We start from the raw sequence: 72,089 nt of genomic DNA, 5'->3' as shown, positions 1-72,089 counted from the left end.
GCGTTGGTGGAGTCCTCTCATCCCAAGAAATACTGTCTGGACCGTAGTTGAGAAGTACTTGGACCAACTCTCCAGATATAAGTAAGTACCTTCTTGTTGATACTAGGGATGGGCCCCCGGAGGAAGCTGGAACCTCTATTCATCTAGGCAGGTGGGATTCATTTCACTTTGGCTAACTGATGTGGCACAACCTGTGACCAAAGCTGTAAGCACTGTCACTGCTCCATATTATAAATGGGAAAACAAGGCACAAAGAGATTCAACACCTTGTCCAAGGTCACAGTTGATAAGGAGCAAAGTCAGAATCCAACACAGGCAGTTTGGTAGACGCTCTGTTTAATAAGATTTGATTAGCATTTAGATCCAGCAAAGAGAGTGGAAGGATTACAAATAATTGCTCCAATTCCATTTCCAAGAAATGGAAATAAATTATGCATGAGCTATTTACATGTTAGTGAGTTGGTATCATAGCATGATGGGAGGGTATCTCTGGGATTTTATAACAGGCAAGAGTCATGCAAGAATATCTTGCATTCAATCTTGGACAAGTTGAAACTGTCTTATGTACAGAAGATTGAAACAATATTTATTTCAGCAAAATATTTTGAGCCTGTTCATTTTCATACCCCTAGGTTTGGAAAACCTGACATTTTTCTAGCCTAGCTAGTATAATCTACTTTATTGTTAGTGTTCTCCATTTCCTAATGAAATCAGAGTTTAGGTTAAAGGGAAGTCTTTCTTAAAGCAAACGTTATTTTGACTCTAAAGTTGCTTAACTTAATCATACCAATATCAACGTTGACCCCGGAACAAAAGCTCTGTAAATCATGACGTTTAGGAAGGTTAAAAACATATGACTGGTGTTCTTGAAGAATCTTAAAATTTCAACTAATACGTTATCATCTTCGATCAATTTTTGGAGAACATATACAAAATCCTCTTCATTGTCATTAACGTCTAGGAAGCCACGTTGTGGCTATTGAGCCATAATACTCATTGAGAATCAATTATTTAATATAATATACCTTAATTTTTCTTCCAAACTTAATTATGAGTAAGTCATTTATGTCAGTATCCTTTTTGGGAGAGTCTAGCTCATCAAATGATTTAAGCTTTTCTAATACTTGTTTTATCATCAAAATTTCATATATTTTATTTAGAGATTAAAGATTAAGCCCAACCTGAAGTTGTAAACTTGCTCTGGCTCAACTAAAGTTGTTTGAATGAAGAGAGAAGCTGTTATTTAATTAAAAACACCAGCAGGTGGAGACTATCTCATGTAAAGATGTCTCCAAAATCTCAGGCTCCAGGGTCCCCTCTTTCAAGAACTTTAGGCACGTCTTACCAGGCATGCCCCCCTGGATATGATATTGGCATTTGAAAGAAACATGCACCAAACAGAACTTCCCATCTCCCTCTCTCAAACCTGCTCCTCCCTAGCCTGTGTGCTCGATCCATCACTGTAGCTGCAGTGACTTATATGATGATATCGTATTCACTACAGAACCAGCATTGACTTACATTTTGCACCTGTTGGCTTTGCAAGTGGAATTGTTGAGGTTCTTTTTAAAGATTTTATTTTGAAATAATTTCAAACTTACAGAAAAGTTGCAAAAAAGTACTAAGAATTTCCATATGCCCTTCACCTAGATTGGTCACCAATTTTTAACCTTTTCTATTTGTTTTATCATTCTTTTTCTCTCTCTCTTTCTCTTTCTCTCTTTTTCTCTCTCCATATATCTATATACATACATACAGACATTTATACAGTTTTTTTTCTGTTCTTTTAGAGAACGTGCTCCTTTTCTTCCAAATATTTTGGTGTTATTTTCTAAGAATAAAAACATTTTCATACATAATCACAGTAAAATTTTTATCATCATAGAAATTAACATTGACACAATGTTATCATCTAATTTGTAAGACCTACTCAAATTCTAATTGTCTCTTTAATGTCTTTTAAAGCATATCTTTTGCTGGTCCAGGATAGAATTAAGAATCACACTTGCACTTAGGATTTTTTTTTTTTTTTGGTGAAGAAGACTGGCCCTGAGCTAACATCTGTTGCCAATCCTCTTCTTTTTGCTTGAGGAAGATTGTTGCTGAGCTAACATCTGTGCCAATCTTCCTCTACTTTATATATGGCCTGATACAGCATGGCCTGATGAGTGGTGCATAGGTCTGCCGCCCGGGATCCAAACCCTGAACCCCAGGCCTCTGAAGCGGAGCATGTGACCTTAACCACTATGCCACTGGGCTGGCCCCACACTTAGTTTTTATCTCTCTTTAGTCTCCCTTGATCGGGGATGGTTCTTCAGCCTTTTTTGTTTTTGATGACATTGATATTTTTGGAGGGTACAGTCCACTGATTTTATGTCTACCAGTTTGGGTTTATCTGATTTTTTTTCAAGATTGGTTTCAGCTTATGCATTGTTGTCAGGAATATGATATAAGTGATGCTGTGTCCTTCACAGTGCATCACATCAGGAGGCACATGGTGTCAACGTCTCATTATTGATGATTTTACCTTTGATTACCTGGTTAAGTCATTATTTACTTTTTTCCTTCTCATTCACTTCTTTACTCCCCATGTCCAACTAGCCCTTTGGTGCTGTCAATTCTGAAAATCTCCCAAATTCAGACTTTCTCCTCCATTCCCATGGTTTTTGCTTAAATTGTTGCATTAGCTTCCCAACTCATCTCCCAACTCTGTCTCACTTCCACTCCCTCTTCCCTAATCTTGCCGGTGTTGCATGTCTGAAATACAAATTTGGCCATGAATCCCTGTGACCTTCAACAATTAAGACCTTTAATTCCACTCAATTGTTTATAACAGCATTTACAAATTACCTTGGGTGGAACACTGGCTCCTCAAAATAACCTGTGCAAAATAGGGTGGGAAATTCTATCTTTATTGCCATATCTTGTATAGCCATATAGATTAGCATATCGAAGACTCTGAGAAGTTCTGCAGAAAAGAAATCTGGCATTCCTCAAACTTACTTAAACAAGAAACCTTTTGTTTGCTTCAGTTCACTATGAATAACCCAAGAAACAAGTGTCTATCTAGTTAGTATTTCCTGAAACACCTTTGGGAAAATATTGCTGTATAGTCCATACTTCTTAGCAAGCCTTACAATGAAACTCCTATCTTGCCTCTCTTCTTTGCCAGCCCAAAGTCTATCACTCTCCCTAGTAATATTACCTCTCTTTCATTAATCAAAACTACTACTAATTCCTCTTTACACCTCATATTCACATGTCTTTTATTACTGCACAAACAATGCCTTCAGTCTGGAATGCCCTTGACTACTCCATCTATTGTATGGAAAAAAAGTCCTCCTGTGTGTCTCATTTACTACTCACAGAGAACACTTTTGTGACCAGATGTGTGTTTCCTCACTCTCACACTACAACACTTCACTTCTGATCACCAAATATGTGGTAGTTTTTCCCAAACCAAGCAATTCTGTGATATCAGCTGGATGTCCTACAATTTAACACAGTTCTGATGCTGTCTACCTGCAGATAGCATCAGATCCCACAGGTTAAGGGCTCAGTCCCACTAGACTGCCTCCTTACCCACTTTAGAAGCCAATCACAAGTCTAGGTTGTCACCTGTTCTTCTGACAGCTGGCTTTAAATCTGAGGTTTCCACAACCCAATTCTTGGGTTCAATTAATTTGCTAGAGGAACTCTAGCATGGAACTCATGGAACTCAGGAAAACAGTTTACTTACTAGATTACTGGTTTATCATAGAAGGACATAACCCAGGAACAGCCAGATGGAAGAGATGCACAGGGCAAGTTATGTGGAAGGGTCGCGGAGCTTCCAAGTTCTCTCTGGGCACACCCTGCACCTCCACGTGTTCACCAACCCGGAGGATCTCTGAACCCCAACCTCATGGGATTTTGTGGAGGCTTCATTACATAGGCATGATTGATTAAATCGCTGGCCATTGGTGATTGGTCTCAGTCTCCAGTCTCTCTCCTCTCCTGAAGGGTCAGGGAGTGAGGCTGACAGTTCCAACCTTCTGATCACATGGTTGGTTCCTCTGGCAAACTCTGGTGTGGTTGACAGGGGCTTGTTATGATAACAAAAGACACCTTTATCTCTCTCATCACTTAGGAAATGCCATGGATTTTAAGAGCTCTCTGCCACTAATTGGGCGAAGACCAAATACATATATTTCTTATTATAAATCACAATATCACAACCTTCCACTCTTTCTCCTCCTGGGTCACTTACACTCATATTAATGACTGCCTTTAATCAAATACTGCCTTTCTCCTCGAAGTCTGCTCTGCTCTCCTCAACTCTACTCCCTTCATGCACCCCTCTGTTGAGGGCTTAACATGCTGTATGATAATTGCTTGTTTGCATGTCTGCCTCTCTCCCCACATGGTGAGCTTCTTGAGCTCACGGGCTCCTTGTACACCTTGTAAACATCACAGTATTTGATAAACTGAGTGACTGTTGGTTGAATAAATGAAAATGAACACAGGCTTGATGTTTTCTACATACGGACGAGACTATTATCTGGTGAATTCGTTGACATCAGCTATAACTGGAAACCATATCGGATTATTGATATTGAAGGGTTTTTTGTATCAAACCAAAATTATAAGTATCCAAAATAGATCATTTATTATTCATTCTCCTTTTCTCACATAACTTACCTATATCTGGAAATATATATCACAAGTTATATGTGGGAAATGTCTTGTTTCTTTGAATATTAATCAAAATCAGCAGGTATCAGACTTATTTCCATTTACAAGATTCATGAATTAAGAAGACATGTTTATTTTATTGCCTAGTAATCAGAGAAAACTTTGTGGCATATGTGCATTCTGCATTTCCAAAACATAATTATTCTCTATAGTTTGGGAGAATACATGAGTGATACATTTAGCTTTTAGGGCAAATTCTAAGTTTATAGCCACACATTTTCTGGCTTTTCTGTTCATTCAAAATGCCTTCACTAGTCTTTTTTTCATTTCAGATATTTGAGTATTTCATGTGATTTAAGAAGAAAAAAAAATTTGGTTAGACAGTATATCTAGTTTCTTTGAAATGCAATTGAGAACTTGACAGCTAGTCTTTATTCATTTTGCCGGATAAGTGCATATTACTGATAAGTAAATCCATTTTCTTCAACTTACTGTAAATAGGTGAAGAAACATGATGGGGAAACTGTACTCGCGTCTACTCTGACTTTTATAAACACATCTATCTTGTAATATTCTTTAGCCTTCCTGCAGTTAAAGATGTGGTCTCTCAGAGTTTACATTTGTTCAACAGAATTGACGAAAACTTTTGTCTATGGCAGCTGTGTAGTCTCAACCACACATTTTTCCCCTTCAGCTCACCAGAGGATAGACTACTTTTATTACCTGAACAGGAATGCTGGGTCATCTAAAAGGATCAAGAAATGAACTCTTTCCTAAGCAAGGACCTCAGAGCCCAAATGTATGCAACTTGGTTCCTGTGCCTTTGGAGACTATCTTATGGGAGTAAACTTTTCCACAGCAAGGGAGACACAGTGATTTATCCGTATTGCACTCCAATTTTTTGAGAATGTTCTTGAAGTCAGATGTTGAACTAAACTCTAGATTGCTGTCTTCTATTTCAAATACATTCCATACAGATTATGGCACAAGTGTAGGGTGTACCACTCAGTCTCCCCACGCATGATGATTCATAAGGAAACCCCTTTTACTGGCTGCCAACAAATCAAGAACTTGGGAGAGCAGGCTTTGAGAGAGTGTGGATTCAGAGTGAGCTTGGGCTGGGCAGGAACACAGTGTGCATTCCAGGTTGGCAGAAGTGTACAGTTTACAATTGCAAGGCAAGGCGGAGCTCTAATGCTGAAGAACAGTCAAGGAGGCTAATAAATACTTAGTAAATGAAGCCAAAAAGTATACAATTCTGTCTGTCTCTGTCTCTCTCTCTGTCTCTGTCTCTCTCTCTTTTTCTCATTTCTCTAATGTGTTTTCAAAGCTGAGACATTAATTGTAAATTTTCCAAAGTCCCTTATTCCTTGTTAACGGGCGAGCCACTGTGTTATACTTAGCATTCTCTGCAGTACACGCTGATCCATCCCTGAAATCCCAGCTAAACTTGCAATGCTGTAGTATGTGGTGGTTTGAATCGGCATTACCATACAAGGCAGCTTTGAATTCCTCACGGTAACCTTTTATTACTCTTTTTAAGTTTCCCAAGCACTGCCAAACGTCTTGAACTTTGTGGAATGATTATAAACTTTATAAACGTAAACCTCTGATTCCACCTTGAAACCTGTTAAAGAAGGCCAAAATTATATTAACAATGCACATTTCAAAATCAAAGACCTGGAATACCATTTCGATTATTTCAACCCTACAAAACATTTTTGGTATCATTGGACAATTGATAAACGGGCATCGCAACAGCTGTGCTGGTTTTCAGGAAGATTATACGATGCTTGGGCTGCAAATCTGGCCTGTGTGTCTGGGTTGTTTGCAAATGCCTCAGATATTTAGAAAGCTGCCCCTTTAAAATCTCCAAAACATTTGTTAGAAACACTTCATAATGTAAGTATGTTTCCCTTGGCACCTCAGCAGGGCAGTTCTTGTTTTCAGCTCAAAATATGAAGGATTTGGTTGAGAAACAGAAAGGGTTTTGTCTTTAGCAGACTGACATGGGGCTGCTGCTGGCTGCGTGGCCCGGACTCAATCCAATGTGGAGCAACTCTTTAATGAGAGAAGAACTTTCTGTAAAGGATGAGCTAAAGCTTTTGGAAGATGCAAAGGTGCGTGGAACAAATCTCTGTAGATGGGCAAACAAGCAGTAGAAAACCGTTTGTCTGTGGTCCTGACATAGGATATGTGAAAGGGAAGAGACCTGTGCTCCGTATGGCAGATGTGAAGATTTCAGACTTGGAGGCTGGATTGCCAGGGTTGATTTCCAGTTCTTCCACATCCTAGCTTTGGCGTGGGTTGAATTACATAGTCCTACTGTCAGTTTCCGTATCTGCAAGATGATATAATAAAAGTGCCTACTTCCAAGGTTGTTGTGAGGTTTAAGTGAGTGTATACATAGAAAGCATTTAGAACAGTGACTAGCTCTGCTGTTCAAAAGAATGTTACGGCAATTTTAAAAAGGAGAGCATGACTAAGAATGAACTTTGTTTAAAAAAATATTTCAGCCAAAATTTGCTCTCACATGATAGCGCTTGCCCCAACACATACGTAAGAAAGGTCATTCGAAAGCTATGAACTCTTCCTTTGTTGAAATCTGTACTAAGTACTCTGAAAAAGGCTCTATGATTATCCTCCAAAGACATTTTGGCTGAAGATAAATGGAAATTCCCATGTTTGTTTTACAAGTGAAGAAGCAAGAACTATTCTCAGCCTTCCATGAGGTTACTGAACCCTCCCTCTGGGATGCAACCCCTTGTGGCAGGGGCTTCGCCTGCCCTGCTTGCTCTATTTTATGCTGCCTAAGAAGTGGGCAGAAGGGAATCCTTAATACATATTAAATGGTGATGATGATTTCACAATAGTGCCTTACCATTTCCCTCATAGATTTTGCAAAACTAAATAAGGTATTTTCTGATATTGGAAAATACTGGGTGCAGTGCCATTTGGTGGAAAATAGAGTGGAGCGTGGAAAAGCAATTCAGAATGAAAGTAATATGTGTTGCTGCGGTCCTGTGTTGTCCTCCAGCTTCTCTCTCCCCTGCTCCACCATTTTAAGTCCATTAGCTGAACTTCATTTGGAACAAGGAAAGAGACAGAAAATGTGCATGGAAAAAAAATAACGTACTACATGCCTTTGTCAAGCAGGACCGTCCAAACTCTTAGGTACTCCCTACGACTCACTCTTACATACACTTAATCCCTACTGTTCACTCTTACATACACTTAAATACTTGAATGTATGATCCCTAAATTATATAAATTGCAAGTGAAAGGAAGTAGTTCATTTTTAAATTTGAGAAAAAATTGTAAGAAATCGAGTAAATCACCGATTGTGAACAGTATCACACGCCATTATTCTTTGGTCAACTATAAGTAAGACAAACTTCTGAGCTTATTTCCAGATTCTCTCTCTTCTATTTGGTTTATCACAATGGATTGCTAGTTTGGTTAAATACCTGTCTCCTTTGTGAGATATGAGACTGTGAATTTCTTGAGGGCAAGGCCTATATTACATATGGTTTTATACCACGGTACTTGGGAGCTTGTGGGTGATTAATAAATACCGCCACAATCTTCTCTAAATAAATGACTTTTATTTCATAGAATTTGGAGAATAAACAAGGCCGTGTCTTCTAAGTTCTTTCCCACTGAACCTGTAGCAGCACTAAAGGTGTTTCTCACCTTGGTAACTGGAGTGCTGAGGATTCCATTTGTCCAGCAAAGCAATTCAAGAACTGAAGACTCCCCGTGGGAATACAGGCTCCTGCTTACCCCGGCACCGTGATCCTAACCCCTAGAATGTACTTTCTTGAAAATAGTACTCACCAGGTTTTCTGAGTCTAGCTTATTATAAATGGTCCTGATGTTTACGAACTCTACAGATTGAATCTATGGATTTACACTTATTAAGACTGCACATCTGGGGCCGGCCCCGTGGCATAGTGGTTAAGTGTGTGCGCTCTGCTGCTGGCGGCCCAGGTTTGGATCCCAGGCATGCACCGATGCACCACTTGTCAGGCCACGCTGTGGCGGCGTCCCATATAAAGTGGAGGCAGATGGGCATGGATGTTAGCCCAGGGCCAGTCTTTCTCAGCAAAAAAAGAGGAGGATTGGCATGGATGTTAGCTCAGGGCTGATCTTCCTTATCAAAAAAAAAAAAAAAAACCACAAAATACTGCATATCTGTATACATCCTCAAGCAAAGGGAGAGGAAAGATGGACAAAAGGATGAAAGTTAATATACTAAGTAATGACTTGTATAAAAAACACTTTGTTGCATGTTTTGCAGGAATTCTCCATTATGTATCAAATAATTCTGTTCAATAGGTGTTACAGATACCATGACTGCATAACAAATTACCCCAAAATTTTGTGGTGTAAAACAACCATTCGTTATGTTCATGGAATCTATGGTCAGGAATTTGGACAGGAGACAGCAGGTTCAGCTTGTCTCTGCTGATGTCAGGGGCTTCAGCTGGAAGAGTTGAGGCTGGGGAATGGAGGCATTTGAAGAATCATTCACTCATCTGTCTGAAAGTTGATGCTGGCATTGGGCTGGGAGCCTCAGTTCCTCTCCTGATAGGCCTTTGCACGTGGAGTCTCTAAGTGGGCTACTTTGGGCTTCCTCCGAATATGATGACTAGGTTCCATTTTTTGAGATAGAGAGCCTGGAGAGGTCATAGCACTTGTTATGACCTAACCTAGGAAGGCATGCATGCTGCATTCTGTTCATCCAGGTAGTCGCAAAGTCCCCCTCAGGTTCAAGGGGAGGGAAGATAGATTCCAGATGGTGAGTGGGAAGATTCTGGAAGAGCATGTGGGACCAGAAATACTACTAGGGCTATTTTTGAAAATGCAATCTGTCACATAGGGATTGATATTCCCATTTTATAGATGACAAATTGAGACACAGAGAGGTTAAGTGGTTGTTCAGAAATTTCAATATCTATTGTGGAAGTACCAAAACTGCTAGTATAATTTTTGTTTCTTTGGAAAAGAAAAAATATACTAAACTTGTAATTTTGCTCTGGATAAAAATAGAGTAACAGTATCATTGACATATGGTCACATATCATAAGGAGACTAGGACCCCTTTGTGTAAGTTAATATGAGATGCTAACATAACTTTTATCCATTGACTTCTTTATCTACATCTCTAGCCAGAAGTTTTTCTTGAGATTCAGATTACAGGTTCCAAACTGTACCCCTCCACCTGGCTCAGGCTCAATATATTCCAAAGCAAACTCATCATTTTCCTCTCAACCTCGCTCCTCCGTAAGTGGATTTCCTATTACTGTTGATATCACCACCATTCTTCCAATCGGCAGGACTGGGGCTTCAGGGTTGTCAGTGACCCCTCCCTGTCCTTCAGTCCCACTGTGACCAGATCTCTTAGACTCTATTTTTCCAATGTTTCTATTTATCCATCCATTCACCTAGGAAAACCGTGAAAACTCTATTGTTAGAGAAGACATTTCAATATCACAGTCACTCTAGGATCATTTCCATTGTCTCCTCTCAGGGACAGGTCTTCATTAGTTTAATTTTCTGCTTACTTGTTTGTCTCCTCCACGAGACTATGAAGAATTGAGAACAGAAGACTTGCCTTATTCACCTCCACTTTCCCAGCATCCCAAGGTAACACATGACCTAGTCGAGGGATGTTTGTAGAATGAATAAGTGGTCCTCTTTATTTATCTGTACTAGTTAGGAAAAGCTAATTCCTGTGACAAACAACCCTAATCTTAGTATCTTAAAATAATAACTGCTTACTTCTTGCTCACATCATGTTCCAGTGTGCAACAGTGTGGAAAGGAGGGCCTCCTTTGTCTCTTGGCTCCACTATCTTCTAGGGAATCTTGAGTTTTAATGGCCAAGCCTAGAAGGGGACTATGCTACTTCTGCTCACATCCTAGTGGAACTCAATCACAAAGCCTCACATGACTGCAGTGGATGCTGGGAAATGTAGTCCCACTGGAAATAAGTCTGGTGATCACGTAGCCAGTGTCTATCACACTATCCTTCTAACTATCTACTTATTTACAATTATAATAGTTACCCTGTAGAGTATCTTCCTGCTCACAATGACCCCCTAAACTACTGACCCTATACCACTTATTCCTACTCTGTTCCCCCATCAAACCTTATTTGGGGAGATTTTTAACTGTTTTGCTTAGGTTGTATGACACTGCTCCTTGGGCATAAACTGATTTGCTCAGTGTGAAACAATTGGGGTCAATCAGATTATCTTTCTGGGAAATTTGGAATTAGAACCTGGGGACAGCCCATCAGCCATCAGTGTGATTGGATTTTTAACATGTAAATTCAGAAATGTTGGGGCATCCATCTTTCACTAACCACGTAGACTGAGGAGCAGAGAGAACGTGTCCGCAGAAAAGAAAAATGGAGCAGATATGCAGGGAGGAACTTGGATGAGAGCAAGATGGGGAAGAGATCTGATGGTTGCTCAGCCCGTTTCTGTTCTTTCCTTAGGCTTCTTGCCTATACCCTTGTAATGAATAATCCTTTTTATTATTTGAAAAAGACAAAACATTATGCTAACCAAAAAGACACCCTATCTAGCTCCACAAAGAATTTGGAGCAGGTCAAAAGGAGAACTCATACAACAAAGTTGTCTGGAAAAATAACAGAGATATTTAAGTCATAGTTGTTATGTTAGTGGAAGGTCAGATTTTGCTCAAAGCTTCCTGGAAGTCAAAATGAAAGGAAGATAATAGTTATTTATGTCACTTTCAATTTCAGAAATGAGGAAATGCACGCCTTCCTTGGGAAAGTTAACCTCTGTTAACACTAAGATCTAACAATAATTTCATAGGCAGTGGGGTATAAATGATTCCTGTGGGAGAGTTCACAGCCTTCTCTCAATCCACTCAGACTGTCAAAGAGGATCCCAATTCTCATACGTACAGGTAAAGAGCAATGCTTGGAATCTTAGAACCATTTGGACCACTATAATAGCTACTATGCAGGCCCTTATGATCTAATATTTTTGATAGCTTTGACCTCCTCGTGTTATTTATATATTCTCTGATCTTGAATTTTATTTTCCATTTGGTCACACTTCATTTTATGTGTTAGAATTATTTACTTCTATTCTCTCCAGAACATAAAGCACCATGAGAGCAGGGACCTTGCTTGTCTTGTTCACTAGTTTGTTCCCAGTGCCTGCAACCATTCCAGACATATAGCAGATGCTTAATAATATTGATTGACTGACTGAGTGAATGAGTGAATGAATGAATGAACCAATGGAGAGAAGTAGAGATGACAGTGCAAGAGAAGGGAAATTGGGCAGAATTGAGGTTGAGGGGACTTGTGGAGAAAGCAGTTGGAGGTGTGAGGAAAGCAGGTAAGAGAACAATAAATATTGTTGAGGGCAATGTACTTTGATCCCTGTATTGTCATTTTTTAAAAATGCAAGTAAACGTTTGATTTAAAAAAATTTTTTTTTATTTATAGCTACTGATCTATGATTCTATTACTGTTCCGTTCTTTAGAAACTTGACCAAATGAGTTTTAACTTGACTAATAAAATTCTTACCTGGTTTTCATTGCTTATTCAGATATCGCTTAATTCATTTCATTACTTACCATTGTGGAGGAACATCTCATGTGTTAAGTGCTCTATTGGGTTCCAAGGAAACAAACATGAATAAACTTATATTCCTGCGCTCAAGTATGGCAATGACATAAGTAAACTAGTAGTATAGGACAAGACCTTTGAGAGCATAGGGGATGAGTTACAAACTTGGTGGGGTTCGAGGGTGTCGTGGATCAGTTTCATAGACCTACCTTTGCAAAGTCATGGAGGTATAAAAGAAGCTACTTACTTCAAGAAACCGCAAGCATTTGGGTATGGCTAGATAACAATGTATATGTATGGAGGATTGGAAAAAGAGGTTGGGTCGTTAGATTTTTTAAGTAGGGAAATAGAAATGCCATCGTTGCATTGCTCTCTGGCAGAAGACTAGAGAATAGATCAGAACAATGTTTCTCAAGGTGTGGACCCAGACTTCAGCATCAGCATCACCTGGGAACTTGTTAGGAATGCGAAAAATCGGACCCCACCCAAGATCTACAGAATCAGAAACTCTGGGGAGTGGGATCCAGTAATCCGTATTTAACAAGCCCTCCAAATGATTTTGTTGTGTGCTAAAGTTTGAGAACCACTGAGTTAGAATGAAGGTGAGAGGATGAGACTATAGGGAACTTACAATATCCCTGGTGAAAAACAATGAGGTAATCAGCAAAGTGTTGGTTCTGGTATTGGAGAGGCAGGCCTAGAGGGATTCAAATCAGTATTTCAGATGGCCAGATACGTCAGCATGGTAAGAGCGCCAAGGAATAAGTTATAGGTCTCTCTCTCTCTCTCTCTCTCTCTCTTTTTCTCTCGCCCATGCAAGCTTCATAGAGGAAGTAACAATGACCTGTGACTTGAAAATGGAACAGGTAGATAGAAGGAGATGGGGGGTGGGGGCAAGCCAAGCAAAACCAGTAATCAGTCAGCCCAAGGACTTCAAAGTGTCTCTTGCTCTCAGTCTACATCATCTCTGGCCATATAAGTGGCATCCTGCCTAAGAAAGATGTCCCCAAATGATGCCTCTGTCATATCTCATAAGCCAACAGAAACCCCAAGTTTCACAACTAAACAGCTGCCCGCAATCCCATCCCTTCCAGCTAAAAACTGAACTCTAAACAATTACTCACCGTAGTTGTCCCCGTCATTTGCCATTGCAACAGCCATTTCCCCTCTTCCTATATCAGAAAATTGATTTTGATCTGGGTGATCATGTACCCAGCCCTCAGGGTATGAAATATTATTGGATAGGTCAATGATAGCTACTGTTTCCTTTTTCCTTTGATGAGGAGGAGCATGTGACATAGTTCTAGCTAATGAAATGGAAGGGTAGGTAAGTCTGCTGGGGGCTCCTGGGAAACACTTTTCTCCTTTTTAGGAGAGTGAAATACCCTTTTGGCCCAGCTCTGCCTTATACTTTGGATGCTACTATGTGAGAGAGTGCTGCTTGAATGAAAGGACAAACATGAGAATGGAAGGCAACACAGAGAGAGTGGCAGAGCAGAGAGAGGAAAAAGAGCTTTTTCTGAGCCGACTTTGGGCCAGCCTGTCTTATCTTTAAGCCACTCTTAACTGTGTTTTTAGTTACTTATAGCCAAAAGCATTCCTAATTGATTACTCATCTTTCTCTAGCAAACTACCAGGACTAACCTCGGTATGCCTCTCAGCTCTGTTTACCCCAGGTATCCAGATTTTTCAGCCTCATTTGGAAACTCAATATCCATTCTGTTTTGTAAGTCCCCTAATCTGGTCCTATCCCTTCCTACACTCCCTAACTTTACCTCTGTGTCCTCTGAAATCCAACTTCTGTGAACTGCAAACTCCCTCGTCCTCTCAGCCTCTTCATCTCCTCCCTCCAACTGATAACTGGTCATCCCTCAAGGTCTCTGTTTCTTCTTTGGTACTCTCAAACTGAGGCTGGTTATTTTTTCTCCCACATGGGCATTCCAGTGCCTGTGGGGTAGTCATCCTCCTCATTCTCCACTGTTATGTCCACTAATTCCTTTTTGTTTCCTAACAATCACAGCTCTTTGAAGTATAGTATATGGCCTGAGACTTTACTACCCATTTCTATGCTTAGTTGCCATCTTCTATCAAATTCCAGGACACTCCTCCATGTTTTTTGATAACCATTAGCCTCTGGCTCACTTTTCTCTCCACCGTTTTTTCCTGTTGTTATTTTTGGTGACTTCCACATATTCATAGATGTCCATCCCACATTTGGGCCTATTTCCTAAACTCCTCAAATCCGGCAATCCTGTCCCCCATCCTACTCATCTGTAACTGTCAGGAGGAGAGGGAGACTCAGTGGGACTTGGTCAGGAGGTCTCTAGATTCCTAAACCCAGCCCTCCTTGGATTTATACCATGATGCTTTCACAGTCAGTCAGTATTTCTGGAAACATCACTCTAATGTCTCTGCATTCGATAATGGCTGACTTTAGTAAAGATACCTGGGTGCAAGTTGTTTTTGCTATTGTTTAAAGGTCAAGATATCCTGGGGAGAAGTATCATTGAAGAAAAATCAATAGCAGCCTTCATAAATGTCAGCATAAAATGCCATTCAAAACAAGTATAAAAGGTTAATGATATCTTGTTTTGAGTGTTTCAAAATACATTATCAAATCAAATAGAAGCTGCAATGACATGTTGTTCTCCATGAAAAGACAAAATAATTAGCTAAAGCTATTTAAGCATCTAGGAAATATATGAAAAAAGATTCTATTAATCAAGCAGGAATGTGTTTCAGGTCGTGTGCTCAAAACACACCCTTGTACCCCAACACAGTGCGTCCTTTTTATGTATGAGTCTTCGGTATAATCATCCAAGTTGTCTCTGAGCACTTAAAACAGCAGAGGTCAGGAAGAGGCAGAGTATATCTAGAAAGAATTTGTGGTAAAATGCTATTTTATGGAGACACTGGTGGAGTCATAAGTTTTTCAAGGAATTAAGTGAATACCCATAAGACAAGTTCAGATATGCCAGGACATCTTGAGACAAAGGCTTAATACTCATCTTGGGTGGTAGTGTCTCTTTGGTAACCATGGTGAAGTTGGATGAGGTTAAACATGGCGTGTTGGAAATTCCTTAAGAATGAGTCAATAATGAATCTTTTGCCTTTGGTGAAACTGAACTGAAATACTTCAAAGTCAGATTTGGAAATCTATGCTTGAATACTTCAGAGTCATTTAAGTTTCAGGCAGAATGGATTAAAGTAAAAACAACCCCTCATTTCCAAAAAAATCAAAATAAAAATAAAACATAGAAGAAATACGAAGACCAGTGAGTGTCTTGAGCAACTGGTATTTCTTAACAGGATTGGATAACCAAAATCCAGATTTTTCAAAATTATGACTGTATCCAAGGGTTACAAGCAAAATTCTTCTGCTTAGAAATGAATAGGATATGTGCCGATTCTGTGAATGAGTTCATGATTAATCATTCTAATATGGTCTGATTGTTCCAGTAAGGATGTTAAATGTATTACCTCAATATACTTCAGCAATTGATGATGTGTCAAAATCTTCTTTTGAACTTCCTGGGTCTCAGTAAAGAAATATCTCCCCTCTCTTTCCTCATCCAACCCCTCTGTTCTCCAGCACCGATTAGGGGATAAAAGAATCAGGAGTATCATTATACCTTCCAATGTCCAAATTGGTGGCTTTTGCAGAATGGAAAAAGACATCTCTTTTCTTACGCTCTGTGGTGCCTTTATTGTGGTTCACATTCTGGTATTCTCTCCCTTCCAATCCAGTCCCTTCCAGGGCGAGGGGCTCTCTATTTCTAACTGCATAGATGTGGTTGTTAAATGCCTGCTACATTGAGTACAAAAAAGGATAAGCTCTATCTCTGAAAAATAAAACTTAAATGGGATTTGGATGATATAGAGATTTCCATTTACTGACCAATAGGAAATAAGTAGAACAAAAGATTATTCTTCATTATTTACTTTTGAAGAAAAAAATTGCATGAATCCAGATAAAAACATTTATTACTTCCCTATCTTTTCCCCAATGCAAGGGAAGGATTTAACTTTGGCCTCTGTTCCAAGTAAACCATTATTTAGAATTGAGGACAATGCAGAATACAGAATGATGGTGGAGAGTGGGGGTGGGGGTGTGCATGTCCTAAATGCTAGAGCAAAAGTAAATCTTATACAATCTAGTAGCCATTTTATTCTCTTAAGTGTTTATAGGACAAAATATTTGAACGGGTTTTTTTTTTTCCACCTGATTAACAATTAAAAATTGCAGGAGATCTTGAGACCGCTCATATATACAAGGCCAAACTAAAAACAAGTTAGGATAGAGTCAAAACCAGTGGTTCTGTATCTCCCAGGCAAAGTAGTTCATTCTTCTAGGAAATGCCTAATATACATGCAATCAGCATCTTGGGTACTGAATGATGAATTTGGTCAAGTTTCTTGGGCCTCTACATCCCTAAACCAGTCTGATTCTACCTCAGCCCCAGAAGAGTGGAGGCTAGGCAGGGAGACGTGAAGAGTGGCCATGTTAACATGCAGTGGAATTCTGTTTCAATTTATTCCCACTTAGCCATGTCTGGGAAAGGTAAATTGTTCAACTTTGTGGACAAAATGCTATGGAAGGGCCGGCCTGGCGCAAGCAATTAAGTGCGCGCACTCCGCTACAGTGGCCTGGGGTTCACCGGTTCAGATCCCGGACACGCACCGACGCAGCACTTGTCAGGCCATGCTGTGGTGACGTCCCATATAAAGTGGAGGAAGATGGGCATGGATGTTAGCCCAGAGCCAGTCTTCCTCAGCAAAAAGGGGAGGATTGGCAGATGTTAGCTCACACACAAAAAGAGATTCTATGGAAAATATATGTTGCCATTTGAGATAAAGGTAAAAAGATGAGCAAGCATAAAATGATATTTATAGACAATGATGAATATTTGTGATTTTAGCATTTAAAATTGTATGCAGGATTAGATTATTTCTTTAGATAAGGTGGCATGTATTCAAGTTCCAAAAGACACTTTTCATATGCCTGGGGAAGGTGTGCAGAGGGAATAAATATGAATAAATGTATGTTGTGAGTATGTGTGTGGGGGATGGGGGGATGGAATTTAGGAGAAGCACTATCAGCCAAACAAACATGAGCTGAAAAAAAATCAAAATCAAATTATTCTGGATACATGTCAGAGAAAACTGCTACTCCCACTTTGACAGAAATACTTCAGACTGAGGAAAAAAAGAAACCTCATGATTTGATAATATTAGAAGAATGAATCTACTACTATTCCACATTTGCTTCCTTTTTCACAATAGGTTGCCATGAAAAAATTCTTAGAAACCCAAATAGGGTTGCAATTCAAGTATAAGAGTAATGCTTGTTGATATTAAGTTTTCCCAAACTTCAATTAAAATGACACCTTTCCCTTTCCTGAAAGAAAAAATTCCTACATTACTTGGAAACTAACAACTTAAATGTCTTGATTTATCTTCAAGTTTCATAAAACTTGTCCCTTCACCGGAATGAAAAGCCTAGCTTCTGTTCTGTCGTGTCAGAAGCAGCCTTTTTGTTTGGGTAGTTTTTATCCTTGGAGACACCGCCCCCTGCTGTAACAAATGCTTAATTGCGGAAGGATTTTTTGCTCTTGAATGAAAAGGATATTAAGAAGAAAGGTACAATTATTAAAGTGAAAGAAACTTTATTTTGAATAATAATATACATATCATTCATTCCATTTAATTTCATAGTGCATAGTATATAGAAATATACAGGGAAAAATAAACATCAGAAATACCTAACGATGGAAGTATACAGGGGAAGAAGACATTCGATATACCAATGAACAGGCTTAGAACAGGACAGTATCTATTAGAAAAGAATAAAAACCATGCAAAAAAATCTATCCAAACCACGGCAGGCAAGTGCAATCAGTACAAGTTATAGTTTCTTGGGTACAAAAAGTATACGTATTCTTTGGATTGAAAACATAATATAAATGAGTGGCTAGGCTTTTATGTCCAAGCCGAAAGTCATCTATAGAAGTAAAAAGTGTAGATGCCACATGTGACAATAAAATATTCAAGGCCACAGATGGAGGTCACCAGCTTACAAAGAGAACACTGAGAGGTAAGGCAAATAAAAAAAAAAAAATAGAGAAATGCAATAAAGCCACCTCTGCCTAAATTAGGAAATAGCAAATGCATAGGCATTAAAATGATAGCTCTCCATACCATGCTGCACTTCTATTTTCTCTGTCAAAAGAATTCACTGTGTATCACTACAGAGTTCAGTGAATAAGATGAGGCAATAAATGTAGAGCCTTGGCATTAGGGCAAGTTTAATTTCCTTTTCATTTTACACAAGAGGGAAAAAAGAATATAGAACTAGAAATGTTCATCCTTCCCTTCAGCCCACTAACTTTTAAGTGTTTCATATATACTGCTTGGTACAAAGGAGACAGGGATATGAAGATTAATTAAACCCAAGCTTCCAACTCAAAGATTTTATGTCTGGAAAGCTAAGGAAAGATAAAATTCTTTACTGTTTTTAAAATCAAATGCTTAAAGCAGGTTCTAAAAGTTGAGATGAAAAAAATTGATATGGAAAAACAGCAAAGAAAGATACTGAACAAAATCTCCTGGTTTCCTTTACAGTTTCTCTTTTTTCTGTTTATTTTTCTAAATTGCGTTTTACAGTAGAAATGCAGACCACTTTGGATAGCTATGGCTCAATATCACTTGGTGCTCTCCTCTTAAGACATCATCTTCTTACACTCCACTGAACAGAAAACCATCCCTTCTACTGGCATGAACTTTTGCCCAATGAGACACTTGCTGCAGCAGGAGCACAGGAAGCACTCTGTGGACGCGTGCCAGCTGAAGTTGTTATAGCTCACCCGCTGCACTTCGGGATCAATGGCATTGTGGCATCCTTGACACACCTGTTAAGTCAATTGTACAAATAAGAGATGAGAGATCAAACTGAGATGGTAACATTTTCATGTCAGAACAAACTCAACACACCTTTCTTCAGGTGATAAATTAAACTGAGAGTGACAATCTCAAAAATATACAACTGAAAGTGACCTTCTAGTTAACCCTGTTAGCGAACAACTGTTAATGGGAGTCTATAGGGTGAGCACTGTGAGAAATAACAGGCGAAGGCCAAAGAGGTGATTTGATGTTTGTAAGATATCCCCATGGTATTCAAGGCAGAAAGTCTTGACAGTGAGTTCCAAAGCAGTACATTTGGTTACAGCATATTCCATTAGACTGCACAGTAGTAATTATAAAAAAGTTAATGGTTTTTTCCTACGACACCAAATCCTGGTGAGGATGTGGAACAACAGGAACTCTCTGGTTGGTGGTGGGAATGCAAAATGGTACAGCCACTTTGGAAGACAGTTTGGCAGTTTCTTACAAAACTATATACTCTTATCATACAATCCAACAATTGTGCTCCTTGGTATTTACCCAAAGGAGCTGAAAACTTAAGTCCACTCAAAAACCTGCATACGGATGTTTATAGCAGCTTTATTCACGATTGCCAAAACTTGGAAGCAACCAAGATGCCCTTCAGAAGGTGAATGGACAGACTGGGGTACATCTAGACAATGGAATATTATTCAGTGCTAAAAAGAAATGAGCTATCAAGCCATGAAAAGACATAAGGAAATTTAAATGCATATTACTAAGTGAAAGAAGTCAATCTGAAAAGGCTACAAACTGTATTATTCCAACTATATGACATTCTGGAAAAGGTAAAGCTACGGAGACAGTAAGAAGATCAATGGTTGCTGGGGGGGTGGGCAAGGAGGTGGGAGAGATGAATCGGCAGAGCACAGAGGACTTTTAGGGCAGGTAAAATATTCTGTATATATAATGATGGATATATTTCATTTGTCCATTCTATACATTTGTCCAAACCCAGAGAATGTACAACATGAAGAGTGAACCCTAAGGCAAATTATGGACTTTGGGTGATTATGAAGTCTCAATGTAGATTCACCCTTGGTAAAAAACGTACCCTTCTGGCGAGTGATGTTGATCATGAGTGAGGCTTTACACGTGTGGGTGTAGGGAGTATATGGGAAATCTCTGTATCTTCCTCTCAATTTTGTTGTAAACCTAAAGCTGCTCTAAAAAAACTAGTCTTAAAAAGACTTCTCCTCACTCATTAAAGCTTTGAACTGGTAATTTTACCAGTCCTACCTATGACACGTGAGATCATTAACACCACTAATTTCTAGACAGTAGAAAATGAAAATCATGTTCAAAGTAATTAAGAAAATTAAAAATACTGACCGTGTTTGAGAATAATTAATTTGCACTAAAAATATAACTTGTAGTTAATTGGCTTCTGTTCTAAGTCATCACTTAGGTATAATCTAATATTGTAGAATATTAATACTTGTATCCCCTATACCATTCAGTGTATATGTATGTTATATACAAATATATATATGACATACACATATCCACACCTGCACACATAATTTTCTTCTTTAGCTGCATGTGTATATGAAAATAATAAATGAATAACCCTCATTATAGCAGAAAACAAAACTACCCAGTTGAGACCTCCAAAACACTAGATAGTTCATACGCCTTCTTGTTTACACATGTTCCGAATGAACGTGACTATCTAAAGTTTTGTTTTAAATATTTTATAACAAGTGAGGCAAGACTGTCCAGTATTATGTGAAAGTGACAAACCTTCAGTATTCTTGGTCTCTTAATATGATTGTCAGGAATTACTGAGAGATGAGGGGTGAATGGGTCAGTTGAGGAAGGTCTTTTAGCTTGAGCCTCCTTACTCGAAAAGACCTCAAAATGCGGCTGCTACTCAGCGGGTAAACTGCTTTAGGGTGTGAAGTGAGGCATTATTACAAATATCCATTTCAGACCTGCAATATACTTTCCATATTTTTTAGAGCTACATGGCTTCTAATTACAGATTATAGCTGCTTAATTCACATGTTATGTCAACCTAGTCTTCCTTGAGAAGCAAGGGAGATGTGTATGTTCATTTTTTATAGCTTTATAATTCATTTAGAATGCTGTCCTTTGTATTTTTCTGTATTTCATATTAATTTTTCAATATTTTTAAACTTGCTTGTGTAAAATAGAAGGATTTCACACTCAATTTTTTATTCATCTTTAGACCATGATCTACCTTTATCTCAGCCCTGTAATAATATTTGTGGATCTTTTTATAATCTTTTAAAACACAGACTTTCTTTTGCGATTTAAAAAAAGAGATAACTACTGTTCAATTATGTGTAAAATTAAGGAACTTGTTGAGGTAAAAAAATAACTAATGAACACACTAAATTGTATAGGAATTTAGGGTTTGTAGTTTCATAAAACTTAGCTTTAATAATTTGATTGCCACTCATCCCAAAGTCTGACATATAATCCCAGGTAAAATCTACTGATCCCTAATTCTTCATAAATCTGAAAGCTGCCCAGACTACAGAACCCTTCAGGGAGATGATTGTGCTTCCTGTGTTCTTAAATTTCTAATATTTCAATGAGGTCTTATTTCCTTCAATCCCTCCTACTTGTTTTATTTGTATACACAATGTGAAATAGCTAATGACACTTGTTGTCATGAGCTCTCTGGCAGGGAGGTCCTGTGAAATCTCGCAGATGTGAATTCTGTGGGTGGCTGTTCGAGACTGGAATTCCAGAGACCAGCGCAGAGACAAACTAAGTGCATTTCCCATTATCTTCCTTCCAGGTTAAATTTTTCCTCAGAAATGTCCTGTTTTGAGCTGAGTTCTTGGCTTTAGGTCTAAAAATAGTTTGTATTCTCTCTCTGCTTTTTAAAAAAAATTTTTTTTAAAGATCTAAGCAGATCAATGCCTTAAACTAGATAATCTTCTTCAAAATTTTACATCCTTTAGCATGTTGCATGAGTAGCTCTCTTTGCTATCAGCTAGAGTTGTTTAGGAGATAGATATGTTCACTTTAATATTAGGCAAAGGGCAACAGTATATCTTACCAAGAAAGTAAACCTACAAGAAATCATGCCATATTACAAAGCTGAATAATTTAGACATTTTCTTTTTTAAAAAATCATATCTGTGATTATAATCCTCTCCATTGATTAGACACAATGTAATGGAGAGAAACTTGTAACAGTTAAATAAAGCTGTTTCATCTATTTAAAACTTTATCCAATAAATATTGAGTATCTACTGTATTGTTCTAGTATTGGAAATAGAAAACAAAGCAGACAAAAATCCCTCCCCTTAATGAGTTTAAATTCTAGTCATTGAGATGGTCACATATCCTACAATAAAATACACATTATGATAACCCTCTTTTGCAGAGAAACTGTTGCAACAATATTCAGAGAAGCAGTTTTTAGCTAAATTCTGTATCAGGCCACATGGTGATTCAATATCTTTTCCCCAGGTAAAGGAGGGTCCATGCTGACTCCAAAGCAAATGAGAAAGAACACAAGTCAGTCACTCAAACACTTCCCAAGTGCAGACATTGAGGATTTGGAAACAAAAAGGCAAGCTCTACCCTCCAGCTGCTATATAGTCTACTGGAGGGGACAGATGAGTACATGAATTACACACACATGGGCAAGCACACACACACGGCCCCAGGGGAACACAGAGCGGCATCCAGCCTAGCCAGAGAGAAAGGGGTAGGGAGTCAGGAAAGCTGTTCTGAAAAAGTTAAGCCTAAACTGAGTCTAGAGAAATGTGTAGGCATAGTCAGGTAAAATAGGAATAGGAGGGCATTTCAGACAAAGGAATTAGTGTGTCAGAAGACAAAGAACAGTGCATAAACTAGAAAATACAGGTAACTTGTGGAAATGTATGATTTGAGTTGGATTACTAGTAGAAGCAGCTGGACAGGTAAGAATGGGCCGGATCTATTAAGCAAAAGGTTAAGATCAGATTTGCACTTTAGAAAGATAATCTTCCATCATTATGGGAGGTGGCTTTGAACAAGATGAAAATTGGAAGCAGGGAGACCAAATTTGAGGCCACTGCAATAATCCAAATGACAAAAAATAAAGGTCTGAAGTAGAGTAGTCATAACTGTGAGGATCTGAGATATATTGATGAGGCAGAGATGATGGAAAATGACTGATTACATCTGGGGACAACGTGTAAAGGCTGAAAACTGGCATTGACATTAAAACTTGTTACCTCATTTTTGTCGTAACATACTCCTAGAATTATATAAATATGTCATTTTATTCCTTAGCCAGGAGTCTCCCCTACTTGATAGCTCAGGGGGATCTTTAACTAGTACATATTTTCCTACATATAAAGAAGTAAATGTCTATCCTTTTAATACCCCCTGGCTTACAAAGCTTTACCATATATGGTCAACTTTTTAATCTCCCCTTTATCTAAATTATCTACCTCTTGGCCATCACGCAATCTGTGTAAACAGGGCAGATCCAAGAAAAAAATATACTCTCACATTAAATACTTGCATGTTTGGCCCACACAAATAAATCATTTAAATTTATTTAATCCAACTCAATGGTAAATGGTAAATCATTTAGACTTACTAAATCCAACCCAAAATTTGCAGGTCAAATTTCGTTTGACCCGAATCAATTCAATGAGGGTTTGAAAAATAGGTACTGTCCAATCTCCAGATAGCAAAAATGAAGTCCTAGCGGGTGGTCTGGCAACATGAACAGAAACCATAAACACTGAAATAGAGCTAAAGAATACGAACAGCCTCTAGGAACCCTAATTTAAATGGGATCTGATCTGCATGATGAGAATCAATCAGTTAATCTCATTCACGTTAAGGAATTTTTCTGTGGGCGTTTGATTATCAAGTAGCATTTATAATCTATAGTGTAAACTGCACGGTGGAAATCTGGACAGGGCTCATAGTCAATGCATGTATTGCTTTTGAATTATCTGGGTTTTAACACTCTATGGTAGGAATCAAATGTTTCCTACTTATGAGTAGTACTTTCTGTTTCTCCTTTGTGAGAGGCTTAATTAAATAAAGGCATAAAGTCAAGCTATAAAGCAGGTTGAGGCCACCGTGTCCCTAGAATGCTTCTTACCACAGCATGACTCTTCACATAGCAGGGCTTGCACACGGGCTTGTCATTGACCATCACGTATATTTCCCCAGCCAGGACGTTGTCACAGTCAAAGCAGCAGAAGTGCTTTAGATGCCAATTTTGGTTTTCTGCCTGGGTATACTCATTGCTGAATATCAGCTGGGAACAGGATAAAAATAAGATGAATCATGTATTTTCCTTTTTTGTCACAAATAACAAAGCTAGGTTCTTTAGACAATTTAGGGATTTAGATCCATAAGTATATTGACCTACTTTCTTGGATTGAAGTTTGAAATAAGATAAAGCTTGAACTTAGGTTATTATTTAGTTTAGTCCAAATCAATCCTTTATGTTTCTGGACGGTTTTTCATTAGTCAACACAATTAACAGGGACACTCAGAATAACTGAAATTAAAAGATTTTTCATTCATCTTCTTTGGATGTAAATAAAGGAACTGACGCTTGGTTAATTCATATTGCCTCCTCGCTAAGGGTGGCCTGGTTAGGATGGTAAGAGGACCATATGGGGGTACAAAAAGGAGCCTGCATGCAGTGGCCCCAGGGAACACACCTCATCACAGCCAGCACATCGGGGTTTCTCACTATCACAGTAATGTCTGCCACAGTATAGCTTCCCATTCTTCCAAAAATAAATCATGTCAACCAGGAGTTCATGGCAGGTACTGCAGACAAAACAAGCTGGGTGCCACAGTTTATCGTAGCCGGCCCGTTCAGCATAGATGGCCGGGTCACCTTCCTTCATACTCAGGTTGCAGCAGTAGCAGGACTGAAAGGGAAACCATCCAAAACAATCTAGTCATCATAAGACCGGCATTTTTCATCACCAGTTTTAGTAGAAATTCAAAGAAACAACTTTCAAGAGAAATAATTTCTACTGAAATTAGTAATTTGTCCATGTAGACAATAAGGTGTTAGTACTTCTGTGAAACAGAATCTCTTGCCTTTCCGCAGGCTATTCAAACCTAATTCTTGCACCTTATGTGCAATAGAGTATTGTTTCCCAAATTAAAGTTCCTTATGGAAAAACGCTAATAGTAATTTTCACCTCAATTTTAAGTGGTTCTCTAAAAAAATGATTACCTTAGAGCTTATTAGTACTTTAAAAAAAATTATTTTTTTTTTACAAGACTAAGCCTCATTAGTTGATGTGCTAATCAGATCTATAAGGAATATGTTACAGTAAGTATAGTTCTTATTTTTTGTTCATCTGTGTCAATTTTCTTCAAGGCATAAAAAAAGACTTCAATTTCCTTCTCTAGGAGAGATTAAAAAAATATGATTGAAAATATATCCACATAAATTTAAGTTTGAATTTTAGGCAATTTCTCACAAGTAAAACTGAATTAATCTAAGCATACGTTATTCTTATTTATGGGAAGAGATAAACAATTAGCACCATAATTACGTTGAGAAACAGATTCTAATTAGTATGTTGTATTCCAGCACGACACCAATGCTAACTACTATGTATACATAAAACTCACGATTATCCTTGGCAACAGATAATCAGAAAACCTGGCTTTAGACAGTGGTTTCAAACATGATGATTCTCTAAAATAAGCAAAAACTGAATTTTAATTCAATTTATTTCCCTCATTACTCCCTTTTGGAAACAGAGGAATGGCCCCAAAAAAGGTTTCAAGAAAGGGAAAGAACTGTAAAATACACAGATCGGGCCAACAGTGGGACCACTCTACTTACATATTGAGTTCTTTTGTGTTCGGCCACTTTGTCGTCCATGGCCCCCACCGCTGCTGTGGTGCTTCTGTCCCCGTCAGGGATGTACATTTTGTTGGGGCCTTGAGCGTCCATTTCCCGGGGAAGTTTGACATCTCCTACTCCCAGAGCCTCGTTCTTATATTTCTTCACAAACTGCTCCATCTCCTTCACCTCTTTGGGAGACAGCTCGTGGCACTTGGAAGGGTCCTGGTCGTGTGCAGGCAGCTGCTTTGCCAGCTGCTTCTTCCGGTACTGCGCCCCCTCGGAGCCGGCCACTGGCTGCTTCTCCTTGGGCAGCATCTGCATGTACTGCCTGGCCTGAACCACAGGGAGACCAGCGTCATCTGGGAGACGCCTTGGCCACCAGACGGGCAATATTTTATAACACGCATCAGAAGCAAGTTACTCAAGAAAGAAGTCGGTTTTATCTATTAGTAAAATTTAATCTTCATAATATAAATATCTTGAGATGTTAACATATTCAAAATGGTACACTAAATAGACTGAGTTCAGTAACATATTCAAAAATGGTCCACTAAATAGATTGAGTTCAGTAAACATGAATACATTTTTTCCATGATTTGTAAAAGGATTTTGGTTACTAATGTTTACTTGTGCTAAATACACAAATGTACGATCATAAGGGAACACGAATTTTCAGGCAGTATGTTTAGAATGGCCTATGGATCGGCAAAATTTTCACATTATAAAAAAATATCATCACAAGATTAACTTTAATGATTTAACTAACCTTCTTCAAAGACTTCCAAATGTCTCACCTCATCTAGTTGTTATAATAGAAGGAGCTTGACACAAAATTGTTTTTGTTTTTGCCTTACATAGTAAAAGAAATATAATGTTGAACATTTTTTTGAGTTCTAAACAACAGAAATTCTATTCTTTAGCTAATCTTTACCATCGTAAGAGAAATCTTCTCTAGAGTAAGCTAGAAGAGTTACTAGATTTGTACAAAATATCTGTTTTTCACCTAATTATTAAGAATTTCAGACCATTCCCTCAAAAAGGTATCATATCTAGGTAGTCAGAAAAATTCTATGAGGTATCTAACCTTCCTTTCGAAATACGACAATAGAAGTTGAAAATCAAAGTAATGGGAACCCCAGAAAAATAACAGACCTGAGGTTGATTAGGTTACTAAAGGAACTGCCCTAAATAAGTAGTCCAGACTCATTTTTAATAAAGGGGTTCCCCTCCCCCTTACCAATGCCTGATTCTGGACAGGAGGCGCCCATTCATAGGTAACTGTATTGATGGAGATATTCTTCTTGGCAGCAACTGGATTGGTCAATATCATAACATTGCGTTTATACATGGGAATTCCATCTGATTTTAGCTTTGCGATCAGGGTAGTATACTTGGTGTCTTCAAAAAGTTTCCCCACTTTTCGATCTTCCTCATTGCTCAATAGGACATCATGTTCTTCTTGGCCGCACTTGCAGTTACGACATATTTTTCTATAATTTTGGAGATAAATAGGCAATGATTATACCTAATCAATAATAATTAAGTATGTGTATACATTTTTTTGGTGAGGAAGATTGGCCCTGGAGCTAATATCTGTTGCCAATCATCCTGTTTTTGCTGAGGAAGACTGGCTCTGAGCTAACACCTGTGCCCATCTTCCTCTATTTTGTATGTGGGATGCCACCACAGCATGGCTTGATGAGCAGTACGTTTGTCCGTGCCCAGGATTCAAACCTGCAAACCCTGGGCCACCGAAGTGGAGTGCGTGAACTTAACCACTATGCCACTGGGCTGGCCCCCAAGTATGTGCGTACATTTATAGTTCATAAAATACTTTTACACCTATTCCATTTAATGGTATGCAAAGGCAAATCTTTTTTTTGGGAGGGGATACAAAGTAGTTATCCATAAATTTAAGAAAACATAAAAATGTACTTTCACTTTAGAAGACTCTGAAAAAGTTAGGTTTTGATTAAAAAGTGCATGTTCAAGGGAGCACGGCTGATCATAATCCTATCTGGTATTCCTCATTCTCTCAAATAAATAAATGACAACAAGATCATCAAAAAACTGTCACAGTAAGAGGTTTCATATTTACTGCATGATAACATTTCATAGCCCTTGCCCAAGTTTTTGTTTTTTTAAGTGAGGGCTAGGGAGACTGATACTATAATCCTAGATTTAGGTTTACCTTTCCTGTCTCCTTTCCAATTTCCTTTCCTCTCCTTTCCCATTTCTCATTTTCTTTCTCCTTTCTCTTTCTTTCCATTCCTTTTCCCCTTCTTTTAGTTCTTCAAACACTTAGTGATTGCCTACCATGTGCTCCATTGTATATAAAAAGACTGATACATGAAAGTCTCTGCTCTTCTTATAGTTGAGGGACACAGTCCTCTTCCCCAGTCTGGCCTAGCACATAATCATTCATTCATTCATGCAACATATATGAGTGTCAACATGCCAAGCAATCCACTGGACTCTAAGACATAATGGTAAAAAAAATAGGCCCAGTCTCTGACATTCTAGAACTTACCACCTGGTGGGGAGACAGACATTAAACAAATACACACACATACACACACACACACACACACACACACACACACCCCCCATAACTGCATTTATGATAGAAAAGCAAAGCACAGGATACCTTGTGAGGGTATAAATTTGACTTGGAACTGGTAAGGAAAGAACTCCATAAGAAATTACTCCATAAGAAAGTGACATTTAGGTTGAGATCTGAAGGATGCGTAAAACATAGGTGGGAATTGGGTATGTATGTGTATATTTGGGAAGCGGGACAAAAGGGAGGAGAAAAGCCTCCAAACATTCTGGGTAGAAAGAGTATTTGTGGTCGTCCTGAATTAGGAAAGAGATTGTTCCCTTAGGTTCCATGATCAGAGAAGGCTGGTGTGACCGCAGTGAGGCAAGTAATGGGGGCAGTGACAACGATGGTAGGCAGGCATGAGATTATACAGGAACTTGCAGAACACATTAAGGCATCTGGCCTTCATTATAGGAGTAATCGGGAGGCACTGCAGGCTTTTAGGTAATGGAATAACATGATTAGATCTATCATTTTCAAAAATTGTAATACCTGCCACGTGGATAATGGATTGGGGGTAGGTGGAGAATGGATTGGGGATAGACATAATTGGAATTAGAGAGACGAATTAACACCTCAATGGTGCATCCAGTTTGCAACAGTGCGGTTCTAAGTAACAGGGATTCTACTGCTACTTCACAAGTGGAATTCATATCTTGGATTGCTATTGCTGTGATCCAGGTAAGATGTGCTATAGCTTAGACTAGAGCATTTGACAGTGGAGATGAAAAGAAAGGAACAGATTTAAGATCTCCTTGAATGTAACACTGATTAAACTTTGTGGTTGACTTGGACGTAGTGATGGTGAAGGGAAGGCCTAGTTTGTCAAAAAATGAACTCAGGTTTCCAGGATGAGTAAGTTGGTAGAAGGAATCTAATTTATTAAGACAGTAAATGCAAAAGAAGAACAGACCTGAGGTATGGGGGGAAAAGGCTGATGAAAGGTCTCCAAAACTGAACTATTGATAAGTTTGACATGCCTATGAGCCAGAATAAAGATATCAAGTAGATTGTAGGATACATAGACCTGGTGGTAGAAAATACAAACTCGGAAGTCAGGAAATGATGAGTTGAACAGATCACCTTCACTTCCTGGGGGAAGAGTAGAGGGACAGGTGAGGACTCAGGAAGGAGTCTGGCAGAGGAGCAGAAGCTGGAAAAGGTGACAGAGCAAAGGGAAGCAGAGAGACTTTGTGGAGTCAAAACTTAAGCTGGAACTAAAATACGAGGCAACAATAGCGTATAAACCAGAGGGGGGAGTCTGAGAGTTTCAAAAAACATTCTAACATCCTTACGCTGTGCAGGAAGACAGTAAAGATGTAGATTAACACTACATGATGTTAAGTATGCATGTTAAAATATCTAGATAACTAAAGAAAGAAATATTGTATATAATTTCTAAGCTAACAGAAAATGAAATGAAAATATAAAAATGCAACTAGTCAAACAGAAGGCAATAAGAGAGGAGAAAAAAGAAATTTAGGAAATTGGGACGTGTAGAAAATACAAACTAAGATGGTTGATATAATCCAAATATATCAATAGTCACAATAAATGGACTCAATTCTCCAGTTAAAAGACAAAGGCTTTCACTGGATAATACAACAAAATCAAACTATATGCTATTTGTAAGAGACACTTAAAAATTTAAGGACACAGAAAGGATGAAAGTACAAGGATGCAAAAAGATAAATTAGGCAAATATCAGCAAAAAGTAAGTTAGATCATACAGATTGGACTTTAATGTTTTTTCCCTCAATATTAGAGTAACTACTTAGTAACAAAAGGTTAAAAACACCTCTATGATGTAACAATTCTAAACTTAATAATATAGCCTAGGGGCCAGCCCCGTGGTGTAGCGGTTAAGTTCTCGCACTCCGCTTCGGCAGCCCGGGGTTCACAGGTTCAGATCCCGGGTGGGGACCCATGCACTGCTTATCAAGCCATGCTGTGGTGGCATCTCATATAAAGTAGAGGAAGATGGGCACGGATGTTAGTCCAGGGCCAATCTTCCTCAGCAAAAAGAGGAGGATTGGCAACAGATATTAGCTCAGGGCTAATCTTCCTCACCAAAAAATAAATAAATAAAAAAAAATATAGCCTAATAACCTAACTTCAAAATATATAAGCAAAAATAACAGAACTATAAGAAATAAATGGACAAACTCATCATTATAGTGAGACTAAAAATACTAGAAATAAATATTAGAAAAACACAATTAACAGGCTTGATCTGACACACAAAAAAATATCACATCCAGTGACTGAAGAACACACATTCTTTCTGTGAGCATTTGAAACACTTTGAAAAACTGAACATATAGTATGGCACACAGCAAGTCTTAAGAAATGCCCAAGGACTGATCATCAACAACATTATCTGAAAAGAATGCAATTATGTTAGAAATCAACAGCAGAAAAGCACCTGGAAAATACGTCTTTAAAAAAAAGAAAACTAAAAAATTCAATGTTGAAAGAAACAATCACAGTAGAAATTAAAGCAAAAATATTTTAGGAAAAAAAGAAAACAAAGCTTCTTGAAACTTGTGGAACACAAGGAACAAAGGAATGCTTAGGAGGAAATTTATAGCTTAAATGCTCAAATTTGAAAGAAGAAAGATTATTAAACTAAGTGTTCAACTCAGGAAGTTAGGAAAAATGCAGAATAAGCCTAAAATACAAGGAAGGAAAATAAATAGCAAAAACTAATAAAAAAACGTTTGCTTCTCATTAGATGCAGAAAAAGCATTTAATACATTTCAGTATCTCTTCTGATTACATTTTGTTTACTAATTTTAGGTACAGAAGGGATCTAGTAAGGATTTTAGAGAGGGTTTCTAGGAGAAAAAACCCCACGAACACTCAGCATACATCATACTTAGTGCATTCATTGTAGGATCTGAAGGAAGACAGCAACATTACTATCACCACTTCATTCATATTGTCCTGTGGGTACTAATCAGAGCAGTGAGAAAAATCAGACATACAAATTATAAGGATTCATCAGAAAGGAAGAAACTAAATTGTTGTTGTTCACAGATGCTATGACTGATCATATAAAAATGCAATGCATTAGCGTCAATAAGACTTTAATAAGTTTTCTGGATTAAAAATGAAGATAATTGGATTTCTCTACATCAGAAAATTAGAAGAAACAAACAACTAGAAACTCTTAAATGAAGCTCTTTACCAAATAACAAATTATTAAATAATTATAGATGTTTTAAGTTCTGAGTTTTCTTAAGATGAGTTTTGCAAACTGAAGATATTAGATCTGACTTGTATAGTTCCGGAAAGAGAGAGAGAGAGAGAGAGAGACAGAGAGTCAGAGATGCAGAGATATGAGGGCTGGGGAGGCAAACTAGTTTCCTTGTGTACACATTGGTCAGAAATCTTTATTTGGTAAGAATCTGCTGAAGAGTTTGCATATTCTGGTTTAGCTATAAAAGACTCCTACATCTGGTTATCGCACACTCCCATCTAGTGGAAAAGAGCATATTATCCTGCTACAGTACGTTCTTCATTCTTGTTCTTCGGTTAACAAAAACAATGTAATTATTCATAAAACTAGCACGCTGTTTTTGGATCGAGTTTAAAATCATACCTTCCTGAGGGGAAAGAGGTGGGGTGGGAATTTAGTTCTTACTATAGATAAATAGATCCTTATACGGTTGTGAACTATGCATCCTAATAATTACAAAGTAATAATGTTACAAGGATATGTGACGGAATGCTGGACTTCCTTTGGAAATGTTTCTTATCCAGTTCTACACCAGTACAACAGGTACATCATAAAATAAGGGGAGTTAGATTTTACAATTTGAAAGACAAATAGTAAAAGAGGAAGTGAAATAAAGCCTGCTGGTTTCTAAAGCATGAACTATGACAAGCTGTAGCATGGTTATATAAATTACATTTACTGTGCAAGTGTTACATATAAAAAGGTATATTACCAATGATATAAGAGCCATCTCTATACTTTCTCTCATTATTTTTCTTGGCTATTCTTGGAAGATTCACATTCTGAGAAAATCTGTTTTCTCTACCCACCCTTTCATTCATGCAACATAACTTTATTAAGCAAGTAAAATCAGGTTAGAACAATACACCAAGAGCAGCAGTGTTGAGGGAAAAAGAAGTAGCCACAGAAGCCATACTATGCTCGATTATCAGTTTTCTAAGTGGAGAAAACCTATGATTGATTCATTATAGTTTTTTAAATCATGCATATCTTATAAGCCTCATCTGTATCCTCGCTCCCACATGGTGACCTGCAGTAACAGAGCACTCAGCAGGAATGCGACTCAAAGTGGGACAGTTCTTTCAGATAGGGTGGCCATCACTGAAGCTGCTGGAATGACCACATCCCTTCCAGACCCCTTGCACTGGAGGTCCATTTCTACAGTAAAAAGGGACAGTTACAAACCACTTTGCAAGAAAGAAATCTATCAAATCTGGGCCAGGTGCCAAGGGCTATCCATGCAAAAATCTGTGGTATTTACTACTTACCTAGTTTAAAATATTGCTTTAAATGCTTTTCTTTGAGTTTTAGTCTACAGTGTTTTATATTTGAACTTCCCATATTTAAACTAGGAAATTTTGTTTATAGAAATCTTTTAAGATCTTTCAAAGTCATTTGGAAGATAATCCAATATATTAAAACGAAAACCTTGTTGAGGAATTGGGGAAGAAAAGGATACTGTTGTCTTGTATTTAGGAGAAGACATGAGAATGAATGGGACATTTATCACGTACTTAATTTCAGCCTAAAATAACCCAGATTTCATCCTTCTTATGAAAACAAAGGACTTTTAAAAATTGGTTTTATGTCAACCTAAAACAAAAACAGGGATGGGTGAGCACAGTACTCATGCGCCAGGGGCTATGTTTACAAGGTTTGTATAGTATCTTTCCTCAGATGATTCATAAATAACTTTTGATGATATATGTAGACTTAAATAGTTTATGTTTATTAAGTTTATTTGAGCTATATCAATCTGATACCAGTTTTTGAAGAATATCTAAATCGGTTCCCATACTTAGTACAGTTGCCAAATCTCTAAATCTTCTAAACTGTCCTATAGAGCAATTCTCCCCAAAGTCTCCACGCAATGCTAATAAAAGTTATGTCGAGGAGGGGGCGGGAGGGGGGAAGAAGGAGAGGATTCAGAATTAAGTTAGTTTAAAACAGCGTTTTTTATGACTTTAAAAGATGCAAAGGTAGACTGGTAGCCTGGGAAGCTGTAAGGTGTGGGGGGAGGAGAGTTATTTGTACTAAAAAGTTCTTTGTACAACAAAGTTTAGTGTATTAACACATACACACACTAATAAGTGTGACAATCAAAACTGTATACTCAGAATTTTACATTACACCTTCAGAGATCTTGAGCTAAATCCAAGAGAGTACCAAAATTTACCAAAAGCATTGCCCAAGAAAAATACACAGATTTACAGTTTCAAGCTGAAAGCAGTCAAGACACAATCCCTCACCTCCTCAAAAGAGAAACATGTTTTGTATCACTATTTGTAAAAGTTATTATTTTTCCAAGGCGAGTAGTAGCAACCGGAGCGCTCTGACAGGCTGCCAGCACTCACAGTGATTTAAAGGCATGGTCATGGCACTGCTACAAACTGTATTTTAAAAGAGTTGGAAGCTGCCCTTTTATAACAGGGATATACATATATGGACTTAAGCCTGGGCCTCTGTTATAGAATTCAACACAGGCATTAATCCATTTATGGTGGGGAATTTTTAGTTTTCAGCCAGCTCTAAACCAATCAGGAATTCTCTGAACAGATGTATGCCATATTCAAGTTAACACTTTTCTTGCAAAATGCAACTGTTTTAATGGAAGGATTTATCAAAGATAAGACAAAAGAATAATTCTATTACTTATCTGATAAATGATCTATGGTTCCAATGATACTACTATACTTTCAAAATGAAATAATTGGCTATAAACTCCTTGAAATCTTAGGTTTGTGTCTTGCATTTCATAAATATTTATTATCTCTAAATATTACTTGAAAGTGTGCCCAGAAGAGAGTAGTTCTTATTTGGTAAGTATCAGGCATCCTCAATCTTTTATTTTCCTCTAGTCTTGTAATCATTGGTGCATTGAAGGGGAGAGTTCACAGTTAAAGGACTCCATTGTCCACAAAAATGTCTATGTCACAGAAGCACCACAGTATAGAGAAGACAGCCTGGTGCAGTCCAAAGTTCACTGGTCATGAGAGTGTAAACATGGGTTCTAGTTTCTGCCTGGCCATATAGAAAGATGGTGATAAGGAAGCTTTTGGCAAGCTTTGGGTCCAAATTCCAGCTCTGCTGTCTATAAGGCATGCCTTTGGTATGTTATTTAACTTTCTCAAGTCTTTGATTTCTCATACATAAAATGCGAATACTACCACTTATATCAAAGGGTTTTATGAGGATTAGGTACAGTCAGGTACATAAAGTGCTGTGGTAAGCAGAATTTTAAGATGGTCCCTACGACCTTCACCCCCTGGTGATATTCCCATGATTATGCTACTTTACATGGCAAAAGGGAGATTATCCAAGCATGCCTAATCTAATCACATAAGCCCTTAAAAAGCAATGAGTTTTCTCTGGCTGGGGACAGAAGAGGAAGTCGGAGAGATTTGAGGTGCAGAAAGTATTCTACACACTGTTGTTGGCTTTAAAGATGGAGGTGGCCATGTGTCAAGGAATGTGAGTGGCTTCTAAAAGCTGACAGCAGCCCCTGGTTGACATCCAGCAAGGAAACAGGGACCTCAGGCCTACAACCACACGGAAATGAATTCTACCAACATCAGGAAGGAGCTGGAAGCAGAGTCTTCCCCTAGAGTTTACAGATGAGTCCAACCTGGCCAACACCTTGATTGCAGCCTTTTGAGACCCTAAGCGGATAATCCAGCTAAGCCTGCTGAGATTTCTGACCTAAAGCATAAACAGATGTTGAGTTAATTATTAGGTGTCGTTTTAACCTGCTAAATTTGTAATAATTTGTTACGAAGCAATAGAAAACTATTACAATTGCTTATTGGCGTGTGACACATACGAACTGTTCATGAACTATATTTCTTACTAATAACTCATAGGCTCAAACAAGTCATTTTAACTTCCTTGGGTTTTAGTTTTTTGATCTATAAAATGAGGTGTGGTTAGCTAAGGGACAAGTTCCACTCTAAACGTCCCTAAGTCTAAGAATTCATTTTTAGCCTTTTACAACTGTCGTGACACACCTTGAACAGGCAGTCATGCCTGCTGGAGCTCTTCCATTCCCTCTCCAGATCCATCCCACCCCCTCAGTACCCTGTCTGTGCCCTAGGAGGCTGACCCCTAAGAGCTGCAGCAGTGGGCTACTTGTCCCCAGCAATGGGAGGTACGAGCAGGAGATCTGAGCGACGAATGGAGAGGTCCGAGTATTTATTTCCTGGCTTCCTATGAGAGTACAAGGGGCTAAGGGGAAAAGTGATCCCTTATTTTACTTGGGGGGGACACGGATGCAGGGGAAGAGGGACACACTGAACTGTGTCCTCCTAAAATTCATATGTTGAAGCCCTAACACCCAATGTGACTGTATTTGAAATGGAGATAAGAGATTTTAGGAGTCAATTAAAGCTGTATGAGGTCATAAGGGTGGGGTCCTAATCTGATAGGATTGGTGGATTTATAAAAACAGGAAGCAAGAGAGAGACCTCTTTCTCTTCAGGTGCACACACTGAGGAGAGGCCAAGTAAGGACACAGCAAGGTGGCTGTCTACAAACAAGGAAGAGGTTCCTCGCCAGAACCCAACTCTGCTGGCACCCTGATCTTGGACTTCTAACCTCCAGAACTGTAAAAAAAAATAAATTTCTGTTGTTTAAGTCACACAGTCTATGTATTTTGTTATGGAAGCCTGAGCTGACTAATCTAGAGGGCAAGAAGACTTCTCAGAGGTAGTGCTTGAGCTGAGACTTGAAGAATAGGAAGGAGTTTCTGTTTCCTGGTGGTAAGATGTAGGGTCTTTCCAGGCAAAGGGAACATGTAACAAGGCACAGAAATTTTAGGGAGCAGCACGTATCCAAGCGGTTGGAACACAAGGTGCTAGGAAGGGAAGTGGGAGATGAGGCTGGAAAAGCAAGCTGAAGCCAGATGTTGAGGTTTAACATCAAAGGCCAAAGACTTTGCTTAAAGGATCAAGTCCAGTGGGAAAGCACTGAAGGTTCTTAAGCTATTGGGAAGTATGGAAGGGTATCCATTTTCAACAGACCATTCTTGTGGCTGTGTGGAAGGCCAGACTGGTGAAAAATGGAGAATAATTTAGCTCTGACTTTCATAATGTGCCTCGTGAAGTGCTAAGTGTCTCAGAAGTCAAGTGCCACCATGAAGATGGAGAAGGAGGCTGAGTGGGTAGGGTCCTGGGACCCCATGTTTACTTCAATCACAGCAGTTCCGTGGCCCGAGACTAGACCTGGAATCTTCGTTACACTCAAGACAGCCAGCTTAGAATATTTTACTTCAAAGACTACTGAAAAATAGCTCATCTGCCCTCAACCTGTCCAGCTATGGTGAAAAAGTCAAGGAATTATCAAGAATTCTGAGAGAGAAATGTCTCAACTCACGCAGGGAAGAAGACAGAGCTACTAACTAATACCATCTGGACAGACTGGATAAACCAAAGCTAAATTGGAATCAGTGCCAAAGGCCAAGTCTTTCATGGCTCTTAATAGATGCTCAGACTACACCCAGGTAAGTAAATGACTCACTGTGGAAAAATAAAATAAAAAAGTGAGTTTCAAGCCACAGATATTTGTCCTTATCTGACATATTTTCATCTGAAAATATCCGATTATAGTGACCTGCAATAGAAAAATAATACATAAAGCAAAAATTACTATAAATGAATCTTCTGCTTTAGAGAAAAGATGCTATCACTTAGGAATGAGCTTTAAAAATCTCATTAGCAGTTTTTGGTAACTGTATAGCCAAACTAAAGAGTATCTTAAGATTGTAAAGTAAGAACCATGGCCAGCAGAGGGCAGTGCGGCTCTCCGCAAAGCCCACTGTAAGCACGGGAGAGTGGTGGGCACATGAGGAGCTGGAGTACTATTGAATATTTCGTGTCTAGTGACTTGACCTTTCTAAAACATGACAGATGTAATGCCTAACTGCTATGTCCCTTGAAAAGGCAGCACAAGGAAGAGCTTTCAAGTCTTGCAAGTAAAAAACTCCCTGCAAAACTTGAGCTTCCTACAAAGAAAGAACTGTATCATCATTTCTGGGAGGGCAGAAGTTTCTGTCACCTTCACTATTTAAAACAACTGTCTTTGTTTCCTAAAACTGGCTAAATAAACTAGCTTTTTAAAAGAGCCTAATATCCCAAATTTTATTTGTTTACAATCTCCTTTAACTTACACCGTACACAGCCCTAGAATTGGATGAAATTTTTCCTTCTGGAGAGTTTCCTAAGGAAATATGCAGTACAGAAGTGGTTCTCAAGTGAGATACATTCCAACAAGGCAGCTGCCATCCTAATGATGTATCATTGATCATCTTCATTGTTTCCTTCTAACATCATGTGCTGATTTTAGCTTTGAACAGACTTATGAACTACCATTATAGTCTTTTATTTTTATTTTTTGTGAGGAAGATCAGCCTTGAGCTAACATCCATGCCAATCCTCCTCTTTTTGCTGAGGAAGACCGGCCCTGAGCTAACATCTATTGCCAAACCTCCTCCTTTTTTTCCCTTTTTCTCCCCAAAGCCCCAGTAGATAGTTGTATGTCATAGTTGCACATCCTTCTAGTTGCTGTATGTGGGACGCTGCCTCAGCATGGCCGGACAAGCGGTGCGTCAGTGCACACCGGGATCCGAACCCGGGCCGCCAGTAGCGGAGCGTGCGCACTTAACTGCTAAGCCACGGGGCCGGCCCCACTACCATCATGGTCTTGACAGCCATTGCTGAACAACATTTATGTTCTTCAGAAGAACAGGTTTACAATATTGATTTTAGGTTTATATGATATACAATATTACTTTAAAAAATACATGCAAGTAAGAACTATATAAAATTCACATTTTTGATCCACTAACATCTGTCCTGTATACAGGCACTTGACTCAAATCAAGACACTGGCAATGAATTATTTTTTTAATTATCATTTTAAATTCAAGTGCTTCAAAGGTTTTCAGTAGTAAATCTACAGCTAAAAATTTTGAAGAGACCTAGGTTCAAGTCCATTTCCTGGCAACTAGGACATGAAGGTTCTATTCATCATTCATATTTATTGTTTATCGCAAATATACATTCAAGATGTGCAAAGTTACCAATTTTTGAGAAAAGAATAATACTTAAATTAATGAAGTCCTGGGAGAGTGCCACAAACTTATTTGCCACCCAGAAAAGAGACATATTCAGTATTCTAGACTCAGGAAATCTGAAGGACAGCAAATAAATCAAACAATTCTAAATACAGTTACTATGGTCCAATTAGCTCACACTTAATGAGAGGAAGACAGAATAGATTTCTTTTTTATTTCTTTCTTAGAAAAGAATATAACAGATCTGCAACTTAGCAACCATGCTAGAGACTTTGTAATAGATCTCCACTGTGTAAGGAAGCACTGCCAAAGAGCAGAAATTACTACTGTGGTTGTAGTTTTCACAACATTACCTCCAGAAGTGCAGTTCGAATCCTTCACATTTTTCTTTGCATTTTAAACAGGGGGCTCCAAATCCTTGCTCATGACCTAAGCCCATCTGTTGAAGAGAAAACAACGTGGATTTATTACTACATTTTTTAAAAATCTAAAATATTCAATAAATTGCACTTTTAATTCCACTTACTATTCCTGTTGATAAAATTTTCAAACAAATCTTTTATGAGTATCACACTGTTTAGTCAATGATGATACCCAGGTATTATATGGCGACTCCAAGTACATACATAACATATTTTGTATTCTTATTGCTGTTTTTCATAAAAAGAAAAGCATCAGAATACAACAATACAGAAGACTACAAATACCGCAAGTCGCAAAAAGTCATGAATTTATATCTTTGGCCATTACATGCCCTGTATATAATAGATACAGGGAGCTTAGAAAGCGAGCCTGGCTCCAAATGTCATATTCTGCAGCAAACAAGGAATGTGTGAAAGATTTTAGGAATTACGATTAAAATTTTATATTATGATAAATATAATAATAATAGCAACACCAACATGTATTGAATGCTAGGAATTGAGCTAAGCACTTACCTCATCAAAATCTTACAGAACCTCATTAAATGCTTATAAAGTGGGCATATCATTTTCTGCTTTAGAAATGATAACTGAAATTCAGAGACGTTATGGAACTTGCTTAAGATCAAAGTGTTAATAAATGGTAGAGAAGAGATTTGAGTCCAGGTCTGTCTGACTCTGAGGCTTGTGCTCATATGCCCGGGGTGAGGGGTAGGGGAGATGTACTACTGCCCTTAACATAGCAAACCAATTTTGTTTTTTTACCATATTAAATAATAATTCTTGGGAACTTGCTGAGACACAACTAGATAAGCAAAGGGGTGGGGGGGCACATGAGGGAAGGACACAAGAAGGCAACGTAAGCTCTTTTATGCAACTATTGGCATTAGAGTAAAAAAGATCAGGTGGATTTGTATGAGCACACTGGCAAACTATCAGCTATCAGCTTATTCTGTATTTTAAATATCACATCAGTGACTACTGACAAATTTGTTACCAGCTAGTGCCTGGAGTAGTCACTTCAAGCCCAATAAAGAACAGATTGTTTTCAATGGCACCCTTTTGTAACCTTATCAAGATGTGTTTGTCACTATTCATTCAAAACCACATTGTAACTTGTTCCTTGAAAGATCAGCCTGACCATGCCCTGAAGTTTAAATGAAGATCTTCCTTTTTCCCTGAAGAAAATTACCACATCCTCTTACTGTAACTAAGGGCATATTCAAAACCAGCTGGTCCAGTGGCTGCTAGGAGAACCCATGTTATTTTTAAGTCAGACAATCTCAAGCATACTTTCTAATGGTGATAAAATCTGTCCAGCATTAACTAAACTTCATCACCTTTGCCATGTCTACATTACCAATTTTCAAAAGAATTAAAATTCTCTAAATTGTATACTTTAACACTAAACTACACTTTTTTTTTTTGAGGAATCAAATTGTTTCCTTGTCACTGATGATCACAGCTCACAGTACAGAAATAAAAAGGGCTAAACAAAAGACAGAGAGATAGTTGTTTGAGTTTTCTGGTCTTTTGTAAGGAGCATAATAAAGAGATTTCTCCATTACAATATCCATAGTAAAATGAACAGAAAATCTAAAAGATGTATTTCTTTTCAAGCCCTTTCTAGTTTTCTATTCAGGAGAGTTAACAATCCTGAAACCGCCTGGTGTATGTGAAACTGGCAAACAGTTAGCCATTGATGATTAAGCAGCTAGTAACTATGGAGGATCGGAATTGGCCACCTCAAAATATGTTTCTGCCTGAAAGACACTTTGGCCCCCACCCTCACTAACTGACCAAAGGAGTTTGGGATGGGAGGTCTGCCCCCAGAACAGGCCAACACCATAGACATCTCCGGGTATCTGGAGGGTCCTTGCTAAGCCCATTTTTAGTTCTCGTTACCCTTTGTAAGAAACATTTACATTTGTAGAGGAGATCTCCATTTATAAAGGTATCTTCTTCCCTGTACCAGGAAGAAAGAGGGGATGGCCTTACCTAGAAACTTATCAGAACGGAAGTCAAGGACTTAAATCTGCATGATAAACTTACCCGTTGTTAACTGTGCTGTTTAGGCAATATGCTATCTGACTCCCACTAGGTTCCTACAGATAACATCCCCCTGAAACCTGGGTCACCAAGGTAATGGGTGTTTGAGCTATTTTTTTCAGGAACTGAACCCCTTGTCCACTTCAGGCCAGATTGAGACCACCAACCCATCAACTGGACCCATGCAGACATGTGTCCTATAAGCGACCTTTTGACGTCAAGAGGTTGGAACTCCACCCTCAGGGCATGCTAATGCCGCCATTCTGTGAACACGCATCCTCCGAAGAGGCATGAAGCCTGACTACGCTTGCGCAGGTCATCCATCACCTCATCTCTCCTCACCTCCAATCATTTCAGACCACCTTGCCCCCCACCCCACAAATATTCCCGAGTCCCTATTTTCGGGGAAGCAGATTTGAGATTCATTCTCCCATTTCCACACTGGGCTGTCTTGTGATTAATAAACGCTCTCTCTCGCTGCAATCTCGTCTTCTCAGTGATTGGCTTTCTGGGTGGCGGGCAAAAATGGACCTGGTGCGGTAACATATAGATTTGCTTCATACTGTGTTCCACGCATCTCCTACTCAACTCTGATCCCAAATGAAAATTAAGATTACATTATTAAGGCTTAATCACATAGCTCAGCTTAAATGAGTTGCTTTTACTCTCTTATATATAATTCAGTCAGAAATACGTTTTACCTCATGACACAGAACATGCATACACACGTACAAACTTACCTGTGTGTAAGTATGTGTAAATCCTGAAACAGAGATTTACAGGCTTAGAAAATAACTAGAACTAAGTGTGCTTCTGCCTCTAAATTAAATGGCCACCTAAACAAATTCCTGCCTGCCTTCAAGTCTGAATCACCTGGTTTCAGCAACACTGGGCTTAATAAAATACTGCAAACATACTGGAACAATACCATCTCGTCCTCTACTTCTGAATAAAACTTGAAAGCTCAGCTAACATGACTAGAACCTCAACTGGTCAGCAGAGATTTTACATAAGGCCTCAGCATAGCTCACTGCTGATTTACAAAGTCAGCCTTGGAAAGTGGCAAATTGTTTCTTTCCCAACTGCTTTTTAACTTCTTAAAATAGTAATCAATTTCTTTATTACAATTAAAGAACTTGTGGTATTCCATGAACATCTACTCTTTTAAAGTGCCCCACATATTCTTAGTGCTGGACAGGCCTGGGCATCCCCTGGTATAAGAGATCAGGAAACTGAAATCCAAAGGAGAGATGTGCTGCTCCTGGTCGCACAGCTAGTCAACAGCAAGCTAACCTAAAACTCAGTGTCTGACGTGTGCCCCACCATGCTGCTGGGGCAGACCTCTGTCGAGTGTCTGAAGGGAGTCCTTCAGTCTTCCAAAGAGACTCCTGGCTCATTTCTGCTTCAAGGAAAAGGACTACAAGCCCCAAAGCCTCCTGCAATACCTCTAAATGCAGATGACTTTCGGAGAGCTTTATAAGGGAAGATTTGAACTGTCAGGGCTGTGGGGAAAGCTCTTTTGAACAAGTGATGCTTAAACTGCCATCAAAAGGATGAGCAGCATCTAACTCAGTAAAGAGGAGGAGGAAGTACACTCAAGGCAGAGGGGACACCATATGCGAAGGTCTGTGGCAGAAGAGGGCATGGTGGGGGGCAAGGACATCTTAGAGCACTTGAAGGGTGACAAGGCCAGCCTTGCAGCAGGCAGGGTGGATTTTTTTCCCTCCTTTTCTTTTCCTTTTCCCAAGGAAGAAATAATGTTTTGAAGCATTCAGCCCCATGTCTTGAGCCACCAGGTTTAACAGAGGAAAAGACATTCCCAGAGAGAGGATGAGAGGAAGCGCTAGTGAAAAAGCCAGACAGGTGAGGGAGGGGAGAGGACGTAAGGAGCAAGAGCACCTCTCAGTTCTGCTACCCAAATCTCAGAGGGGGACCCTCAGGGAGACCAGGAGACCCGACCCTGAGAAACGCAATAATTTGAGAAAATGGCAGCCTGCCCTGGGAGGCTCAGAAAGATTGCCCCAGTGTTCTTCCACCCCACCGGCCTGCCTGGAAGGCCAACTTAACCTCCACAGAGGCTCCTTCCAGCATGGTTGTGACCACCTGAAAAAGCGTTCCCCCCATCTTTCCAAACAGACACTTTCATCTTCTCCACATGCTCACACACAAGGAGTGAGGGGACTCTGAAAATATCCCAGAGAGAACAAGTAAATGAGAGAGAGTGGAATGAGGTCATGGCAATATGATACACTCTCTCCTGCTATATAACCGGATGGAAGCAGTTCTAATGAAAAATAAACACTCAAACAAAAAAGACACCCAGCTTTCAAAACCACTGTTAGCAGCTCAAGAAATCAGAGAAAGTTTCAGACTGGCCATGAACTTATTTTCCTAGGAGAATTTCATTAAGAGAAATTATTTTCTAGCTATAAAAGTTAAACCTCACTGACACCAGCATTGAAGATCTCTAACTTATGCCACATTATTGGGTGGGAACTTCTTCCATATTCTTAGCCTCTTTATCAACCTCTATTAGGATAAAAAAGCACATTGCCACTCAAATAACAAAGATATGTGGTTCCCACTCTAGTGTTTTCCCTGCTCAGTAGATTGCCTTGTTCCAGACTGAATTATAATCCAGAGTGCAATTGTGTTCTCTAATCCTGTTAAATCCAATTTATATGATAAAATCTTACCAAAGCAGACATATCTGCTGGTGTGAGGCAAATTTCTTCTGCTTCTGTTCCCACCCCCTTTTAGGCATCTAGGCATCTGCTGTTCTCCTCTTCACATGTCAAACATATATCAGATGAAGGAAAATGTACTAATTCCACTCTGTAGTAAAACGTGTTTCAGAGCCAGAGCTGCCCCGGGCACGGTTTCTCAAGGCCTATTCCCAGGCCTTTCTGGCAGAGGTCACAGGAGCTGGGATTCCCCATCTCTTCCTAGTCTCAGTTCAAGAGTCTGGAACTCCATCTGCCCTAAGAGCTCAGCCAATTTCTCTCCCTACTTCACTTTGTGTTCAGGATTCCCTGAAGCCCAGGACCCAGAATTCTTCTCATTATACCTCCTCACTTCTCTTTACCCTCAGCACAGACCACACACTCTGTAGGGTCCTTTTCCTTTTTCCTCAAGAGCCACGGCTGTTACTCTTGGACATGTAGATTTTATATGTTAGTTTCTGCCCAGGTGTCTGGGCTAAGAATTCTTGGTGAGTGGTGAGAACGGGGAAGGTGTTATTTAATGACGCCCAGGGTGTGTGCACGGGTATGTGGGAGGGGTGGTGGAGAGGAAGGGGAGCCCAGAAAGCTGGTAAGCTAAGGCAACCTGGCTGTTTAGAAAGTGAAATCCAGATCCTTGGGCTAATATAAACACCAAGATATGTGTGCTTGTACATGTTGTGAGAATTAGCTACACTGGCTATTAAGGAAATAATCAAGAATTACATGGCAATATGTCAATTATACTTCAATTAAATAATAAAAAAGAAGAATTACATGGCTATAGATACCAGAGAACTAGCAAAACAGAGACCTGTAAAAATGTAGAAAGATCACTGGAGGAAAGTGAGGAAAACTGTGATCTGGGCCCAGGGTGTCACTGCCAAGTTCAGGGATTATAGACGTCATTTTTTTCTTCTCTGGGCTTCATCAAGATAAAGAAGGAATTGAACTAGATCAACTCCAAGATACCTTTTAATTCTAAAATTATCACTGCTAATCATGTTTCAGATTAACTTCATCTTAGTTTGTTATTCAACATGGTCATCTGCTCAATGTTTAAACACTAAATAGAAAACAACTTGAGAAAGCTAATATGTTATTGGCTCTTGTAAGTCAGAATCATTTGAATTCAGTTTGGAAGAGTAGTTTATAAAGTACACATAGGAAACAAAAAATTTAGGTTCTGAGGGATGACTCAGTTCTGATGCATGTAATTATTTCAACAGCAAATGTGATATGGTATTCCCCACAGAGTCAACACTTGGTGCCTAAAAGCACATGTTTTTCATAAGCCCACAAGTCTCAAAGCTGTCTACTTCATATAATTTTAGTAACACATTCTGGCCAGCATCAATACAAGAATATGACAGATTAAATTTTCTTCTTCAGTGTCCAAGAAAACAGGTCCTCTGGATTGACTATATTCGGAAAAACTACAGTCAGGCTTTGAGAATAGCTACCTAATATTTATCCTGAAACACTAGTCATAGACAAAGAAGACTTTTTAAATATCCTTAACAATAGGCTCCAGATACTGAACTTGGTCCCCATGATCTGTGCCTCCAGACACCCCCTTATCCCCTGCTTATTTTAGAGTAAGAAACGGGAATGGAATCAATTTCTCCATATTCATAATTTCAGGCAACCAGATAGGCTGGCAACATTTCAGGTGACCTTTCTGACCCTGGAAAGGGTATTGCATATCAAACACTTTAAAGAAAAAGGAAAGAAGGGTAGGAAACATCTGGTATTTCAAACACGGTCTGAGTTGATTTGGAGACAATTTGGATCTGGAAGATATTATGTAGTATTCACGGTGAGATCATCTGATTCATGCTGTTTTCATAACCAAATTTCCCTCTGGAGCAGGAATCATATGTGGTTACTAAACAAGAAAGTGTTACTAAGACTTCTTTAATCATCTTGGAATGAAGTTGACCAAGGCAGAGTATATGAAATACACATATATATATTCTCTCTCTGTACATGTACATGTCTATGTCTCTACCTATCGCATATATGTATATATACACACATAAATGTGTATATACACATACATTCATATTATACTCCTAAAGAAGCATTTTAGATCTTGTTCATACAAATGAATATTCTGGACAAAGAAATAATTTATTGTGGTTAAGAGCTACTATTAATCATTCCTAATAAAACTGCTATATCTTTTTCTTTGGTTATAAGAACAAAAATTTCCCATCTCTCACCTACTCAAGTCAGAAAAAGTCGTCACCAGTCACCTGGTCATCCAAATGGGCCCAGCAGCCTCCTTATTCTTGTCTAGCCATGCTTATTATGTCCAAGTCTTGCTGGTCTCTTCTCTAAAAAGTACAGTTGCTCCCTCACCTCCACTCCACTGTTTGTGTTCAAACTTCTATCATGTCAGCCTGGGACCACACTCTCCCAACTGATCATGCCCTTTGTATGATGTCATATTGCTGCTCTGAAAATTATTTTAATAAAACCTAAAGATGATCATAACACTCCCCTTGTTAGATGCTTTTAATGAGTTCGATGAATTTCACATCTTAGGATGGCAGAGAAGGGCCTTTTCCTCCTGGCACCACCCTCACTCCTACCACTCCCTTCCTCACACATGTCCCTTCCAGCCGGGTTCTGCTTCTAGAGGACCTTTTCCCTTTGCCTGGATCTCAGGCTCCTCCTCCTCCACCTGGCAAAAGTTCTACTCACTAGACCCAATTTCAATGTCAGTTCCTCTGTGATACCTTTCTTCAACTCTTCTCAAAAATGTTCTTCTGAATTTCTATCAGTCTTGGTACAAATTCTATTATTTAATCCTTTTTCACCATACTATGACTGTTTCCACATCACTTTACCCCATTAGTCTGTGAGTTTCTTGTTCATATTTGAACTCCTGATGCCTGCCACAGAGCCTGAGGTTTACAGAAATGCCAGAAAGCTTTATTTATTTATTACCTGTTTTAATTATCAAATGGTCTTTCACATAGCACCTTTACCCCAAGGAATTCCCACTGCTTTTCTCACTCACACACACACACACACACACACAGGGCCTCTGGCGGGGTAGTGATGATAATAACAGCAGCAGCAAATATTTATTTTTCTCTTTTTTTGAGGTATAATTGACATATAACATTATATTAGTTTCAGGTGTACAACAAAATGATTCGATATTTGTATACATTGCGAAATGATCACCACAATAAGTCTAGTTAACATTTGTCACCTTATATAGTTAACAGAAATTTTTTTATCTTGTGATGAGAACTTTTAAGATCTATTCTCTTTGCAACTTTCAAATATGCAATACAGTATTATTTACTGAGCACTTATATTGCTAGGCATGGTTCTAAGTTTTTTACATGGATCATCAAATTTTATCCTCATTACAATCCTATGATAGTCTGAGGTACTAGTAATTACCATCTGTCTTTTCATCCAGATGAAGAAACTAGAGCAGACTTAACTTGCCCAAGGTCATTGCACTGCAGAATGCCTATTCTTAACTACTAGTGCCTAAACACAAGTGATGAACATGGAAAGACCTTCAGTTAGATAAATATTTAGTAAATCAGTTTTTTAAAAAACAGAAGAAATAGAATTTTTAACTTATGACCAAAGGATTACAGCTCAAGAATAGAAAAATCAATTAAGGGTCTTTAGTTATCAATACCACTTATCCAGAAGCAAACAGGAATTAAATTCTCCATTGCAGATTCTAGGAGTCATTTCCATATCCCTTCAGCTTTTCAGTGCATGAAGCACAAAGCTAGAGATCTACGTGAATCGGTATCATAAAATCCACTGTGGACCAAATGCACTGACACCTTTTTGTTCACACGTAGTAGTAAATAATCACACAGACTATTCTGTTAGGAAAGAAAAAGAAACAAGTGATTTTTCAGTCTAAATAGGTTATAATAAATTCTGTTCTGAAAGGACTGGGTCAGTCTTCCCGGAACTTGAACGAATGAAATAGGTAACTCCCACCCAATCTGCCCCCACCTTCCTTAAGGCAGTACCAGTATTAGGTAAGTGACACAGGGACCATCACAAAGGCAATTTTTCTACTGCAGTCTGAGACGTAATCAGGTTGTAGCAGATTACCTAAGGCATCTATACAACCTCAAAAAATATGGTAACATATTTGACAAAGATCAGAAGTAGATCCTGCTGCTTTTTTTCTAGGAAACAATAATGAATTTTAATTTTGGTATGACATTTTGAAGCATTTCTAATTATACATTTTCTTAATGAGTACTGGCGGTTGTGATGGTGGAGGTAATAGTAAAAACACCTTAACTACCATTTGTTAAGAGGTTACTATTCGCCAGGCACAATACATACACCACCTCATTTATTTCTCAAAACAACCTACGGGTGGGGCTGGCCCAGTGACATAGTGGTTCGCTTCAGCGGGCCTGGGTTGGCAGGTTCAGATGCCGGGTGCGGACCGACACACCACTTGTCAAGCCATGCTGTGGCGGCGTCCCATATAAAGTAGAGGAAGATGGGCACAGATGTTAGCCCAGGGCCAATCTTACTCAGGAAAAAGAGGAGGATTGGCATCAGATGTTAGCTCAGGGCTATTCTTCCTCAAAAAAAAAAAAAACCTATGGGAAAGTTGTTATATGCCTTTTTCACAAATAAGGAAACTGCGACTTGGAGGGATTAGGTCATTTGTCTAAGATTGCCCAGCTAGCAAGTGGCAGAGCCAAGATTTGAATCTCGGCATTTTTAACTCCAAATCCTGAGCTCTTAACTACAAAGTCACCATGTTTTTTCCTCTAAAATGAGACTTTGAAGATAAGTAATAATTTAAATGAGTAACATACCTCATCATCAACTTCTCTAGAACAATAGGTTCTGATCTGAAAGACTGCCTATTCATCACTAGCCAGGAGCTCCTCCTTCCTAGACAAATCATTGACTGATTATAAGGAAGCTGAATGTCTGCACACTAGCTGCACTAACATTGAAGGCCCTGAGGTGATTAATTTACACACATGAGAGGGCCCTCAAAAGAATGGGGTGTGAGTCAAGGAAAATCTTCAGGGTCCTGATGCAAAATAGGTCTCTTCCAATGTTATAGCAAGAGAAAAAAGTTTTAAAAGAAACAATGAGGGCCTGGCCCCATAGCAAAGTGGTTCAAGTTCCGCACGCTCCATGTTAGTGGCCCGGGTCAGCGGGTTCGGATCCTGGGCGCAGACCTACTCTACTCACCAATCGCGCTGTGGAGGCATCCCACGTACAAAAAAATAGAGGAAGATTGGCACAGATATTAGCTCAGGGCCAATCTTCCTCAAGAAAAAAAAAAAGGAAGATTGGTAGTGGATGTTAGCTCAGGGCAAATCTTCCTCACCAAAAAAAAATAAAGAAATGGAGTCTATTTTCCTACCCTTTGAATCTGGGCTGCCAATAGACTGTGGTGGAAGTAATACTGTGTGTGCTCCAAGCTTAGACCTCAAGAGGTCTTGTTTGTTTCTAACTACTTTCTTGGAACCCTGCTGCTACAGTGTGAACTAGCCTAGCCCAGGCTGCTGGAGGACGACAGACCACATGGAACAGATGAAACATCTCAGCTGAGCCTCCTGTAGACCACCTTTCCCACCAACTGACTGAAGACGCAACGAGCCCAAGTCAGACCAGAAGAACCAGACAGGAGAACACAGCCCAAGGTGCCAAACTGCAGAAGCACGAGCAGAATATCAAGATCAGAAATTACAGAAAAAATGGTTGTTGTTTTAAGCCACTATGCTTAAGAGTGGTTTGTTAGGCAACCAGTCATAACTTACACCACCTCTATTGCTAGGATGCAAGTCTTCTCAGCCTCCCATAGTGAAAATTATGGAAAGGGTCTTAGAGCAGGCTTTCCCCCACTCTGAATTACGCCATAGCCCTCTGTACATATGAAAGAATAAAGAATCAGGACACTGTAGCTGCCTGGACATCACTGGTCACTTGAGAATGGGCCCTCTTTATAACCTAGTCAAATTTGATTTTGATTTCTTTGCTTGTTCCATCAAGATAAAGGAAAATTAATGTGCAACTGAAATTTGGTCCCAGTTGTAAAAAGGTGGTGTATGCATGTTTTAAAAGTTGTCTATTTCCCCTGAACCACTAGACAAATCTAAAATGATGTCTGTGTACGTTTTGTAATGGAGAAGTCCTTGGGCTATACTCTAAATATAGAACAAAAAGCATGTGAATCCAAACCACTTCTCTAACAGATGAAAAATCAAAACACGGGTCATAAATTAGTTAAGGCTCTTATGTTTACACAGCACACCATGTAAACATAATTCATTTTTTCCAGAGTAAGGGATGGTGTGAAAAGGCTAGGCAATAAGAAAATAAGCATAAGGCATCTTGCAGTAGGGTTTCTGCATCTCTCCCCTCTTTTCTCCATTTCCAAGACCTCTATCTGTTCTGTAAGCCTTTGTTTTTGTTCTAAATGACAATCCTGGGCAAAAGTGTAAAATGAGAAGATTGTCTTTTTATACATTTTTTCCCTGCATTTTCTGTGCCTTCTCTCCATTGGGCTTTACTCTCCAGGTTCCCTCGGATCTTCCTGCTCTCCTGGGCAGCCGTCTCGAATGACTCTCTCTCAGCCAATGCCACAAGCCCTTCCCTTCATTCTCCACTCCAAGAAAACACACCTGTATTGTCCTCTTTTCTTGCACGTGCTCTGATTAGATAGATAGGGAATTAGTGGCAATAAATCACTTAATTGTACAGTCACCCTGCCACACCCTCAACCATCTCTTATGTTACTCCTAAAGAAATAATACTACAGCCCTTACGCCTGGCAAAAAATGCTGGCAATATTCAACCCTGGGATACAGAGAATCTCAATAAAGTCCTCTCAATATACATCCACCTGTGAGATCCACTCTTTAGAGCCAGCTGTAGAGGTAGTGACACAAGACCAAATTAGGATTGTTTGTCATGATCTAAATTCTTTTAAAGGACTCCTACAGATGCCTTTTGAAATCAGGTTTTTAAAATCCCTTTTATAGCTAATAATCGGGAGGCTTTGAGGGCTGTGTATAAAAGCACATGCCGTTGCAGAGTCCTTCCGTGGAGCCAGAGCTCAGCCAATCCTAATTTAAGAAGCAATTTCACCAGCGATCATAGCCCGTTAATTGTGACATTTTCATAGCCTGCCTTGTCTTTCTCAAAGTCAGATTCAGAAGGAGGCCTTTTTTGAGTAGATTCCACAGAAGTAGTATTCTATTGGTGAATATTTCAAGCGACTTCCTTTATGCAATAGCAGGAAAATAATTTGACAGTCAGTTTGAAAAATGTTTGTGAGGAACCAGCACAAACTGAACAGACAGAATACATTTCTTTTCATCATTTGCTCACATAAACTAAGTGCAGATCTTTTTTAAAAAAAAAAACTAAATTATTTTGTCCCTAATAATACTGTGAGGATACATTAGGTTTTGAATAAGTAAGCAGTACCAGAGAGTAGTTAGGAATTACTGACTATATTACTACCTAATTGGAATTAAGTAATTTGCATCCTGATATCACAAAGAAGTGCTGTATTTTTCTTTTACTTAATTCCATCACCTGATAGATTTATGTAATAGAATAAAGTTTATATAAATCATTTTCCATTTTTACTTTATTCTATGTTCATTAAGGAGAACTATGGCATATGATAAAAATTGTGAAAATTTTCTCTTGAATATATTTCTGGAAATTTCTTGCTAATTAAATCTGACATTTTGTATTTTGGTTTGTGACTGAGTTCTATAACACAAGTGTGTATAAATATGTGTGTACACAAGTGTGTATATATGTTGAGATGGATAAAGAGTAAGGCTTAGAGGCTAAAAATCATGTTCTATCCTGTCTTCTGGAAGACTGTTCCCTGGTCCTGACTGAGTGAATAGCTAACAAATTGAGGGGAATAAGATTATTTATAAAGAAGGAGCAAAGTTCTATTTTATTATGCCCATTTGGGTGAAGAGACATTTAAATATTTGAAATGGAAAAAATAAAGGCAAAGGTGGTAGATAAGCACCCCCTTATACCCTCTGCCTGTGTAATATGTCTGTCTCATCACAAATTACTTAGTCTCTGAATTTAAAATCAAAACAGAAAAGAAGTTGTGGTAGGTAGCCTCTAAGATGGCCTCCATTGATTCCCACCTCCTAGAATTCATACCCTTGTGTATTCCCCTCCCCTTGAGTGGGGGCTGGACCTGGTCAATTGTTGCCAAAAAGTATAACATGAGAGGAGTGAAGGTATGTCACTTCCAAGATTCAAGACAGCAGTTTCTGTCTTGGGTGCTCTCATTCTCTCTGGGATCACTTGCCCTGGGGGAAACCAGCTGCCTTGTCATGAGATGCCTGGTGAGAGAGCTTCAAGTGGGTGTCCTCCTCAGTTGAGCCTTGAGGTGACTGCAGCCCTAGCTGACTTCTGATTGCAACCTTGCAAGAGACCCTGAGCCAGCCCACCTAGTTAAGCCACTTCCAGCTGCCTGATCCACAGAAACTGTGAGACGATATATGTTTGTTATTTTCAGCCCCCAAGTTTTGGGGTAATTTGCAACTGATACAAACGTTTTCCATTATAAATCTAAGAATTTAGTGATTTGAAAAACATGAATGATATTTCAGTTTTTGCCTCATTATATTACCCTTGACCAGTGCAGTAATAATGTATGGAATCTTCTATATAATATGGTAAATTATTTTCAGCACTAGTGATAAGTCTACATGTTTTGAATAAAGATCTTTCAACTTTGAGATTTAATTTGTTCATTCATATTTCATTGTTTCTTTTTCTTTCTTTTTTTTTTTGCTGAGGAAGATTTGCCCTCAGCTAACATCCCAATTATTGAACTTTAAATGAACATTTCTTTGTGTCCAACAAAGCACTAAGTATCAATAATTTCCTGAAAGCATTTTGTCATAAAACTCTTGATGATATATTCAGGTGCCTGTTAAATGGTTTAAAGATCTATGTAGGATTTTCCTCCCTCTAGACTGAATTTGTTGATAATGATTATGATACATCTGTTTATTATCTATGCGCAGGCACCATACTTTGTGCTTTAAAATATTCACCTCCATTATCCTTATTCCCCTGTAAGACAGATGGCTGTAACCCATTTTCAGATAAGGATCCTGAGGTTTAAAGGGTTAAGTAACTTTGCCAAATTCACACAGCTGGTAAGTGCCGGCGCTAAGAACTTAACCCAGGATTCTAAAGCTGATAATCAACGTGGCTCCAATTCTGGTTCTCCAAACATTTACTTATTGATACCAAGGTCTAGCTAACTAAACAAAACTGATCAGAGAACATTAATAATTAACACTTATCAAGCACTTGCTATACGTCAGGCACTGTCCTAAGTGTCTACATGTATTATTTTATTTAACCACACAATAACCCTTTAATAAAGAGATATTATCCATGTTTTACAGATATGCCCCGTGAAGCCAAGGAAGCTAAGAAACTTGTCCAAATTATTGCAGAAGTGTCAAACTGGGATTCAAACCTATGTCAAAGTCTCTTCTGCTTCCTTAACTCCCTAACTACAACAGCAGAAGAGTGGGCAACAAGGGTCCACAGCAGGATCCTATCCTCTGGCTTTATTTTACCCGGTCCATGAGAAAAGTACCAACAAATCATATCTCTATTGTTTTTACCTGTGACATCTTAAAAGCAACATGGATGTTAAGCCACCAAAATCTGTCTTCCTCTCTTTACCTTTAATTTCTGCCTATTTCTCTTAGAACAACTTTCTGTTCCACTACTGCTGGCAGTCTAACACACAGCATCATTTGAATATTTGTGGAATCTATTTTCAATTTGTTGCAGTATTTAAAAGGTCAGATTTTGTAACTCCCCTTAAAAACCTTTGGAAACTTGCCATTTTCCAGAAAAATGAGTTCTACATTTCTTCAAATGACATGGAGATCACATGACATGGCTGGAATGAATCTGGAAAGGTCTGTGTCTCAAAGCTAACAGAAGTGTGACTAGATTGAAAAAAGGATCCTCTAAAAGACAAGTAAGGAATATTGCAAGGTTAATTTTCCTTCATAGTTTTTCAGAAGGCCAAAGACTACTCTGCTTTGAAATATCAGTAGTCTGTGATACTACGCAGAATATCTTCTCAGAATAGACTCTTGATACAGATGAGATCTTCAGAAAAATATATTTAAGCCCCCAAATTCAAAAATCCCATTATACACTATGTGGTAAACTGAAGTAATGATCCCAATTCTTCACTCCCAGGTAGTAGTATTAAACATCCAGACCCTTGCCATAGCCTCATCGTCACTAGACTGGACTTCTCCTCCCCTTGACTTTGAGCTTCGACATTGACTGCTGTGGCAGTCAGAATGTGCTCCTGCAGTTAGGCATGCTTTCTACTGCTGCAACCTTTTGCTTAAGGTATCCAATGATTTAAGAAGGATGAAAGCTACGTGGAGCCAACACAGTCCCAACCCAAGCTTGGAGCCAAGCCCAGCCTATATCAGCTAGACACCAGTGTGAAATTTCCTTCTCTACCTCAAGAGATGACATAGTGTATTACACAAGAATCAAGATCAGGATAGAGGCACAGACCCTCAGCAGCAGGCTAGGCTCCTGTACTAGCTCACTGACGCACTTCCTCAATTCAAACCTGCAACCTGGGAAAATTACAGATTACTGCAGATCACGAACCTTGGCTTTATTTTAGAAGAGTCAAAACTGAAAATGGTAATGGTGTGAATATTAAGGGTTTACTGACTTTTTGCAGCCTTGTTCCTTTGGTTCATGCTATTTATTCTTCCTGGAACGCCTTCTTTGCCTAATGAAACCTTGTTTATCCTACAGGAGTCAGTTAGAATGTTGTTTCCTCCATAAAATACTCCCAATCCACGTAATTAAATTAATTACTTTAGCTCCTGAGAGACTTCATAATAGTTTGTATTCCTATTATTGCAGTGCTACTCGAAGTGTGGCAGCCCGTGATGAGACATATAAAAGCAACTGGGAGTAAGCAATTAGGAATTATTAAGCAATTTGACAGTGATTTTATGTCTGATATACTTAATAATTTTTTAAATTGGCCTTGTATTTGTTGTTTTTTTAAGTAATTCACTTTTATTGTGTTTTTATAAATATTGGCCCATGACAGATTCAGAGTTAAAAAAGAAAAGGTTCCTCATGACAGATATTTTGAGAAATACTATATTATAGCACTTATTTCATACTATCCAAAAAGAAAAGGTTCCTCATCATAGATATTTTGAGAAAGACTATATTATAGCACTTATTTCATACTATCCAGCATTATAGTTAATTTACATACCTGTCTTGCCCATTACCTAGCTTGCCTGCCTGCCTTGTTTTATCTGCCAAAGCTGATATCACAGTGCTTGGAGGGACACAAGCTCAGAAGGTGATATGATAGAAATGGAGTTGAGATTCTGTAGTCTTACACTTAACCTGCACTTTTAATATTCTCTATGGAAAACAAAGAGTAACTTTCTTTTGTTTAGCCCCCAATTATTTTTATTGTAGGCCACTACCCCATAAAGCAAAAAACAGATTCTTTACCTGTACTTTGTGACTCATTCTATCAAGGCTTTCATGATTCTATACTCACAGAAACAAACATCCACCTCACATCTGCATGATGATTTTTGCAATGAAACATGATATCACTTTATCTTCAAACAAAACAAGGACAAGTTCACTGTGGCTACAGACTTACTAATGGACTCAGCACCAAGGCATCCATGCTAGGCTTTCAGCCTCTTTTTTGCTAGGCTCACTGTTTGCATAACAAGCTATGCAAGGGACACCCAGAAACCCCTCTTTATAGTTTTGCAAGGTGGTCAGAATGTCACTATAATAAACACAAGCTGAATGATTTGTGATTTGAGGATGATCCAGCATTTCATAGATTAAACATATTTATACAGCGGTAGCCTTGCTGTCACTTAGCAGATGAGATCTCAGCAGTCCTCAGTGCCTGGCTTCTCATACAGCTCCTCACCTCAAGCCTTGCTGTAACCCAAGAAGTCCCCCTAAGGATCTTGGTAGACCACCTAAGGATTAGAGAAACTGGCAATCTTAAACTATGCTCTTTTCCTTTTTTGAATACGACCAAAATAAAAGCAGTGATACCTAGAATCAACTAATATTTATAGCTATGTACTTAGTGTGACAGAAACATGAAAATGCTTCCCTAGCACTGTTCCCAAATTATAACTGAGTTTCTGGATAGAGGAATGCTTCATTCCTCTATCACCTTCTGTTCTTTCCTAATATTTTTGTCACAGAAAAATGAATAGTGACTATAGTGGTTAGTTGAGAAGAAGAAAGAGAAAAGCAATTAAGAAGTCATTTTAGGGTCACAGCATGAACTTGCATTAGAAAATTATAGTCATGCACAGCCTTATCTTTCTAATGGCCCATTATTTAAGTAGGGAGTTGGGTAGATAGGGCCCTTAGGAAAAAACTGGTGAAACTACATTTGACTGGAGCTCTTTTATAGGAAAGTCTGGAGCTGGGTGGTTGAGAAGCATAACCTCTATATTTAATCCTTTAATAACAGTGCTTAAGGCAAATTTTAATACATGGATGTTTACTCAAAGAACAGGGGAGAACTTATCAATTACCAAGTTATTTTCCCTGAAAATCTTGAAAATCTACTATGAGGCTTTGAAACCTGTTTTCAATTTGGTTTTTGTTTCTCTATTTTCTTCTTCTCGAAAAACCTGGTTTCATAATTCATAATTTATATAATGTTCCCTGAATATAGCCACATGGTAAAAAGCAAAATAATTTCCTGTGTGTACTGAATATTAGTGATCTAATAAACGAATTTTAAAATCATAGTTTCAGTTACCATGGCAGTAGTTACCAAACAAATATTAGTAATGACTGCAAACAGGAAACACAACCCAAGAATGACTCTTCAGTAAGGCATTTATAATCAGGAAGAAGACTCAGTTTGTATACTTTATAGCTGTAGGGGTTGTAATTACTACAGCCGTAGCCGTTTAGGAACTTTTTCACATTCTAATACATACAAGCTGCTCTCTCATTTCTTTTCCCGTTGCTGTAAATGAAATAGGAATCCCTAATTATAAAATTTGCAAAACTAGGAATTAACGTTAGGAATCACCACCAAAACTGCCCATACTCTGTGTTAGAAATCTAGTGTACTGCTGATACGTCAAGAGTTCACTGACAGGTATTAATCCCAGTTGTGCTTACTTTCTATCTTTTACTTTGTCATTTCCTTTCCTTTCCTTTTTTGCTCTATCATTCCTCACAACAGTATAAATTCTGTAACACAAGGTACTTCATCTTTTTTGTTCATACTATACCCCCAGAGGCTAGAACAGTGCTTGGCACATAAAAAAAGTACTCACATAGTTTTTAAATGAATCATCTTATTTTGGGAGAGAGAACTTTTAAAGACAATAAAAGCTCCATTATTTTTCATTTTCCTGTAACTAAATAGCAAGGAAAGCCATACATCACTCCTAGGCTTAATTCGACCCATGCTAAATGCCTTTGAAGCTTCATACCACAGACTTAAATTAATTAAACTTAGTATCTTCAAATATCCCACAAATATCAAAAAAGTGAATTAAGTAAAAACAAGTTCAAAAATAGCTAAGATTTATGAAAACAAAGTATTCAGTTTAGTCTATAGGTTTCCTCATGGAATTCACAGAAGTATAAGATTTATACACTAAGCCATTTCACTAAAATCACACATATATTTATATATTCTTGTTTTGCGTGATTTTTAAGCACTGTGGAACACTGTTATACTTGATAAACTATTGATAATATTTTCCACTGTCAAGAAGAGTCACAGGGTTTGGAGAAATTTTAGAAATCACTTGCTTCCCCTATTGATTTTTACAGATATGGAATCTGAGATCTAAAGTGGTCAACATGACAAAAACTAGAGTGGACCCACATCTATGAACTCTCAGCCCAAAGTAACTTGAACGATATCATACTGATAAACAGAAGTGAGAACACTGCTCCATACTACAGAGGATCTTTCCATACACTATAGCTCTGTCCATATACGGGGTACTTACTGACCTTTTGTAATTTCTGAACACACTGTGGTGATTTGGTTTGTACAAAAACTTACATTCAAATTAGCATGGGGCCAACTATATTCCTACTTCTGGTTCTCAGAAAAAGAACATAGGAAGTAGGCCTCTTTTACCAATTTATCATTCTCTTTCTCCTAAGTAGGCCCCTCAGAGTAACCCTTGTTGCTCCCTGATGGTCAACGACGTTACTTCCATGCTCACAATGCTGGTATCATCCTGGAGCTCAGTGAGAGCTTCATGAAATAGTTGATCATTTTCGTGTTTCCCACTGCTTCTCAACAGATCTTCTTGTATGAAGAATGGGAAATTTAAAACAACAACAACAACAAAAAGCAGTTCTCCTCCCAGGATTGAGTTTATTTTTTTTTAACTGCTCTATTCTTAGCTGTCCGGTCTGCCATTCCAGTGGCACTCTGAGCACTTTGCTGCTAGGGGAAAGAGAAGTTTAGCCTACCACGATACGTTTAAGGCTTTCTATGAACTCTGGAGTTCAGCAGGTAGAATAGACTCTTCTACAGCCCAACCATGAGTGCCTATATACAGTTCCAGATGTCACTGGTTGAAATCCCAAAGCAGAGAGCCAAATGCAGGGTCAATACTGTTCAGGATCATATTAAGTAGCTAGGCGGCAGCATTAGCATTGCTCCCAACAACAGTTGGGAAGTTGGAAGAATCCTAGAAGATATGGTCCAGAATATTATTGGAGTTTATGGAATTTCTTTGCCTGTAAAAGTCTCCCAAAAGTTCCTTTTCATGATACTTTTACTTTATTTAGACTTTGTCTCTGTCCAAAGGTCAAAAGAAACTAAAGGTATACTAAGGGGCAGTATACTAAAGCGTACATACAACATGGATAAAGTATAAAGTACAGAAAACCAGTTGGGTGGTAATTTTATTGAAAAAGAAACCACTTCCTCCAATATAATTCCTTTAAACAAACAAAAATGTTGAAATGTATCTTTTGTTATTTCTCTTTCTATAATCTGGTAATTCATTCACCATATATTTAATGAGCAAGGCAGGGATATAAGAGAACCTAGAGGCTAGGTGGCATGATGGAAGGAGCGTGGATTCTGAAGACTAAAGTTCAAGATCATACTTAGGTTCTGCCAGTGTGAGATTAACCTATCTAAGTCTCAGTTTCTTTATCCTTAAAATGAGGCTACGGTCTACTTCTAAGATTGTTTTGAACAGCAAACAAAATAACTATGCATATATAAATAGGATATGAATTCATCTCTCAAGAAGTTAGCAATCTAGGTAAGAAGAAAACTATAATCTAGAGGGAGAAAGTGATGAATGTCTTAAGAGTTACAGATAACATGCTTTGGGAATTTGGAAAATAGAGATTTTGCATTTAGCTAGGAATAAGAAGAAAAGCTTTCCTGGAGGATGGTGCATGGGGTTGGGGGAGTGTCTTGAAGGATGAGTAAGATTTAGTATTGTAGATGAGCAAGCAAAGTCAAGGGGTAAGGCGATGCTACACAGCTGATAGCCAGTAGAGATATAAATCCCCAATTCTACTTCATGGGATAGCATAAAGGAACAAAATCAATAGAAAACTTACTATATTCTATTCAAACCAATAGTCAGGGCAAGTTAGAGAAAGTGACTTTTCATATCCAATTAATGTAATGAATCACACCATGGGTTAGAATAGATAAAAGCCCAGCTAGGACTTTACTTTCTTCTGTACTTGTTCTGAGACAGAGTAACTGCCTCTAAAGCAAAGCTCTGGAAGCACCTTGCCCTCCCGTTAGCCCTAGTCTTGCCAATGATTCTCGCAGCAAGAACGGCTTCAAGCAGAGAATCAAACTGTAGATTTGAGCATCCAGGTCACCATTTCCTTGTCTTTTCCACTTCAACCAGGGGCCACCTAAGAGAAAAGGCTCATTCTAATTTCTAATGGAAATAATCTTTGTGGTTCAGCACTCTTTCCAATTGTAATCACTTGGTTTCACTATGTTTTTTTGGCTAATGACAAAAAACTTTTGAAACAAGTTTGGAGACTGAGAAAGAGGATTTTTAGTGACCTGTAATCTTTAAAATGCATCTCATCTTTTAAAAATAAAATTCAAGAAACAAAGAAGAGTCCTAAGAAAAATATGCAAGATGTTGGGATCAAAAGACAGAGGTTAGAAAGAAGGCAAAAAATGATTAAGGTGTAAAATTAAAAGCCCTGCAACAATTTCAGGCAGCTTAAGGGAAATTACCAGGGTTCTCTTTCTCTCTGGTATGCTTTTAAAGAAAAAAGTGATTCTCCTGGGACAGTAACACAGAAAGGAAAGAGGAAAACAGTTGGCTGTGGGCCATGATTTACCATTCACCACAAAATGAGACTCTGTTTCTGCTTCTCAAAGGCCATTGTTTTTTTCCAAGCAGACATGGGATTTTCTTACATAGAGTCTATTATAATGAAGAGATGTAAGACATAAGGAAGAGATCTAGACGTATAACTCAGAAGACAGGGCAAAGACATAAAAGTCAAATTCTACTTTACAATATTATTAAAACAAAAACTCTGTATAACCAAACCAGCTCCCACATCCTAGCAACAGCTCACTTACTTCAAACAAAACAAAATATAGCAAAATCTAATTATAAAAATCTCTTGTCTTTGTGATGGTGGGTTTTAACTGGTAATTAATCCAAATTTGTGCAAATGATGTGGACACCAACTTCTCCTTTTATAGACCAAGAATCCTATAACAGTATCATCCACCTAGATTGTTGTAGAATAAAGACAACCCTCTTTAATTCTTTTTACACTAAATGTTAAAGAAAAAAAATAGGTAACATTTTTCATCTGCCTGGGGAAAACTCCTTATGAAATCAACATTATAAGGGTTTTAGAAGGAAAAAATGCCATGTATCTTAAAACAGAAGATTCTAGTTTTATTTAAATTGTTGTGCCTTGTTCCAACTTCCAATCTGGCTTTTCTAAAGGTACATTCAAACTGTGTATTACTTTTCCTGTATACCCAAGTCAAAAACAAAGGAGACGTGAAAACTATCTAGGCACCAAAATAGGATGAGAAGGTACTGCTAGTAGATCACAGATAGTCTTGTAATGTTTCCTTCTTCCAGTGTGTTAGAAAACAATTTCTAAAGGGAATGTAAGTTTCTTTTTGAGATTTTGACTAAGACTATGAAATGTATTCCTGGGATCTCCAAACTTTGTACTAAGAAACTTTCTGTCAAATCCACAGAGAGCAAGTCTGTTGAGGGTACTATACGGCACTGAGAGGGTATGGTTGGCAGTCAAACTGGACATCTTTGAGGTCTTTTAGTAGTTTCCAATTTACTGATTGAGGATTCTGCCCTGAGAATCACCAGTGACAACAAAGTAGCAAAGCAAGAATTTGTTATTGTCGTTGGATTATCTGTAAAAGCTTTAAATTTATGGAATTCGTTTTCTTGGGGGTGGGAGAAGGAGAGGAGTAGGAGGATTAGAGAGAAGGATAAAATTCTTGGTTGAAAAGATAACCTTTTAAAGTAAAGGGGAGATGGAGGAGAAAAATTACACAGTATATCAAGGGCATTATCTACCATAATCCATATTTAAAACTAAGGAAATTGTTTATAAATAATGTCTGGATTTTTCCCTTGCAAGCACATACAATTCTTTGGACTTTCTCCCTCAGAAATATTCTTCATTGTCTCAATTTCAAAATAACTTTTGGATGTTGACTTTTTTTCCCTTTTAGGTAGATTTTATTTTTCTGAGCAGTTTTAGGTCCACAGCAAAACTGAACATAAGGCACAGAGTTCCCATTTACTTCCTTGCCCCCCTCCCCCAATATCAATATCCCACAACAGAGTAGCACATTTGTTACAACTGATGACCCTACATTAACACATCGATAATCTCCAAAGTCCATAGTTTACATTAGGGTTCACTCTTGGTGGTGTACATTCTATGGGTTTTGATAAATATATAATGACATTATAGCATCCTACAGAATAGTTTCAGGACCCTAAAAAATCCTCTGTGCTTCACCTATTCACCCTTCCCTCCTCCCTAAAGGATGCTGACTTTTAAAAAGTAGTTTTTGAATCAGTACTTAAAAGCACAAACAAGACCCCCAAATTTTAGACAAGTACTAAATTAAGTAGCTCTCACACACTTGAAAAACAAGATAAGCAGTGTTCATCCACAGAAGGCTAACTAAGTGGCAGACAAAATGCTTTCCTGGTGGCAAGAAAGATTAACAAAAAAATTAGTGTCATTTAAAAGCAAAGAAAAGAATAAGAAACCAAATGGGAAGAGAATAGAATGCAATTCTTAGGATTTATGTTATGTTTTCCTGTCCTTGAATTCGCTTTTGAGTGCTGGTTCTAGTCATAACGGACTGTTTTCCCATTGCAACTTTTTATTCTTCACCAGCTTCCTAACCTAATATTTTGGACTTGCGTACATTTTCAAAAAATCCAGTTCTGAGCATGAAACAGAATTAATGCTCAAGTCAGGAACTTTGCCTTTAGAAGATGAAATAACAGCAATACTGGCAACGATAGTGAGCAGGAGAAGAAAATTAAGTTCTATTTTTTCCCCTTTCTCTGCAAAACTTCCTTCCCTATTTGATAAGGGACAGCTACCTTAAATTTACCGCAAAGTAAATATGAGCCTGGAGCCAGATCTTTCGCACAGAACGTTACACTGGAATGTGACATCAGCATTCTTTCTGAGTCACAGTCTGGTCCCCACCCCTTTCTCCCAGGAGACGTGAGGCTCCCATAACCAGGGAGTGGCGCAGGTAGGGCTGTGGGTCCTGACGCCCGGGGGCAGCCAGGCGGGAAACGTCTCCAGGCGCTAAAAACACTGGTGACAATCGCCACTTGAGGCTAGCTGCCAACGAGGATGAATGTTTTCTTTGAGAGATAACTCCCTAAGAGGGAAGCAGTGCTTTGGAAGTCAACTAATGAATGACCAAAAAAAAAAAAAAAAAAAGAAGAAGAAGAAAAATCATCACCTTTCACGTTATCACCAGCCGCGGGTGAGAAGGAAGCGCATTCAATCAGCACTCACTCTAGCGAGCCCCGGGCAGCCAAGCTGGGAGGGGAGGAGGTCTGAGCTGTCAAAGCCACATCAGTGCCCCTAAACCACAGAGTTGAACTTCCTGAGACAGGAAGAAGCGTTACGTTCTCGCCCAAACTCGCCCCAAACTCATCCTTTTCTTTCGGGGAGGCACAGGCGCAGCTGAAACATCTTAAGGAAAGTTTCAGACACCTCCAACCGTTGGACGTGGTCAGACGGAAGAGAAATGTCCTGCGTCCGCCCTCGCGCGCCCAACTCGCCGTCGCTCCAGGGGTTCAGGAGTTAGTGGGGCCGCAGGGCACCCCCTCTACCAGGAGGGGCGGGTACCGGGCCCGGGGCTCCGGAGACCGGGAGCCGGCTCGCGCCGCCGGCAGCCAGGGGGCGGCGCCCCGCGCAGGTGAAGCGGCCGCTGCCCGCCGCCCGCGCCCCCTTACCTTCTTCACTTTGGTCTCCAGGTCCATGTTTGGGTGTCAGAGGGGCTCCTCCTTCCGGCCGCGATCTCACGCCCAGGCTCGCCTGGCCGCCGGCTCCGCTGCGGGTACCACGATGGGAGTTATGTGGCGGGACTCCGGCACCACCGCCGCAGCCACTCGCCGGCGCCGTCAAACTTCCGCCGCCCAGTCCGCCGCAGCAGGCCTGCGGCGGGGACCGGGAACAAAGAGGCCCAGGCAGCCAATGGAAGCCGGGCAGCGCCGGGCAGCCGCCAATCACCGAGCGCCGCACGCACCTTCGCGGCCCGAGCGCGGCGCTGGCAAGGTGAGGGGCGGGGCCTCGCCCGGGGCGGCGCCCTAAGGAGTGTGCCCTGACCTGATCTCTGCGGGTGCACCGGGCATCTGCCGACCCGCTCCTAAAGAATTGGGGCCCAGCCTGCCTCCAGCTGGAGATGAGGAAAGGCCCTTTCTATTCTGGCAGCTTGTACCTGTGTTTGCCTGGGACCTTAGATATGTGTCCTGGGGAGTACTTATCCCACTACTAGCTTCTTGGGTTATTTTCAGGGCAAAGAGAAAGACAAGAGATTGCGGAGATAGTTAGGAATCCCTGTGATGGGCATTGCACCCTAATTTCCCTATTGCGTGGTGGAACTGGCCTTTTCTCGAATGCTTTTCTCCATAGTCCCAAGCCCTGGCAAGGAACTTCGTCTTATAGCCTTAATGTCGATGAAGATTGTTATGTATGTTTTCTTAGCATTTGATTGTTCAAAAATGAGGATGATGTGAATCACTTCAGAGGCAGGTTGTGTCATTCCTCTGGAAGTACTAGAGGCTTGTTCTTCATCCCTGCCAAGTGAGGTGCCGTGAGGCTGCTCATGTGTCTCATGCTTTGGTGAGGCAGCGTTTCATAGGTGTAACAAGCAGGACTGAAGCACCAGAGCTGGAACCGTCTCATGGCCTCATTCAGGAGCAATTGGAATGAATACCATCAGATTGGTGGATCTGGAAGGAATCCTCGGAGTATTGAGTCTAGCTTTCTTATTTTGCAGGATACCGAGGACCTCAGCGGTTCAGGAAACTGCCCAATTTCTTAGTCTAGTGCTCGTGAGTCTTGAAGCAGGTCTCCAGCAGGTTTGAGACTGTCAACACAGCATTTTGACTAAGTAGAAGAGAAGAGTCCTTTGTTTTTTCTTTCTTTTGGCTTTGTGGTAATGACAAAAAAAATCATTATGAGTAGACAGCATGTGATCTCCTAATCCGGCGTCTACTTTTACAAAAAAAAAAAAAAAGTCCCAAATAAAGTAGATATTTGGGTCCAGATGTCTCTCCACTTTGCCTCTGGAAATTTGGTAACTGAAAACACCCAAAATTCATGTTAGCCAACAATTTCAACCTTGCTTACTTGGCTATTTGTTAACATTGTTCAACAGAGCATTGATATATAATGTGCATGTTTTTCCTTATCCTATTAATAAACTAAAAATGGAATGACCAAAATGGAACATGAAGTTTTCTTCTCACTAAAAGTACAACTTTCCCATCCCATTTCTCAAACCATCCTAAAACGTTTAGGGCCCTGCAAAGTTTACCTGGTGTAAGCTCCCTGAACATGAGGTTTAGCTATGACAAGGCAATTTGATCTCTTTTGGGGAACTTAGATGGAAAATGTCTAGTAAAACAGTTTATATAAAGCATCAAACAAATGTTGTAACATAAATTTTGGGTTTATTTGATGGGATTTCAGAGATGACACTAAGAAAAAGATCTGGAAACATTTTTTTTTACTGTCATTTTCTGCTCTTCTCTCTCTTTCCTCCCAACCCTCCCAACATCACTTTGTGTGTATTATAATCGGCAAGGATAGAGGTTGAAATTCAGTGATTTCTATCTGGACTCATTTCTGTGCCAATTATATAGAAAATAAAATTAAGGTAGATAAGTGTTAGATTAGATTGTGAGTCCTTATTTAGCTGTTCCAGTGTTAAGCTAAAGCGATGTTAAGGAGTTAGAACTGGCACTGTTTGATGACTAGATGTAGTTGTTGACAGAGGAATGAATAGAAGATGGCGCACATGTTTCTGGCTTGATCACCTAGGTAGATGCGTCAGAAGAAGAGAAAATATGGGATGAAGAGCAGGATTTTGTTTAGTCGTGCTCTCTTTGGGGGGTGGTGGAGATAAGGGATACAATTTTGAATATATTGGGTTTGAGGTTGGGATAGTGAAGTGAAGTATCCAAATATCAATCTTAGAGATGAGACCTAGACTGGAACGGTGATTTAAGAGTAACATCCTACATCCCAATTGAAAGCCATAGGGTGGAATAAGATCAGCATCAGAGATTGCAAAATAAAAGAGAGTATCAGTAACTACAGTTGAGCGAAGCTGAGCGAAAGAAGCACAGAAAGGAGATGAGGGCTAGTCAGAGGGTAAGAAAAAAATTTGGAGTAGAGTCCTAGCAACCAAGAGAGAAAATTCAAGAAGGAATTAGTCGACAATGTCAGTTGTAGGGAAGAGTCGAGTGCCCATTGGATTTAACAGAAAGGAAATCATTGGTAAACTTGGGAAATGCTAGCTATATTCCACATGAAATAGGATGAGGGCCAAAGTAAGGCAGTAGCAATCGGGGTAGAGAGTTAAATGGAGTAACCGATGATATTAAAAGGTAGAAATTATTGGTATTGATTGATTGGTTTGAAGGGAGGGAAGATAAGGAATCTAGAATGACTCTCAGGAATCTATTTTTGATGACTGGTATGGTGAAAGTAACTCACTTCTTAAAGTAAGAAACAGAAGAGAAGGAAGACTGAGAAAGTTAATGGTTTTAGTTTTATACGTATTGATTTTGCAAGGACAATTGGATCCGCGTCTGGTGGTCAAATGAAAGATCTGGGCTAGAGATACAGACAATTGATTATAAATACACAGGCACACACACGTACATATACATATGTGCATATAAACACACACACGGTAAACATGCTGTGAGCACTGGGGAAAGGAAATACCAATGGAAAAGTTTTCTACACCATGTCAGGTGAATTTTCAAGATAGAGACGACTACACCTGCCTCCTCAATTATTAATGTGGTCCCAGGAGTCATCTTTAGAAATGTTAATCATTTATTAACACCTGTTGAGGAACTCCTGTGCTACCGATATAGCTATTATTGCTCATTAGCAGCTTCTACAGGATTACACATTGTTCTATAGGGATACACCAACATATTTCAGAGCAAACGATTACCTATAAAAAATTTTGTAATTGACCAAACATTGGGGATTGGCTAAGTAAATAATGGATGATCCATATGATAGATTTATCACAGGTTCTGAACAATAATACTTAAGAATTTTTGCAATAGTAAGCAATTATTAACATGATGGGAACAAAATAGTATATAGAATTGTATATACATTATGCTCACAGCTATGCAAAAATACCATGCACAGAAAAAGAACATGAGGAAAATACACTAAAATGTCAGCAGTGGTTTGTCTTTGATTGATGTGTCCATGGGGATTCCTTCCTTCCTTTAAAAAATAATTCCATGGTGAGCATGACATATTTCTTAATGGAAAAACCTTATTTAAAAATATATTGTTCAAAGCATTTTAGGAAAATGGTGGCAGTGGCAGCATAATTTTCAATCTCTTTGACAACCCTCATTAAAAAAAACAAAACAAGACAAAAACCAGATCAACTGGTTAGCAAAACCAAAAGCCTATAGACAACCTTTACAATCAGACTAGGTGACAAGTTATCTCTGTAAATGCCAAAACACAAGAGGTGAGGTCGAGAGCCATAAGATGTGTATTTCTAAACAATTCTGTAGGGGGAGGGACAGAAGCAATAGAGCAGCATCTGATGGACAGGAGAACCCGAGATGTTCTCCTCCAGTTATTCACTTAAAAACACTGCAGGCCAATTTTATAACGGTAACTGAAACAGTGAGAATGACTGAAGGGCAGAAGTGATCTCGCCCCCTGATATCTTAAAACTGACCCTCCAGGACTCCCTTCCAGGAGAGGGTCCCATAATAAGAAACTGCTTTGAGGGAAATCAAAATTGAGTGGGATGGAGCAGAACAGACAGTGGAGAGTGAAAGGCTAGAGGAGCACTCTCCAATACGGTAGCCAGTGTGGTTACTTAAATTTAAGTTAATTAAATTAATTTAAGCAATTCAATTAAAATTAAATTTATTTTATTTAAATTATTTAATTTAAATATTAAATTAATTTAATAAATTAAATAATTAAATTAATTTAATTGCTAAAATTAATTAAAATTTAAAATTCAGCTTCTCAGTCACATGAGCCGTATTTCAAGTGCCTAACAGCTAGAAAGGGGAGCAGAGTCAGGAAACCACAAAAGCACTGCTGTATTTTTTAGCACTTCATAAAAACAAGGGGAGATGGAGATCTCTGAAGTTGGACACGATTTTCTGAACGCTGACTCATTGTAAAAGTTCAGGAAAATTAATATCACATAAAAATGAGCAACAGTAAATTACCAAGGTCAAGACCAATACAAAGTTATCATTAAGAAAAAAGAGAAAACAGAGCAGAATAACTTCCCTACAGATAATGAAAGAACATGAGAAAGATGTGTCCACAAAACAGAACAAAACTATTATTTTAAAACAAGCTAAAAGACGTTAAAAGGTTAATACATGCCAGGAAAGAACCACACAAAGCAGCATTAGAAAAACTCAGACGTGAGGTGACAGCGCTCAGGAAAGAATTAGAAATGAAGAAAGCAATATTACATAAATGAAGACTAAACTAAAGAGAATACAAGGGCAAAAAAACTGATAATGCCTAAGAAAAACGGAAGGTAAAAAAGAAGAAAATTTTTCTAAAAAATAAAAAAGAAATGAAGAAAGAAATATAAAGTATTCCAGAGAAAGTAACAAATAATGAAAATAGGATAGAAAGATCAAACATATGGATGATAGGAGTCCCTGAAGAAGAAAACCAAATCAAAGGAATGAACAAATACTAAAAACTATGATTCAAGAAAACTTTCCTGAATTAAAATAAAATGATATGAAACTAGATATTGAAAGATCACTAGATTTTTCTAGTGATGCGTACCTGAGAGGGAGAATGCTGACTCAAAATAACCAACACAAGACATATTCTAGTAAAATTACTAGACTTTGAAGAATACGAAAAAAAATCCTTTGGGTATCCCTCTAGCTTTAGGAAGGGATGTGGCTTATAAGGGGAAGAAAATTATATTATCATCAGACTTCTCTACAGTAATCATCTAGATCAGAAGAAAGTGGAGTAACATATTTAAGGTATTCATGGAAGATAGTGTGAGGCAAGGCTTTTATATGAAATGACTTTCAAGCATAAAGGGCACAGACAAACTTTTATCAACGGGGAACTGAGTAAATACAGTTCTCACGAGCCCTTCTTAAGGAATCTTCACATGACTGTTTTCTCCGTGTGTGTGTGTGTGTGTGTGTGTGTGTGTGTGAATCTTCCTCTGTTTTCTCCCATACAGACACCAGTCATTGAATTACACCCCACCCTAATCCAGAGTAACTTCATCTTAACAAAGTACATCTGCAAAAAACCTATTTCCAAATAAGGTCATATTCTGAGGTTCTGGGTGATTATGAATTTTGGGGGGACACTATTCCACCTACTACAGTGGGAGAACAAAAGCAACATAGCCACAATAAAACTCTTACTTGGAAAAAACAGAAGCAATCTATGGCCATTGTTCCAGAGCAAACACTGTATTATGCAGAATTGAAAATATAAGAACCAACTTTCCTGTTAGTGGAGTTAGTTCCTTCATCTTCTATCTTAGATGCTCTGCATTGTTACTCTGAGAAGTTCTTCCTTAACCATTGTCCCCTAAGGTAAATTTCTAGAAAGGCATTGTTTGAGATTTTCCTTTTGGAGAGCTGTGCTATCATAAGATCACCTTTTTGGAAGATTGGGGTATTTGGAATAACATAAAGGAATGAGCTATAGGCCACTTTTGCCAAGCGTGGGACTTAAGGTAACTATATGCCCGTCATTTTTATTTGAGGGGAAGTTTAAATCAGTATTTTTCAATCATGATACCAATGACGATTTGAGCCAAATGATTCTTTGTTGTAGGGGGCTGTCCTGTGTATTGTAGAATGTTTAACAACATTCCTGGCCTTGACCCAGTAGATGCCAGTAGCTTCCTGCCCCAGTTGTGACATCCCAGAATGTCTCCACGCTTTGCCAAATGTCTTCTGTGGAGCAAAATTGTCCTCAGTTGAGAACCATTGCTTTAAATGATTCCAGATATATATTATCTATTGCTGTTTAAGAAACCACCCTCAAACTTAGTGGCTTTAAACAACAAAAAGCATTTATTTTGCTCACAAATCTGCAGTTTGAGCAGGAAAGGCCATGATCCTTTGTCGCTGCTGCATACAGTATCAGCTGAGATGGCTGAATTGGAGTACTGCACAATGGCTTCACACAACTGTCATGCTGGTGTTGGCTGTTGGCTGGGACTTCAATGACATTTGCAAGTGGGAAGTCTCAGTTCCTCTTTAGCTAGGCCACTCTGAGCTGCTCGGTCTTCTTTACAGCATGGTAGCTGGGTTTCAAAAGCAAGTGTTCCCAGAGAGTCAAGTGGAATTCATGCTATTTTTATGATCTGGCTATGAAAGTCATATAGTGTCACGTCCATTATGCTCTACTGTTTGAGAAAATCGCAAAGATCTGCTCAAGTTTAAGGGGAGGAGACCTGGTCCCCACCTCAATGAGAGAAGTGTCAAAATCACAATTTAAGATGAGTAAATAGGATGGGAGATATTATTGCAACCTTCTTTGGAAAATATAACCTTCTATCATCTGCCCTATTGTCACAAAAATTCACATCGCTTCCATGCCAAATACAATTATTTCATCCTCTAAGATCTTTAAGTCTCCTCGGTTCAAAGTCTAGTATCTGTCATCTAAGTGAAGTCCAGGTGTAGATGATGCACCTCAGGTGTGGTTAACTGGTTACAGCACTTGAGTACCAATCCTCTTGATCTGAAAAGTCTGAACTAAAGAAGCGAGACATCTGTCCTTCACAAACATTCAACATATTGTGGGACAGTCCTAGAATATCTACTATAGATAATCCCTTTCAAAAATGGGTAAGACAGGAAGCACATAACTGTCACTATTCCATAGCAATTCTGAAATCCAGTCAGGAATGTGTTGTCGCTTCCTTGATTAGCACCTATTCCTACTCCTTGGACATTGTTCTTCACGGATCTTGGCTCCTCCTTATGGGATCTTAGTTCTGCACTCTGAGGCATTCTTCCTTTTCCATCAAAAGTACTCTATATTTGCATCTGAGTCATTTTCTCAACCTGCTTCCTGCATGCGAAAGTTAAGAGTCCAAAGGCCTCTTTGCATTTTGTACTGACTCTGTCCCTTTCAGTCCAAGCTGTTATAATTATTTGAATACCTTGCATGTTTCTTATGTATCAACATATAATCCATTCTATCATGCCAAAGCCACACCCACAAATTTCTTTGATATTATCCTTTCTCTCTCTTGTGCTCCCAGTGTGAGATTTCCGTGAGATATCACAGATAGTATTCTTAGAAACTCTTTCTTTTAAAAGCAGAAGATTTATGAGGCATGCTCTTACAATCCTTATGGGACCTTCTGTCTGTCTAAAAGGTTATATATGAGTCACTCTGTTAGATCTTTCTGAAGTCCTAACAAAGGCTCTTACACACCACTCTGGATTTGATCTTTATCCAGAAGTAATTTCTTAATTCTTAATTTAAAAATCATCTGACACATGGAAATGCTGGGTAAAAGAAACAATTTTACTTTTGAAGCCAGAAAGTACCAGTCGCTTTTTATTTAACAGTGCATTCTTTAGTTCATCTCTCCTCTCACCTTTTATCATGGGCAGTAAAAAGAAGCCAGGTGGCACTTTCAATATTCTGCAGTCATCAGGTTCTAGGTATTTTCTAGTTTCTACAGTACTGTGGACAACAACTTTCTGCCACTACATAACAATTGCTTCCTTTCCTTCAACTTCCAGTAACATTTCCATACTTTCCTTTAAGCCCTCACTGACAGCCTCCTCAAGGTCCTTTAGCTTCAGCTAACAGTCTCCTAGAAACCCTTTAGACTTTCAAATAGTATCTTCAAGGCCTTTTGAGTTTCTTCTCACTTCTGCCCAAAGCCAATGCCACAAGTTTCAGATTTTTTTTTTGGCAGCACCCTACTTCCGGTACTCAAAAGCTGCTGTAGCATTTATTGCTTTGTAACAAACCACCCCAAAGTTAGTTGCATAAAACAGCCATTTTAGTAGGCTTAGAAATTGTGTGGGCTAGGAATTTGGATAGAGCATAGTGGGAAA

At 38.8% G+C, this 72,089-nt stretch overlaps 1 protein-coding gene across 1 annotated transcript; it reads right to left on the bottom strand.

Moving 5' to 3' along the window:
• Positions 1-17,930: 17,930 nt before the first annotated feature.
• Positions 17,931-63,846, bottom strand: TES (testin LIM domain protein). Its single transcript, XM_058528721.1, has 7 exons — positions 63,720-63,846; positions 39,305-39,390; positions 27,280-27,532; positions 26,040-26,375; positions 24,889-25,104; positions 24,318-24,476; positions 17,931-19,197 (listed from the first exon to the last, which is right to left on the bottom strand). Exons 1-7 carry the CDS (start codon positions 63,744-63,746, stop codon positions 19,009-19,011), a joined length of 1,266 nt encoding a protein of 421 aa, XP_058384704.1. The 5' UTR covers positions 63,747-63,846; the 3' UTR covers positions 17,931-19,008.
• Positions 63,847-72,089: the final 8,243 nt, after the last annotated feature.

The sequence above is a fragment of the Diceros bicornis genome, chromosome 3 (assembly GCF_020826845.1).
Source record: "Diceros bicornis minor isolate mBicDic1 chromosome 3, mDicBic1.mat.cur, whole genome shotgun sequence".
In the NCBI taxonomy this organism is placed as follows: domain Eukaryota; kingdom Metazoa; phylum Chordata; class Mammalia; order Perissodactyla; family Rhinocerotidae; genus Diceros; species Diceros bicornis.
The sequence above is the reverse complement of the archived record's forward strand: the minus strand, read 5'-3'. Positions and strand labels throughout refer to the sequence as shown.

Coding starts and splice junctions, on each gene's coding strand:
- TES (XM_058528721.1), bottom strand. CDS start 63,746: ATGGACCTGGAGACCAAAGTGAAGAAG. Junction 25,105..26,039: donor AACACAAAAGAACTCAATAT/GTAAGTAGAGTG, acceptor TTTCCCTTTCAG/TCCTGCTACTGCTGCAACCT. Junction 24,477..24,888: donor GATGTGCTGGCTGTGATGAG/GTGTGTTCCCTG, acceptor TCCTGTTCCCAG/CTGATATTCAGCAATGAGTA.